The following is a 72,089-nucleotide window of genomic DNA, read 5'->3' as shown; positions in this document are numbered from 1 at the left end:
CATGTGCACATGCTCAGTTTAGTGTGTATTGCTAGAGAGGTTTTTCTTTTTTCTTGGGAGAGTGCATGTGATCAGCACAGGGCCAATCAGCACCGTCCAGACAGAGGTCAGTGGTCCTGCATCCTCCTAGAGCAGAATGAAAACCTCCTCCTACAAGCTTTAACCAGTGCTCAGCTGAAGTCACAAGACTGCTCTAACTGCTGATGAGAAAAGCTATTTAGCAGTTTATATTTACTAAAATAATTGCATCTCCATGTTGTGTGTACTGTGGGAGACCAGATATAGTGAATGCAGGCTCCTGGGGTTAGTAACACTTTAAGCCTAAGGTAGCCCATACATGATGCATTTCTTTCCTTTTTTTTTTTTTTCTTTTTTCCAGCCAGCGAACAAAACAAAATTGTCTTGATTCCCCCATCCACACATTTGATGTGGATAGGAGAATTCCTCCCGCTGTGGCCTGGTATCCTGATGGGGGGGCACGTTCTCCATCATCAGAATACAAGGATCAGTGTTGCCAGCCGCACTTGTCACTCGGGGAAAAACCCAGCAGGCAGGTTGTACAAAAGTCGTTCGATAGATGGATTAAAATTTGGCCGTTTCCTGCTGGAGTGGCAGAATTTCGATCCATGCATAGCTGGCATTAAAATAAGATGTCCTCAAGTGTGGCAATTGTAACAAGTGTATAGTATCTTAGTCCATCATTATGGTATGGAGTCACTGCTTTACGTGTTAGCATAGGAATGTGTTTAGCCATGAATAATGGGCTTTTATGGCTGCTATGAATTGCTGAGGCTGTGACACATTAACTGGATATGCTAAGTACCATTAAAACAAGGTGTGGCAAGTGTTGCCAAGCTGTTTGTCAAGTTGAAATCCTCAGACAGCAATGACAATTAATTACTTTCAGTTTTACTTGGTAATAATCTCATTTAAGTGTGATCAAAGTACAGTACAGAAGGCTAATTCAGGACAGGCCTTCCCTTTTGTATTGGTAGAAAATGGCTTCCTTCTCCTTGTGAGCAAACTGAAATGCATTAGAGGTATTCAATTCTACACATTTTTATACTTCTGTACAGAGGGTTTGAAGTAGTACCATAACACTTATAAAAATACCTTTCTGTCCACTGTACAGCTCCAATCTTCTATATCCCTCCAAATCTTAAAGTCAAACTCCAGCCAGCCCTATATTGTACCCAGGGACTGAATTCCATTGAATCGGCACTTCCTTTGTGGAACCAGGTTTGCGTAGAACGCACCAGGTCACACCACTGTTTAAACATTCATTTGTTATCTAGTGTTTGGGAAGACAGGTACCTGAACCTTGAAATAGCCTTGGGATTTAATTCCTACCCATGTAGTCAGCATTGCTTTGACCAGCATACGTTTTCTCAGCCAGTATGCATCTCAATGTTCTGATCCCTGACAGTTTTTTTTGTTGTGCTATGGTGCAAGTGAACAGTGACAACTAGGAGTCTTTTAGCAACCACCTTGCAGCAAGGTAGGATGGGATGACGCGATCTCTGGGAGTCATTTTTAGTCCTCGTGCACACTGGACATTTTTACAGCTGCTGTTTTTGGCTTTTGATGTTTTTTTTTTTTCTACAGCCAATAAACCCCCCAGCATATTATCCTATATGTCCATGCACACAATGTTTTTTGGCAGGGACAAAACCCCAGAACTAGTGGGTTTCTGGACAAGTTTTTTAGCTGTAAAAACGCTCTAATGCTGAAAAACGTGGTAAATTGCTACAAACTGTAGGGGGGGGGGGGGGGGGGTTGGCAGTTTTGACCCCCCCAAAAAAGTCCCAAAAATGCCAAACCAAAAAACACAGCTAGACACAAATGAAAAAACACAGAAAAACTCAAATTTTTAACGTGACTTTACACAGCTAACCAGTGTGCATGGTGCCTTTATAGTCTGTCTTCAGGAGGGATGTAAATAGGGGGTCATTCAACTTTGGTCAAAGCTGCAGGTTTTTTTTTTTTTTTTGTATCATAATGTGCCCCTTACCTGCAAAGCTTTTTGGTAAAGGTGAACTGTGCCTTTTTAAACTTGCTTGTTTTTTAACCACTTTCCCTCCAACAGATTTACCCACCTTCCTGACCAAGCTATTTTTTGTTTTGCCGCTATGCGTTACTTTAACTGACAATTGCGCGGTGATGCAACGCTGCACCCAAATGAAATTTTGGGTCCTTTTTTTCCCACAAATTGAGCTTTTCTTTCGGTGGTATTTGATCGCCTGTGTGTGTGTGTGGGGGGGGGGGGGGGTTTGTTTTTGTTTTTTTTGTTTTTTTTTGTTTTGCGCTATAAAAAGACCGACCATTTTGAGAAAAAACTATATTTTAGACTTTTTGCTATTAACCACTTGCTGACTGCAGATAGCCGAATGAGGGCGTCGTATGGCGTCCTCCCAGAATGCGCCAGGGGCGCTCACCCGGCGATCTCCGTGATCGCTGTGTCCTACGACCGATGACACACTGATGACCGGGAAATGCAATTGCTGGTTATTGGCTGCTGTCGCAGTGTGAGGAAAGTACTGCCGAGAACTGGCAGTTGTCAGAGGAGGGATTGGCACTAATCATCAGGGCACTGATGATCAGTACCCTGATGATCAGTTCCGCCAGTCCGTGCCCAGCAGAGCCGTCAGTGCCGCCTATCAATGCACATCAGTGAAGGAGAAAAATTACCTGTTTGCAAAATTTTATAATAGAAACAAACTTTTTTTTGTTTTGCTTTTTTTTTTTTTTATTTATAGTGCAAAAAATAAAACATCCGTATGGGTACAAAGTTGCATGACCACGCAATTGTTCAAAGTGTGACAGCGCCAAAAGCTGAAAATTGGCCTGGTCAGGAAGGGGTATAAGTGCCCGGTAGGCAAGTGGTTAAACATGTCTCGTAAAAAAAAAATTTAAATCAAATTTCGTCATAAATTTAGGCCAACATGTATTCTTCTACATGTCAATTATTTGGTTTATGTGAAAGTTATAGCGGTTACAAATGGCGGTATATATACTAGAATTTTTGTTTTTTTTTAATAGTAATGGCGGCGATCAGTGACTTATAGCGAGACTGCAATGGGCATTCTGACACTGGGATTGACTTGCTGTAACTGACATCCCCAGCGACACCAATACAGTGATCAGTGCTACAAAAAAAAAAGCACCGACACTGTACTAATGGCACTGGGCAGGAAGGGGTTAACATGAGGGGCGATCAAAGGGTTAACTGTGTGCTGGGAGTGTTTGACTATGGAGCCATGTGCTTTTGCTTCACTGTAAGCACACTGCTTTGGATGGCTGTGCTGTGCACATCCATCCAAAGCAGTGTGCTCGAACTGACAGGGAGGAGAACTGTTTTGTTACAGTTCTCTCCGGAGATCCTCGTCAGCAATCACCGGGTGCCAGCGAGTAATCCCCTGGCTGGGACCCGATGATTGACAGCTGTGGCCGCGAATGGTGGTGCGCGTAGGGCACGCACACGCACCCTACCCAAAAATGTAAAATCACATGTGCATATTACATGAATTTGCGCACTCATGCCGCCCTGTAGCAGTATTTTTGCTATAGGGCGGATGAGAAGCAGTTAAAGGTCTTTTTGCTGAGTTTTTTTGAAGAACATTTTTCTTTTCCCCCCAGTTGATATAAGTTAAATCCTGTACATGACAATCCACCTTGAAACAATGCAAACACATTTTCCATATATGTTTCTTTGTAGAGAGTTGGCAGCACAGTAAGAAAACAGTAGTAAACTATGCTGACCCTCTCTTTTTGTTATCAGGATAATATCCTGCTTTTGAGGGTCTCGCTAAAGGTAGTGGCCAATCATATCATTGGGTTTCCTTCCTTTTTTAGCTTTAAGCTGTACATCTTGGGCGGCAGTATCTGTAATATTTTCATTGCATTATATGTATATTGTGCTAAGCTTGATTTCTTATTAAAATAAATTAAATGAACAAGATTTTGAAATTCTGGGCTCTACTGTGTTTGTATTAAGCCATTTTCCTGGCTGCTGGAGCAAGAGTTAAATTTAACGTCAGATGTTGTTTTTTATTCATTAGCCCTTAGTGGTTTGTGAATTAAGTTTTGCCGTAAAAATATGCATTGACTATCTAGTGTGTGTCTACACATACACACTACTGTGCAAAAGTTGTCTTCAAAACCGCATCAATTCTTCAAGGTACAATTGGAAAGCACAGTTTTTAAAGAAACTCGGCAGGTAGGTTGTTGCCGATATCTTGGCGAACGAACCACAGATCTTCAGTGAATGTCAGCTCCCTCAAGTCCTTCTGTCTCTTCATGTAATCCCAAACAGCACCATATTACATTCTTTCTACACAGTTATTTCTGTTTCATTTGACTGTTTCAACCTACAGCCCCTTCCATATGGGGTAGGCTCCATTGCAGTTAACTTGCTCAGCAGTGGATCTGTCTGCTGATCCCTGCTGAGCATGTGGGTGGCTGGTACGTGTCTGCTCCTCTTATGCGGACTTCCAGGACTTTTCCCTTTTTCCATTAGCACCTGCTTGGTATAATTGGGTAATCGTACACCTGATTCTAATCCTAAAAAATCCCTGACTTTGTGCAAGTGTAGAATTGATGCTGGTTTGAAGCCAAAGGGTAGCCACACCCACTATTGGGTCGATTTTTTGATTTTTCTTCTGTTCGCTCACTTTATTAAATTAAACAAAATATACACAGTTAGGTCCATATATATTTGGACACGCACAATTTTAGTTTTTTTCAGATATTGACCAATACATATTCAAGCTATAGTTCTATAGTGGGCTGAAAGTGCACACGCTCAGGTTTAATTTGAGCGTATGTACATCCAAATTGGAGGAAGGCTTTAGGAATTACAGCTCTTATGAGTAGCCATCCCCCCCTTTTTCAAGGAACCAAAAGTAATTGGACAATTGAATCAAAAGCTTTTTTATGGCCAGGTGTGGGTTACTCCTTCATAATTTCTTCATCAATTAAACAGGTAAAAGGTCTGGAGGTAAAAGGTCTGGAGTTGATTCTAAGTGTGGTATTTGCATTTGGAATCTATTGCTGTGAACCTATATCATGCGTTCAGAGGAGCTGTCCATGCAAGTGAAACCGGCCATTGGGCATGGACGTCCACGGAAGACCACAGTGGTGGATGATTGCAGGATCCCCTCTATGGTAAAGAAAAACCCATTCACAACATCCAGACAAGTGAAGGACACTCTCCAGGAGGTGGGTGTATTATTGTCAAAGTCTACAAATAAAGAGAAGACTTCACGAGAGCAAATACAGAGGGTTCACCACAAGGTGCAAACCATTCATAAACCTGAAGAATAGAAAAGCCAGATTAGACTGCCAATAAACATCTAAAAAGCCAGACCAGTTCTGGAAAAGCATTCTTTGGATGGATGAAACGAAGATTAATGTGTACCAGAATGACGGGAAGAAAAAAGTGTGGAGAAGGCTTGGAACAGCTCATAATCCAAAGCACACAACGTCATCTGTAAAACCTGGTGGAGGCAGTGTGATGACATGGGCATGTATGGCTTCTAGTGGCACTGGGTCATTGGTGTTTATTGATGATGTGACAAAAGCAGCTGGGTGAATTCTGCAGTGTTTAGAGAGATACTTTCAGTCAAATGCAGCAAAGTTGATTTGGATGGCGCTTCACAGTGCAGATGGACTATGATCCAAAAGACACTGCAAAAGCAGCCCAGGAACTTTTGATGGAAAAGTGGAATATTCTACAATGGTCAAGTCAATCACCTGATCTCAACCCAACTGGGCATGCGTTTCACTTGCTGAAGGTCAAAACTAAAGGTCAAAAGACACAAAAACAAAGAACTGAAGCCAGCTGCAGTTAGAGCCTGGCAAAGCATCAGAAAGGAGGAAGGCCAGTCTTTGGTAATATCCATGGGTTCCAGACTTCAGGCAGTCATTGCCAGTAAAGGATTCTCAACAAAATTAAAAATGAACATTTTATTTGATTATATTCAATTGCATAGTTACATAGTCTGGCTGAAAAAAGACAAAAGTCCATCCAGTTCAAACATTAAAAAAAAAGTTATCCTACACCCATCCTGATCTAGAGGAAGGCAAAAAAACCCAGCAAAGCATGATCCAATTTGCTCCTGCAGGGGAAAAAATTCCTTCCTCATCCCCCAAGAGGCAATCGGTTTCCTGGATCAACTTTACATATCAATGTTCGTAACCAGTTATATTCTGTGTATCCAAGGAAGAATCCAGGCCTTTTTTTCTTTTTAAAGCAATCCACTGAGCTGGCCAGAACCAACTCCTGAGGGAGTCTATTCCACATTTTCACCGCTCTCACTGTGAAGAAACCTTTCCATATTTGGAGATTACATTTCTTTTCCTTCAGATGTCAAGAGTGCCCCCTTGTCCACTGTGATGACCTCAGGGTGAAAATGAACCACTGATGTATTTATACATGTTGATCATATCCCCCCTTAATCTCCTCTTCTCAAGAGAGAATAAATTCAGTTCCTCTAATCTTTCCTCATAGCTGATCTCCTCCATGCCTCTTATCAGTTTGGTTGTCCTTCTCTGTACTTTCTCCAGTTCCCAAATGTTCTTTTTGTGAATTGGTGCCTAAAACTGAACTGCATATTCCAGATGAGGTTTTACTAATGATTTGTACAGGGGTAAAATGCGCACGTGCGCGCTCGATCTCTCTCGATCCTATACCTCTTTTAATACAAGAGAGGATTGTCCAATTACTTTTGGTCCCTTGAAAAAGGGGGTGATGGCTACTCTTAAGAGCTGTAATTCCTAAACCCTTCCATTTTGGATGTACATGCCCTTAAATTAAACCAGAGAGAGTGTGCACTTTCAGCCCATATCCATTATATAACTATAGCTTGAATAAGTTTTGGTAAATACCTGAAAAAAAACTACAATTGTGCCTGTGTCCAAATATATATGGACCTAACTGTATTTTTGAAAGCGTTATTACCTTGTAGCATTTCTACACATGTGCCTAAAACCTTCGCTCAGTACTGTGTATATAATTTTATCCTCTGGAGCACACTTTTTTTTTTTTTTTTTTTTTTTTCTGTGGCATTCGACAACCAGTGTGCCAGTAAAAAGAAAAATGGCGTGCTGTAATCTTGGTTTTCAATTTTAGCTCTCATAGTTAGTGCTAACATCATTTAAAACGCCTAAAATATTTCATAATTGAGTTTTTACTTGCCATCATCAGCACAAGTGCAAAAATGGATGAATTGGTGAGAAACGTTCATATTTACATGTACAGAAATGTAAACTGGCATTTCATTGTCATCCCTGGCCCTGTTTTTCATGGCTTAGTGATGGTGGTGGTATACCTGGCCTGTAGAATGTTGTTTACAGCTGTACACACGCTTCCGAATTTTCTGTTGTAAATGAGCCTTACAGCATCACGTATAGATCATAGATCAGCCCTGATTCACACATTTCAGATCTCAGATTAGCCTTAAATCCTCTGTAAATTTAGAGAGAAAAACACATGCATACTCTCATAAATCCTAATTGATCTCGCTAGAAGGGTGGCCATACACACTATAATTTGATAATACAATTGCATTTTAAATTTACCAAAATTATGTGATAAGAGGACAAACCTATGCAATCCAATCAGTTTCTATGCATTTGCACAGGTCCTTACATTACATCCTTATACAACCAAAACAACTTTACAATCCAGATTCCTGCAATGTATAAAATTAGTCCTCAATTTTCTTCATTCACTTTGTTTAAATCTGTACACTGGTGTGTTGTGGGGGGTTTTTTTTGTTTTTTGTTTTGTTTTGTCCAAGCTACGTTTTGCTGAAAAGAAAGTTCTTAGAGTGGCGTCAGGGTTGTTTACAAAATAATACTGGGTTACTTGCTGCCGGAGCCTTGTACCCGTTATAACTCCCCTTCATACTTACCTGAGCCCAATCTCCATCCAGTGCTGTGCCCGAGAGCACCGGCTCTGTCTGCTCACTTGACGTGGAGGCAGCAGTGTGAACCATTCGGCTTCTGCAGCGATAGCCCGCTGGCGCCTTCTCGGCTCATTGAGAACTACAAGCTGCCTGCTGCATTTGCAGACAGGACTTGTAGTTCGTTCATTCACAGAATTCTCTGATTAAATGGTGCAGCTGTGTGGGTGGAGCCCTGCACAGCCATGCTCTTTTTAAGGTGGAGAGGGAGGGTTGGCTGTTCCAAAGTAACATGTCAAATATTACACACTATATAAGTGTAACATGTTACAAAAGGTGAACTTATGCTTTAAGTGGTGTTGTGGTAACTTGCGAGACTTGATCTCAAGTGTGATACAGCTGTTTTGTTTATAGCAGAAGAATCTCTCTATGCCTTGTAAAACGTGTTTTTTTTTAATCAACACACACATACCATTTGAGGGTCTCACTCTTTTTGTTCCAGTAGAGTAAAGGGCATTCTGAGAGAAACTTCAAAGTTCTGATTCGTTGTTCATGCTAACAGGAAGCAAATGATAAAAAACCGGGCATTCCTTTGCTGAATATGCATCGTACTTAATCTGCCATTACTAGATAATGGAATGTCTGTCTGTATCCTGTATGTAGGTTTGGGTTGTATTGATGTCAACAATCAAAAATGCTAAATATACCCAGTAGTATGTCTTTAAATGTTTGTTTTTTGTGTGTGTGTGTTCCTGGCAATTCCCACCCAACCTTGGAACAGATATCTTAGATAAAAGTATCTTACTAGCCTAGAGCTAGCTCATTATAGGGGGCAGTAGGGGGAAGGATGGCTGATAGGTAGACAGTACTATTAGTTACATGAAAGGATGACTTGACTTATTTATAGAACTCTTTCCATGACTCACCCTCCTTCATGTTTTGATGCTGCAAAGCAAAATTGCCAAATTCTTAATGATAGAAACAGGGAATTTTTTTTCCCCCCAAAGGATGACTAATAAATGGACTTAAAAAAGCAAATACTATGCCAAAAATCAGAACTTAATATCTTTAACTGCAGTTTATTCATAAATGCATATTGCAATTTTATAAATTGTACCTAAAATACAAAATTAGATTTGGGAGTATAATGGGCACTACAGATGACTATTCTAAACCAGGGCTGCATGAATTGCTCGAGCCAGGTAGCCACTGCTGTATTATGCTGAGGGATTCCTCCGTCAACACGGACTATGTTGATGGGAAAATCGAGCAATTTTCTTCCCTTCAACCCGTAGTTGAAGGAAAGATAATTGCATAATGTATGGTCAGCCTAAAGCCTCATACACACTGAGAATATTGGACGAAAAACGCCTCTTTGGGAACTATCGTCTGATAATCTGATCATTCGTACACAGCTTTGGGGAACCGATCACGACCGTTCATTTGAAAATATCCGAAGGGAAAAGCTTGAAAATGTTTCTCATACAATAACCGAATGAACGACTTTCGTTTTAATCAGTACAATATTCATCCATAAAAATCAATTGACCAAGACCCAAGCATGCTCAGAAATGAAAGATACATTACAATATATCGCTTCCGAAGTTAGTTGTTTTCTGTCTTACGAGAGTTTTCAGAACTTTGGCAACCTATTCAGTTTGATACGAGACTAGCATGCTAAATAAAACCTGGCCAATCATTTGTCCGATATTCTCATCGTATGTGTGAGGCCTTAGATGCTTATGTGAAGGGGAGCTAGGCAGAAAGGATAACTGTACTTTTTGTGAGTTCCCAATGAGAACTGTTATTTGCCACTGCTCGTCCATGTGAATGAGGCCTGTCTGACGGGATTTGTTTTGCCTCCCCACCTGGGTTGTTTTGCTGAGTCTGAACCATGAACAGCCAACAGAATGTATCTTACAACATGTTTGTGATTGAACGTCATTCACATCAGCACATACTCTGTACTTTGCTTATCGGTGAGCAGGTTATCGATCAGTTTAATTGAACTTTACCCTGGAACACTTTCTACAATGCTTTTGGGCTGGAAAACATACATTATTTACTTTTAACAAAAAGTGAAAGCAAGCCTGTATTGCTGATCAACATAATACTGAATTTCAGTAACTTCTGAATTAATACGGATTCATGAGCTGTCACTTCCCTTGCCATTCAGGAGTTTTTGTTCCTGTTTACAACGGTTTCTAAACACCTGCACATGTATTTTTAATTCTGATTTTTTTTTTTTTTTTTTCCCCTCCCTGGCCAGTCATACATGAGTGACCACTGGTAACGGCTACGTTTTATTTATTTAGTGTAGGAGAACAGCTGTCCAAGGCTGAATGAACTTCTGGAAAATAAGTTAACTGAACTTGACAGGTGTCTGCTTTCTGGAGGCTGCAAGTAAACATCATATTGAATTAATTCTAGGAATTAAGGTTGTTGAAAAATTAAAAAGGTTTACATTTCAAACCCAAGACCACTTTAATGTAGATTTTGGAAAATATTGCAAATAAAGATTTAGATGATGGATAATTGTCAGTTTCTAAAAATATTTCATATAAGCAATAGTTGTCTGAAAAATAATCTTTCATAAAGAGTAGACAAGTTTTTTTTTTTATTTGTTTTTTTTCACCACAAGAAATCGGTCCATTAAGAAATCTTCACTGCTGTGTGGCCATTGTTCTTCCTTGCATGATAGGGATTAGTAGCTTCGGGTCTTGGTGCTGAACTGCATTCAAGATGGTATGACTGGGACCTGCCTCCTCCTCCTCTATCTATTGAGAAATGCCTGTTCATTGTTTACATTGAATGTAACACAATTATTGAGTGGAGGGAAGAGTTGGATGAATGAAAAATTTAGCGAAGACTAATTTTACGTTCACATTTCTTAGCCACTTGCCTACTGGGCACTTATACCCCCTTCCTGCCCAGGCTAATTTTCAGATTTCAGTGCTGTTGCACTTTGACAATTGCGTGGTCATGCAACACTGTACTCATATTAAATTATACCGGTAATTGTTTCCACACAAATAGAGCTTTCTTTTGGTGGTATTTATTCGCTGCTGGGTGTTTTTTTTATTTTTTGCACTATAAACAAAAAAAGAGCAAAAAAGTTTGAGAAAAAAAAAAGTTTTATTTCTATTATAAAATTTTGCAAACAGGTAATTTTTTTCTCCTTCACTGATGTGCGTTGGTGAGGTGGCACTGATGGACGGCACTGCTGGGCACAGGTGGGCCGCACTGCAGGGCACATGTGGGTGTCACAGGAGGGCGGCACTGCTGGGCAATGATCATCAGTGCCCTGATGATCCGTGCTGATCACTTCTCTGACAATTGCTGGTTATCGGCAGTACTTTCCTCACACTGTGACAGCGTGAGGAAAGTGCAGCCGATAACTGACAACTGTATTTACCCAGTGATCTGCTGTCATTGGACACAGCTGATCATGTGGTAATAGGCTGCTGTGATTGTCCGTTTACCGTATCACGTGATCAACTGTGTCCATAGGATAATGATATTTTTTGTAATGAACTTTGGGAAATTTATAACGGACTTCACACCCCTTGCAATACTTTGTAGTATTAAGTGTTATGTACTTGCAAAATAAGTACTATATAATTCAAAAGGGAACCACACACCTCCCCAACAAAATACCCTGTGCTTGATGTCCTGTCTACAGTGCACTTTTGTGACTTGTGAAGAATGCAATAAAGAAGAAAACTTCATCTAATACTGGTACATCTCAATAAATTAGAATAGCATCAAAAAGTTAATTTATTTCAGTAATTCAATTCATAAAGTCTAACTCGTATATTCTATAGATTCATTACACACAGAGTGATATATTTCAAGGATTTCCTTTTAATTTTGATGATTGTGGCTTACAGCTAGTGAAAACTCAAAATTCAGTACCTCAGAAAATTAGAATTACATAAGACCAATAAAAAAAAAGTATTTTTAATACTGGCTTACTGAAAAGTATGTCCTGTACAGTATAGTATGCACTCAATAGTCGGTCAGGGCTCCTTTTGCATGAATTACTGCATCGATGCTGTGGCACTGCTGAGGTGTTTTGAAAGCCTAGGTTGCTTTGATAGCGGCCTTCAGCGCGTTTGCATTGTTGGGTCTGGTGTCTGTCATCTTCCTCTTGACAATACCCCACAGATTCTCTATGGGGTTTAGGTCAGGTGAGTTTGCTGGCCAATCAAGCACAGCGATAACATGATCATTAAACCAGGTATTGGTACTTTTGGCAGTGTGGGTAGGTGCCAAGTCCTGCTGGAAAATGAAATCTGCATCTCCATAAAGCTGGTCAGCAGAGGGAAGCATGAAATGCTCTAGAATTTCCTGGTAGAGGGCTGCACTGACTTTGGACTGGATTAAACACAGTTGACCAACACCAGCTGCTGACATGACTCCCCCAAATCATTACTGACTATGGAAACTTCACGCCAGACCTCATGCAACTTGGATTCTGTGTCTCTCCACTCTTCCTCCAGACTCTGGGATTTTGATATCCAAATGAAATGCAAAATTTGCGTTGGACCACTTGGCAACAGTCCAGTCCTTTTTTTCTCCTTAGCCCAGGTAAGATGCTTCAGTCGTTGTCTCTGGTTCAGAAGTGGCTTGACACAAGGAATGCGACAGTTGTAGCCCATGTCGTGTGTGTGTCTGTCTCTCTTTTGAAGCACTGACACCAGCCATAGTCCACTCCTTGTGAATCTCCACCAAATTGTTGAATGTCCTTTGCTTCACAATCCTCTCAAGGCTGCAGTTATCCCTGTTGCTTGTGCACTATTTCTACCACACTTTTTTCCTTCCACTCCGCTTTCCATTAATATGCTTGGATACTGCACTCAGAACAGTGAACAGCAATGACCTTTTTGTGACTTATCCTACTTATGGAGGGTGTCAATGTCTGTCTTCTGGACAACTGTCAGGTCAGCAGTCTTCCCCATGATTGTGTAACCTACTGAACCAGACTGAGAGACCATTTAAAGGCTCATGACAACCAATCCGCTTCTATCTTCAGCTTATTCAGTTACGCTTTGAAAAGAAAACGCATAAGCAGACTGACTGCCTGCACCAGTTTTGATAGATTCCGTCAGGGTCCATGCATACTGGGCTTAAGCACTGGTAATACAGGAGTTGTCTTTCCCCTCACCCCCCGCCTTCAGAAGCTGCTCAATGTTATCCTATGTGTCAATGCACGTTTAGAGGCATATTTTAAGCTCAATGTTTAGAGACAGAAAAAAAAACTTTCTGGATCACGTTTTTGAGATCAGTTTTCTGGCAGGAAAAACTGCTAGACGCACCTAAACACCTGTACAAAAATTCTGTTTCTTGAGCTGGCAGGTTTTTTGTACAATGTGCTTGGACCCTCCATGTGTTTGTGGTGCTTCAAGGGGGAAAGAGCAATGCTCCGGAGCTGAAATTTATTTGCAAAAAGACCAATCTGTTTTTTTCCCCAGTGTGATCCTACCTCCAGAATCCAATCTGTGCACTGGAAATGTGATGTAACCTGGAAAGAACTAGGAAGAGGCAAAATCCCCAGTGGCAAAAAGCTTTGACTTGGGCACGATTCTCAACAAGAAAATGAAACCGTGCTGTGAAACTAAACTCTGACATTATTGGTATTCTATTAAAGATATATGGTAACACGGATGGTCACATTTAACATAAAACAGGACATACACATTAGTTCTTAAAGCAGAGCTGTGGCTTTTAATTTTGCAGAAAAGATGAACAACAATCCATCCATCCATTTCCTTTGTAGACTGGGTGGTGAAGCTTTTTTGGTGAAACACTTGGAGAGCCAGGAATTTACCATTTTATGCAATTTCAGACATAATTGAAGGGATTGCTCATGCTCTAAAGCATTTAATAGAGCACTTTTCAGCATGTAGCTCCTCACTTCCTCCTCAGGGGGATTCATTGTCAACAGTAAGTGGGTTTTGTTTCGGGGCACAGATGTATGAAAGATGCACAACACATTTAATCAGTATACAAACCAAACGCAAACATTTACTGTAGCTTGCCAGCTCTTAGATGTGAGGGCTGCATTAGTTTTCTATTTTTAGTCTTTTTTTTTTTTTTTTTTTTTTTTCCCTTTTTTCATCTGGTGATTCAGTCAGTAAAGTTGGCTATACACTGGAAGAATTTTGTTTGAAAATGTTTTTGAATCATTAGTGTGGTCAAATTGGCGTTTGACTTTGAACACAGGAACAAGAAAATTAAATGTAAACAACATTTTTGAAGTACTTTTGAGCAACATTTTGTGAAGTTATGGAATGTACTATTGAGAATTTTCATACTAATGTTTATTTGACAAATTAAATTTTGCCTTTAGTTCCACTTTAAGCTAGCCATACACTATTACAAAGATTGCAAGCAGACAGGCTATTTATCGCAGAAGGGACGAGCATTGCGTCTCCTGCAGTTAAGCTAGATCTGTCGTCTTGCAGTCTTCCTAAAGATGGTACACTGAGCTGCACATAAGTGTGCCAGGATGACTGACTTCTGTGCCAGCCAATCAAGATGGCTGCAGTGCTGATCAGTGTATTCTGACTGGGTGGGGTCAGAATACAATAGTGCATCGGGGGAGATTCTGCAGCCCACATAGCTTGTGGATGCAGAGATCTGTGAGATATATATAGATATAGATATATAATATACATTTTTTTTTTTCTTCAAATTCAACCCGCCGTGACACCTTATTACAAACATCTAAAAGGTAAGCTGGATAGATCCTTCGCTTAAAGAAACAATTATGGTTCTTATTGACCTGGTGCTTACCAGGGGCGGGCTGAAAACTTATGGGGCCCCTGTATCCTTGCCCAAACTCAAGAAAGCCTATGAAAAGGTACCAGGGGCATCTCATGGGGCCCCCTACTGACCCCGGGCCCTCGGGCAGTGCCCAAGTTTCCAAATGGTCAGTCCGCCCCTGGTGCTTACCACCCTGAAAAAGAGCAACCTTTAGCTTCTAGTAGCCTTGTTACTAATCTGACATGACTTAGAAGGCCCTAAGACTATCACAACCTTTCTGGTACACACCATACTTGAAGGCATTCTGTCCAGAGATTGGAAACTACAGATAAACTATTTACACTTCCTAAAACTATTCACACTTCCTAAAAGTGATACTAAAGGTTCAGGTTGTTTTTGTGTTTTGTTTTTTTTTTTTTTGTTTTTTTTTTAATAACAAACATATTTATATTTCACCACAAAAAGAATACTATTACATACAGTGGGACAAAAGGTATTTAGTCAGCCACCAATTGTGCCGAGTTGTGTTTTCTACCAAACGGTTCTATTTTGGTTTAATCTGACCATATGACATTCTCCTAATCCTCTTCTGGATCATCCAAATGCTCTCTAGCAAACTTCAGACGGGCCCGGACATGTATTGGCTTAAGCAGGGGGGCATGTCTGGCACTGCAGGATCTGAGTCCCTGGCGGCTTAGTGTGTTACTGATGGTAGCCTTTGTTATGTTGGTCCCAGCTCTCTGCAGGTCATTCACTTGGTCCCCCCGTGTGGTCCTGGGATTTTTGCTCACTGTCCTTGTGATCATTTTGACCCCACGGGGTGAGATCTTGCGTGGAGCCCCAGATCGAGGGAGATTATCAGTGGTCTTGTATGTCTTCCATTTTCTAATTATTGCTCCTACAGTTGATTTGTTCACACCAAGCTGCTTGCCTATTGCAGATTCAGTCTTCCCAGCCTGGTGCAGGTCTACAATTTTGTTTCTGGTGTCCTTCGACAGCAATTTGGTCTTCAACATAGTGGAGTTTGAAGTGTGACTGTTTGAGGTTGTGGACAGGTGTCTTTATACTGATAACAAGTTCAAACAGGTGCCATTGATACAGGTAATGAGTGCAGGACAGAGGAGCCTCCTAAAGAAGAAGGTACAGGTCTGTGAGAGCCAGAAATCTTGCTTGTTTGTAAGTGACCAAATACTTATTTTCCACCATAATTTGCAAATAAATTCTTTCCAAATCAGCCAATGTGATTGTCTGGATTTTTTTTCTCATTTTGTCTCTCATAGTTGAGGTCTACCTATGATGCCAATTACAGGCCTCTCATCTTTTTAAGTGGGAGAACTTGCACAATTGGTGGCTGACTAAATACTTTTTTGCCCCACTGTACATGAATTAAATAAAATTTAAAAAACTAATATCACCAAATCTATAGTGCTATTGGCAACTAATATTCCATGTGTGCTATAATCCAAAAAAATGCTGCGGCTTTTAATTTATATATAATATTCACATTACCTAAATCATTAGTACACCCAATATAAGCAGCACAAATAGAAAGAAAGTGCTCTAGTGCTGTAACATACAGTTGTAACTCGAAAAATTTGAATATCGTGAAAAAGTTCATTTATTTCAGTAATGCAACTTAAAAGGTGAAACTAATTTATGAGAGAGACTCATTACATGCAAAGCAAGATAGTTCAAGCCGTGATTTGTCATAATTGTGGTGATTATGGCTTACAGCTCATGAAAACCCCAAATCCACAATCTCAGAAAATTAGAATATTGTGAAAAGGTGCAATATTCTCGGCTCAAAGTGTCCCACTCTAATCAGCTAATTAAGCCATAACACCTGCAAAGGGTTCCTGAGCCTTTAAATGGTCTCAGTCTGGTTCAGTAGGAATCACAATTATGGGAAAGACTGCTGACCTGACAGTTGTGCAGAAAACCGTCATTGACACCCTCCATAAGGAGGGAAAGCCTCAAAAGGTAATTGCAAAAGAAGTTGGATGTTCCCAAAGTGCTGTATCAAAGCACATTAATAGAAAGTTATGTGGAAGGGAAAAGTGTGGAAGAAAAAGGTGCACAAGCAGCAGGGATGACCGCGGCCTGGAGAGGATTGTCAGGAAAAATCCATTCAAAAGTGTTGAAGAATTTCACAAGGAGTGGACTGAGGCTGGAGTCAGTGCATCAAGAGCCACCGCACACAGACGGATCCTGGACATGGGCTTCAAATGTCGTATTCCTATTGTCAAGCCGCTCCTGAACAACAAACAACATCAGAAGCGTCTTACCTGGGATAAAGAAAAACAGACCTGGTCTGTTGCTCAGTGGTCCAAAGTCCTCTTTTCTGATGAGAGCAACTTTTGCATGTCATTTGGAAACCAAGAACCCAGAGTATGGAGGAAGAATGGAGAGGCACACACTGCAAGATGCTTGAAGTCCAGTGTGAAGATTCCACAGTCTGTGTTGATTTGGGGAGCCATGTCATCTGCTGGTGTTGGTCCACTGTGCTTCATTAAGTCCAGGGTCAACGCAGCCGTCTACCAGGAGATTTTGGAGCACTTCATGCTTCCTTCCGCAGACGAGCTTTATGGGGATGCTGACTTCATTTTCCAGCAGGACTTGGCACCTGCCCACACTGCCAAAAGCACCAAAATCTGGTTCAATGACCGTGGGATTACTGTTCTTGATTGGCCAGCAAACTCGCCAGACCTGAACACCATAGAGAATCTATGGGGCATTGCCAAGAGAAAGATATGAGACCGAACAATGCAGAAGAGCTGAATGCCACTATTGAAGCATCCTGGTCTTCCATAACACCTCAGCAGTGCCACAGGCTGATAGCTTCCATGCCACGCCGCAATGAGGCAGTAATTGCTGCAAAAGGGGCCCAAACCAAGTACTGAGTACATATGCATGCTTATACTTTTCAGAGGTCTGATATTGTTCTATGTACAATCCTTGTTTTATTGATTGCATGTAATAATCTAATTTTCTGAGATTGTGGATTTGGGGTTTTCATGAGCTGTAAGCCATAATCATCACAATTATGACAAATCACGGCTTGAACTATCTTGCTTTGCATGTAATGAGTCTATCTCAAATATTATATTTTCATCTTTTAAATTGCATTACTGAAATAAATTAACTTTTGCACGATATTCAAATTTTTCGACTTTCACCTGTATATGCATAAATAATACAAATAAATAACTGTTCAATTCATAGAAGTGAAAACCAAAAACGGGCTATGAAATCCATATACAGGTTCACCATATAACTGTGTATAGGTAAACAAACACTCATCTAATGGTAGGAAATCCTCTTATTTGATTCTGACTTTATCAAAGGAACCTTCTAAGTGTTACTTTCCAGCCATCCTCCACACAGATAAAATCCAATTTTCCATAAAAACTTTTTAGCTGGAACTGCAGCTCCTGTTCTTTTTTTTTTTTTTTTTTTTTTTTTTTTAAACTATCAGGAAAAAAAAAAAGCTTTTCCTTCCAAGATGGCTCTGTACACTGACTGTCTTCCAAAATCTCACTTCCTGCTTATGTTATTGACTAGGTGCTTCCCTTTGCATCAAGCAAATGTACCTGTGATCTGCTAGCACCCTCACCAGTGTTTAAGGATTAAGAAAAAAAAAAAACCTGCGCATAATGTATTATGTAACAGCTGCTGCACCTCTAAAAATCTGAATAGAAGATGTGCAAAATAATGTGTAATGTAAAATGTGCACTACCCCTTTAAAAACAAAACTATACATAATCTGCATCAAGACAATGAACAGTACACAATATTTAAACTTGCATATCCAAATAAAGTCACACAATATATAAAACATGCTATGTGCAAAAAAATCTCAGTGAAAAATACTCTTGGATGATCAATAAACCAAACTGGTACAGTGTTATCACAGCAAACAAATGGTGCTCCACAACACTCCCCACTAGTATTTTACCTGCTCCTCACCGGATCCCACAAAGAAATCAGTGTGCCTGGCTGCCTTGCAGCAATAACAGATTGGACCATCGCGATTACACAGTAATATGAAATGGTATTCTCAGCAGAGAAGTAAAAGGAAAGAGGGAAGAATCCCCTATCGTGTAGTATAGAAGATAGTGGCTCGATTTTTTTATTTTTTTTTTTTTTTTTAAATATTGCACTTACAATAGCAAAGAAACAACTCGGCATGTGTATCCACAGACCAGCACAGTTGCATACCACATTGGTGTGCATGATGACATCATGTATTTAACTTTTATAGGGTAGATTTTTGGGCCTCATCTGATGCCAGCTTCAGGCATACACCAACATCCCCCCCCTCCCCCAGTTTTTTGTGTGGGCCAGTTAGCATTTTTGCCTACCCCTCAGTTGGACTGCTTTTGGACATCCCATCATTTCTGAAAACTCCCCTTAATGAACAAGAAAGGAAAGAAAATAAGATCTTTACCATAAAACCTATTAGACACCAGTAAGTGAAACATCCCACCCTTCTGTGCTCTTTGATCTTACTGCTGGTACCATTTTAACCTTTGCCTGTGTCCCTTTAATGAGCCCTGATGAAATCCTATTCTTTCTCGTATTCTGTGTTTTTGGGCAGGTGTGGCCATTTACCTGGTGATCTGATTGCATAATTTTAAAGAGTGACATGCCAGACACTCAATGTTTTTGTTTTTCTAAATCTGGCAGATCCAGATGTTTGGCTCCTGCACTGAGCTTCTGATTTGTGTAGGGACAATAGAAAGTGTTGCATTGTTACTGCCTGTACACATGGTTATTATAGGACCATATTTTCCATCCTGACTGTTCTGTATAATCAATGAATTTCCAATTCACCATACATGTGTGAATTACCCACAAATCTTTCAGAATATCAGGTCTGGACACTAAGGAGCTTGAGTAAAGGTAGCTTTTAGTAAGATTTAGTAAAAATTTTTAAAGCGTTTTTTTTTTTTTTTTTTTTTTTTTTTCTCCTAAAGGTTCATTTTTTATTTTTTTAAATAAACATACAGTATCTCACAGAAGTGAGTACACCACTCACATTTTTGTAAATATTTTATTCTGTTTTCATGTGACAACACTGAAGAAATTACTTTGCTACAATGTAAAGTAGTGAGTGTACAGCTTGTATAACAGTGTAAACACAGCCATTAATGTCTAAACCGCTGGCGACAAAAGTGCATACACCCCTAAGTGAAAATGTCCAAATTGGGCCCAAAGTGTCAATTTTTTGTGTGGCCACCATTATTTTCCGTCGCTGCCTTAACCCTCTTGGGCATGCAGTTCACCAGAGCTTCACAGGTTGCCACTGGAGTCCTCTTCCACTCCTCCATGATGACAACACAGAGCTGGTGGATGTTAGAGACCTTGTGCTCTTCCACCTTCCATTTGAGGATGCCCCACAGATGCTCAATAGGGTTTAGGTCTGGAGACATGATTGACCAGTCCATCACCTTTACCCTCAGCTTCTATAGCAAGACAGTGGTCGTCTTGGAGGTGTTTGGGGTCATTTTCATGTTGTAATACTGCCCTGCGGCCCAGTCTCTGACATACTGAAGCAAGGCATGATCCCCTCCCTTCAAAGTGCATGTTGGAATTCATGGTTCCCTCAATGAACTGTACCTCCCCAGTGCCGGCAGCACTCTTGCAGCCCCAGACCATGACACTCCCACCACCATGCTTGACTGTAAGCAAGACACACTTGTACTCCTCACCTGGTAGCCACCACACACGCTTGACACAATCTGAATCAAATCTGTTTATCTTGGTCTCATCAGACCACAGGACATGGTTCCAGTAATCCATGTCCTTAGTCTGCTTGTCTTCAGCAAACTGTTTGCAGGCTTTCTTGTGCATCATCTTTAGAATAGGCTTCCTTCTGGGATGACAGCCATACAGACCAATTTGATGCAGTGTATGATCTGAGCACTGACAGGCTGACCCCCCACCCCCACCCCTTCAACCTCTGCAGCAATGCTGGCAGCCCTCATATGTCTATTTCCCAAAGACAGCCTCTGGATAGGATGCTGAGCACGTGCACTCTTTGATCGATCATGGTGAGGCCTGTTCTGAGTGGAACCTCTGTTAAACCGCTGTATGCTCTTGGCCACAGTGTTGCAGCTCAGTTTCAGGGTCTTGGCAATCTTCTTATAGCCTAGGCCATCTTTACGTAGAGCAACAATTCTTTTCTTTTTTTTTTTTTTTAAATCCTCAGAGTTCTTTGCCATGCGGTGCCATGTTGAACTTCCAGTGACCAGTTTGAGAGAGTGAGAGCGATAACACCAAATTTAACACACCTGCTCCCTATTCACACCTGAGACCTTGTAACAGTAATGAGTCACATGACACCAGGGAGGGAAAATGGCTAATTAGGCCCAATTTGGACCTTGTCACTTAGTGGGGTGTACTCACTTTTGTTGCCAGCGGTTTAGACATAATGGCTGTGTTGAGTTATTTCGAGGGGACAGCAAATTTACACTGTTATACAAGCTGTACACTCACTACGTCACATTGTAGTAATGTGTCATTTCTTCAGTGTTGTCACATGAAAAGTTATAATAAAATATTTACAAAAATGTGAGGGGTATACTCACTTCTGTGAGATACTGTATCTATACTTATTGTGTGCAGTGGTTTTGCACAGAGCAGCCTGAATCCTCCTCTTCTCAGGTCCCCCTGCCGGTTCTCCTGGCTCCTCTTGTAGGCAAGCAGCTTTCTATGGGGTCACCCGCTGCTCCGTGTGTCCATTCACACACGGAGCCGTGGCTTGGCCCCACCCTCCTCTCCTCATTGGCTGACTGGCTGTGATTGAAACAGCGGGAGCCAATGGCTCCTGCTTGCTGTCTCAGCCAATGAGGAGGCAGAGACTCGGAACAGCCGAAGCTGGACCGCGATGAGGCTCAAGTATTGGGGGAGCTGCTGCATGAAGGTAAAAAACCTTCAGCCTGTACAACCACTTTAAATCTAGCTGTTCTGTGTGTGTATTCAATTGGCTAATCTAGATAAACCGTAAATCTTCCTATATCTTTTACCATGTGTAGTTGGAGACATCTGTGTTCTGGGAAATCATAAGATACTGTACCTTTTTGTGAAATAATTTAAAACCCTGGAGAATTTCTTAGCGCTCACATCTTGGTACTTGGCATGTGAATGAAAGAAATAAAACTAGATCCATGACTGTTTGTTCATGTAAACTGCATTTAGTTATATTGTTGAACCATTTGGATCAGGGCATGTGTGTGTTTCCTCGTTATGGCACAATTAAGTACATATTAAGGTTTTCTTCTTCTTTTTTTTTTTTTTATTTTTTAAATCTTTATTTTAGCCGTCAGCAATGAAGAGCCTGCAGAACATTTGAGTTAGCTGGATGAGTTCATGATTGCATAGCGCCAGTGCATTCTAGAATGGTGTATGTGGAATGAGACAAACAGTTAATGCCTTGGCTGCTGGATTTAGCTTCCCAGGCTGAAGGCTCTATTCATTGCAGACATTTTTTCTAGTTCTTTCACACATTCCTGAGCATAATTCTGCCTTGCCCAGTGCTGCACTGAGCCCTCCATGGCTGCCGTTTTTCAAAGTGATATCAAGCATATACAGATCTAAAAATGACAAGATATTGTCTGCATGCACCTCAGATGCTGCTTTAACTACATGATATCTATTCAGGCATCATTGCTTATCCTTACAGACTAACCCTGGGCTCAGAGACCTGTAGTTCTCTTTATAGGATACCTCTCGTTCATAATATTCTCTCACGTCACCAGAACAGTTCATTGGGATGCTAAAGCTAGTGACTTTTTTTTTTTTTTTATTTGGACACTGAGGCTTACTGATTCCTCCCTCTGACTCCTATGGCACTACAGGAAACAATACTGACATGGTGTTTGACAGAAGGAACTGAGGGGGACCAAAGAAACTGACATGCTTTGGAAGTGTCAGTTTCCCAGTTTCCCAGCATACTTCAGCTGGTGTTTAGCAGTGGTGTTAGTGCAAGCAATGGGAAAGGAAAAGGTTTACTTTGCCTGCAGTAAAATGCTGAGTAGTAGCTACTTCCTGTTGTAGAAGACCACCACATTTCTTCTGGTTGATGGGTACCAATTAATATTTTGTGCTTATTATTGATAGTTTGTCTTTTAATATGTTCTGGATGCATCTGTTTTTTTCACAAAACATACATGTAAGACTAAGGCTACATTCACACTAGCCTTGTTAGCAAGCGGCAGACAGGCGTTTGGGAAGCGTTATTACCATTTTCCAAACACCTCGGATAATTCTGCACATTGCAGCACATAGTGCTGTTCAAACGGGAGCGTTAGCGTCGCGGCAAAACAGACGCCTCTGGTCGAGTCCGGAGGAGCTGAAGCCTCTTATTCAAGTCTATGGTGCTGCTCCGCAAACACCTGGCTGGCGTTTGCGGTGCGGTTGCGGCACAGTTGTGAGGCGCTTGCGGAGCGTTAACACCATTCAAACTTCATTATAGGCATTTGTGGGGCATTTTTAACGCTTGGCAACTGCTGCTAAACCGCGCATGAAGCATTTGCGGAGCGTTAAAAACGCTCTGCAAATGTCGGACCAACGCTTGTCAAACACTATAGGGGCGTTTGGCAAGAGTTGGAAAAAAAGTCAAGTGTGAACGAGCCCTTACTGATAGCTTTTCTAGTTGCCTACTGTATCAAATGCATTTTGCTTTAATGGCATGGTATTTACAAACAGGACATTGTAAAATGAGCCAAGTAGGCATTCTCGGTTTAGATCTATTTTTCCCCTTCCTAATATTCTGGTTGGCTTTGGTCACAACTTTTGTTTGACCACAAATGTCCTTTCTACCATTTAATGAACATCCATTTTGTATCGGCAGATTTTATTTGTGTTACGCAGTTAATGATCCATTTTGTAGGATTGTTATACAGCAGGGGTGTCAGACACAATTTCACCGTGGGTCACATCAGCAATGTTGCCGGTGGTACCTGTAAGACTAGATGTCCAGAGCCTCCCACCATCAGAAGTCAAGAGTCCTCCACCCTCCCTTATTTCAGTGCCCCCCCCCCTTACCTTGTTCTACTGCTGGGAAGAATCTGGGGACAGAGCTGAGAAGCAGAAAATGCATGGAGTAGGACCAGAGGAGAGCTGAAGTCACCTGCCAGAGTCTGCTGAACGCTGGGAGGCGGAGATGAGGGGGTGCTACAGCTGCACATAGAGGCATAGGATCTGTAGGGGGAAATTCTTTTCTCCCTGCTGTTAACTGCTGAGAAGAGGGGAAGGGGTCAGAGACTAGCTTTTTCACAGCTGCACAGAATCTGGCGAAGGAGTTCTATCCTCCTCTCTGGTGCCGACTGCTAATACCAGGTAGTGGTGGAGACAAGGGGGGGTGCCACAGCTACAGTTGCAGGAGAGGTTCGAGGGCCACTTGAAATGACCTGCCGGGCCTTGTGTTTGACACATATTTAGCCAAGGTTTTATCTCGGCAGTCCTTTATCAAGTAGGTGAACACTATCCACATACTAGCACAGATCTGCACATACAGTGGGGAAAATAATTATTTGATCTTCTGCATATTTTGTAAATTTGTCCACTTAAAAAGACGTTAAGGGTCTATAATTTTGATCATAGGTGTATTTAAATGATAGAGACAGAATATCAACCAAACATCCAGAAAAAACACAATACAAATGTTATAAATTGAGTTGCAGTTCAGTGAACACAATAAGTATTTGATCCCCAGCAAAACATGACTTGGTGCTTGGAGAAGAAACCCTTGTTGGCAAGCTCAGAGGTAAGATGTTTATTGTAGTTGGTTACCAGGTTTGAACACATCTTAGGAGGGATTTTTGTCCACTCTTCTTAGCTTATCTTCTTTAAATCCTTAAGGTTTCTTGGCTGTTGCTTGGCAGCTCGAAGTTTCAGCTCCCTCCATAAATTTTCTATAGGATTAAGGTCTGGAGACTGGCTAGGCCACTCCATGATCTTAATGTGCTTCTGCTTGAGCCACTCCTTTGTTGCCTGGGCGGTATGCTTTGGATCATTGTCATCCTGGAAGACCCATCCACGGCCCATCTTCAGTGTTCTGACTGAGGGAAGAAGGTTCTCATCCAAGATTTTACAATACAAGTCCCCGTCATTGACCCCTCAATGTGGCAAAGTCAGCCTGTACCTTTTTTAGCAGAGAAACAGCCCCAAAGCATAATGTTTCTGCCTTTGTGTTTGACTGTAGGGATGGTGTACTTGGGGGTCATAGTCAGCATTTTTCTTCCCCTAAACAAGGCGAGTCAAGTTAATGCCAAAGAGCTCAATTTTGGTCTCATCTGACCACAGCACTTTCTCCCAATCCTTTTTGGAATTATTTAGACGTTCATTGGCAAACTTCAGATGGGCCTGTACATGTGCCTTCTTGAGGAGGGGGACCTTGTGGGTGCTGCAGGATTTCGATCCATGGCGGTGTATGTGTTACCAATGGTTCGTTTGGGGACTGTGGTCCCAACTGCCTTGAGGTCATTCACGAGCTCCTTCACTTTTCTCGAGATCATCCTTACCCCATGTGGTGAAATCTTGCATGGAGCTCCAGACAGTGAGCGATTGATGGTTATTTTGTATTTCTTCCATTTGTGAATAATTGCTCCCAACAAATGTCTCCTTCTCACCAAGCTTATTACTGATGGTCATTCGACCATCATCTCACTACCATTGGTCATTTACCCATGGTGGTGAGGTTTGAATGGAAGAAAAAAATTCTGTGGACCGGTGTCTTTTATATACATAAGTTGTTGTTGGGAGCACCTTCTTAAATTGACAGGACTAATCTGTGTACCACATAACTACGTAGCCAGTCTGTGGGAGCCAGAATTATTGTTGGTTGGTAAGGGATCAAATATTTATTTTACTCACTGAACTGCAACTCAATTTATAACATTTGTATTGTGTTTTTTTTCGAATTTTTGGTTGATATTCGGTCTCTCATTTAAAATACACCTATGATAAAAATGATAGCGCCTTCATTTATTTGTAAGTGGGCAAATTACAAAATCTGCAGGGGTATAAAACTTTGCAATGAAATGGAAAATGAAAACTTTTTCTCTTGATAGCCAGCAACGTCCTCTCAGATGCCTTTTTGTTATTCACTGACGCTTAACAAATGTGCCTATTGCGTTAATGCGAGTTAATTGTTGAGTTTTAAGCATGTGTAGCATGTCAAAGACACTCCCCAGTCTCTCTATGCACGTTTGACTTGCTAAAACTGCACCCCAGATGCCTATTTTTTGGGGCTGTTGTGAACAAGGCCTAATGCGCCGCAAATGCATGCTGGCACACTTATGGTAGCATGCCATGCTAAGTGTGAAATTTATTTTTGCATAACAAGCCTAAATATGTTTCTAACATCGAAGTGTTTAAATCCTCATTTTATTTTATTGTTGGTGTTAACAAATTTACTTCTTATGTAATGTTTAATTTTTTTTTTCTTTTATCGTTTCAGAATTCTATACGGCATAACCTATCTCTTCACAGCAAATTTGTACGAGTACAGAATGAGGGCACAGGAAAAAGTTCTTGGTGGATCTTGAATCCAGAAGGTGGAAAGAATGGAAAATCTCCTAGACGAAGAGCTGCTTCTATGGATAACAACAGTAAATTTGCAAAGAGTAGAGGAAGAGCTGCCAAGAAAAAGGCTTCTCTTCAACAAAGTCAAGATGGGAGTGGTGATAGCCCAGGGTCACAATTCCCCAAGTGGCCTGGTAGCCCTAGTTCCCACAGCAATGATGACTTTGATGCATGGAACACATTTCGGCCAAGGACAAGTTCCAATGCAAGTTCAATTATGCCTGAGGAGGATGACCTTGGAGATCCTGATGTACATAACCTGGTGTATCCTCCTTCTACCACCAAGTTGGCATCAACTTTGCCAAGCCTGTCAGAGATTGGAAACTCTGAAAACATGGAGAATCTTTTAGATAACTTGAACCTCTTGTCTCCTAACGCCTCAATGACTGTTTCAACACAGTCCTCACCGGCCTCAATGATGCAGCAGCAGTCTGGTTATTTATTTACATCTCCCAACAACAGTATGGGATCTCCTGACCCTGAGTACAGGAAATATAGTTATGCTCAAGCTAGCATGAACTCACTCTCACAAATGCCTATGCAAAGTGTTCCGGACAGTAAACCAGGTTATAGGCCTGTAGGCCCATATAATGTTCCAGCTGGACTTTTGAAGGAACTGCTTACAGCAGATTCTCCACCACATAATGATTTACTAGCCCCCTCAGAATCTGCTGTCTCACAGGCTAGCAGTAGAGTTTTGAGTCAGAACGTGCTGATGGGATCTAATTCTGGAATGCCAGCCTATGGCACTCAGCCTCCCCATAACAAAATAAACAGCATTGCCCACACACATCAACCACATAATCAGCAAACGTCTATCAATGGTCGTGCCTTGCCCCAAACTGGGAGTACCATGACGCACAGTGCTGGCATTAATCGCCTGTCGACAGTGAAAAGTTCATTACAAGTGCCTATGACTCAACCCCATCCAATGACAACCATGAGTCCTTACCCTTCAAATAGCTGCAATGGCTTTGGAAGAGTTGGTATTGTCTCTCTCCACCAGGAGATGCTGCCTAGTGACTTGGATGACATGTTGATTGAAAGCTTGGAATGTGATTTGGAGTCTATGGAATCTATTATCCGGAATGACCTCATGGAGGATGGAGGAGCAGATTTTAACTTTGATAGTGTATTGCCTAACCAAAGCTTTCCTCACAGTGTCACAACCACCACACACAGCTGGGTATCTGGTTAAACAAAATATAGTAAGTAAATGTTGAAAGAAAAATCTCTCTTCTAAAAATGCAATTTGGTTGACTGCCTTGCTGATACATTGGTTTTTGAATGATTTGAGTTGCAAATACTGAATAAGTGAATGCTGACTTTAGTTTGGTGCATGCTTGTCCCTTGGTCAGTGCAGCAGTTAAATAATAATATATATATATTTTTTTTTTTAAATATTTGAAGGATTTTGACCTTAAACTGTAGAAAAAAAATGGATCATATGCCTATTCATCTTGCGTGCACTAACCGGTGGAGGGAGTTAAGTGAAGCCAGCACATTACCGTGGTAACACCCACAACAACAGTGACTGATTTAGCAGAAATCATCCCTATCTAAACTAAATACAGACTGCTTTGCCAAACTGTGAACAGTACAAGAGTGTAAACCAGATGGTGTGTAGTAGTTCCATTAGTAAAGCGGATCTACACTGCATCTGACCACCACAAACCGAAAACTCCATTTAATTAATTTTTAATATTCAAAGCATGTCTCCGTGCTTTATTTTGCTGAGAAATCACTCAGAAAAAATCTCTCCTGCAGTTTTGGCTGCGGCCATCTTGAGTAAGGGCAAATGATTCATTTGGCAAATACTTCCTGGAATCCATCTGCCCTTAGCTCAGAAGTACAGGCCGGAGAGTGTGCTTAGCTGAGAAAACTCCTCCTCCCCTCCCGAAGACTCCTGGGATATATAACACAATTTGCGTAGGCATGAAACCTAGGAAATAGCTGAATAAATGTAAAAAAAAAAAAAAAAGTCAAAACAAGTAAATATAATATACCTTCCTATCTATTTACTAATGCTAGCTCAGAAGGATTAAAAAGTATGTTGATTTGAGAGAGTGAAGTTCCACTTAGTGTGTGCCTGGAAGGGGCAACCTCTGCAGCAAACCTTTTACATATAATACAAGATGCCACTACTTCCTTTTTTAAACTAGGAAGGGGAGGGGGGCACTATTGAGGTAAAACATGAAATAAAAAATATAATTAGAAGGAAAAAGGTAAGACCCTTTTGTTGGACCCCCACCCTGTGACCTGCTTGCCAAACCAGGAGTGCTCTCACACGACCTGGGTTTCTTGGCTTTCCCTGAATCTCGAGGTGAGGTAGATAAATGAAAATAGTAAAAAGACTCCATTGCTATTAATTATCTTTTACTTTGCCATTTTACATAATGAGGATTAGGAGCAACTAGATACCAGTTCCTCTTTGATGCAATTTCTACTTTAAACTAGACCGACGTGTAAATCTAAAAGTGTAGACAAATGTCAAGGTTCTGCTTTGCACTTGAGAAACACAATGCGAAAAGTGGGAGAAATGTTTAATTTAGGCATCTATAGGGGCTTCCTGCCAGTAAATGGGTGCAGACAGTAGACTAGAGACACAGTTCACTGGAAGATTTCTGCCAATATAGTGTCCAAAATCGCTGCATGACATTGATATGTGGACTCTACACATCTGCCAAACAAGTGACCTTGAAGTATCTGGTAGCACCACATTGTGGTTTTCCTCGCAACTGAGAACACTGCAGGAATATTGAAGGAATATCTGCTAAATGTGCCTCGTATAAAAGGGCTAACACTGGGACACAACCGACATACCTCATGGGTACCTGCCCACTATTGTTCTTTTGCTATCCCCTATATCAAACATAGAGGGGGGTGGGCAGTCCCACATCCAATGCTGTCAAAGCTCAACCTTAAATTGTACGCCAAATGCATCTTTGCCGTTAAGAAAAAAAAAAACACACCATGGCTCCATCTAATTATAATATGCCATCTTAAATGGACACTGGCAGTCATACACTGCGCCAGCAATGGCATAAACACATCTCTCAGCTGTCAATTGCTGCATATGTTAGCTACTGACTATAGATGTATGTATCCACATACTGGGGGACACCCCTTCACATAAACAATGCTATGAGCAACTTTCACTATAATAAGAACACTCCTACAGCCCGTGTCTGCTTATATACCCATAGCTATCAAGTAAAAGATGCATCACAACCCACAATTTTCAAAAGTGCATTGCAAACTGTACCCACCCATAATATATTGACTATGCAGTATGTTGCTTGGATCAAATATGGAAAGCAGCTAGATAATGTGCTTATCGAAAGGCCCAGATCTTCCTTGTATGAAGAGAGAGTCCTTGTAATCCAGTATCACAAAGCTCCAAGAAAGGTAAACTGGTAATACAGTCCCATGTTAAGTCATGGATAAAATTAGGTCTCTACCTAGAAAGTGGATGTGCAAAGTGTACAAATCAGTACAATCCATTTTTAAATATAGCTCACTATAATATTGTACTCTCAAAATCTTGCCCCTCCCCCCCAGCATAATCTTAATAAAAAAGATCTTGGCAGATTTAAATAGCACATAACACTTTTTTTTTTTTTTTTTTTTTTGTTTTAATGAACTTGTGTCTGTCACATTCCTTACAGGCTCGCCCACAGGTTTGTGCAGGGTGCTGTAGTGAAATGATGGATGGGTCAACTATGCAGTCATGGAAGAATGAAGATTTTCACCAGCCTGCATTGGTATAGTGATTACCTTGTCCTTTTTGTCAATTAAAGCAACAGCCATCACAGGTCAGTATTTCGGAACCTTGCAAGGACCCTCTTTTAAGGCAGTCACTCTGTCTTGAAAAAAGGGATCCTGTGAGGACATGAAATCTGGTCTGTGATGCTTGGTGCTTTTGTGAATAAAGGACAAGATTCTCACTATACCAGGGTGCGCTTGTGAAGATCCTTATTTTCCTACAGGTGTTTTTTGGTTTGTTTTTTTTTGTTTGTTTTTTTTATATCCTTCTTGCACACGACTGCAAGAAGGTTGTGCATTCAGGCATATTTCTTCGGAAGTGACAGATGGATTTTACAACAGATACAGCCAGCCTGTACAAATCAATGACTGACTGGCTAAAGTTGCAGCTCTATGGGTATATATGCAAAGCCCACTGTTTCCATGCATACCGGGACTTATGCACTGCCCTGAATGGAGACCTGCATTCAGGGCAGTGCATAAGTTCTGGTATACATGTAAACGATGGGATTTTTTGTATATGTTCGTACAATCATAACTTCAGTCAGCCTGCCATTATATTGTACAGGCTGACTGTGCGTGCCTCTATGATCCACCTTGCACTCCCAGGCAAAGAAATATACCTGAATGTACGCTGTACAGCTGTATGCATGTGACCTTAATGGTCAAAAAAGGGCAGCGTTAGATTACTGATGCAATGAATAAAGCAATTTTAAATTCCACATTACTTAGAAGGTAAACTTGTTTTTATTTCTTTTCCAGAGGTAACTGTAAAAATTACAGTTGAAGACAACTCCAAAGATGCCCATCTCCCACCTTATTCAGATCAACAGAAACACGGATTTGTCTCAGTTTATGCCAGTTACGTGCTGCTCTTGGACCTCTCTCTCTATGAAGTGCCAAACTGACTAGAAAACCTAATGGAAGAGCAGACTGTGTTATTACCATTGCTGTTTGGGTGCTTTAAGGAGCAGTTAAAAAGAACATGGGTGTAGTGTGTGTACCTGCTTCTTTGTTCTAGGTGCTTTTTGTGAGTTTCAGATCTGCTCAGTAGTGAAGCTTCTGAGCATTTTAAGATCTTCGAGACTGGAAAACATGACATCCCCAACTGCACTAAACAGTTTATTATGAAGTTTAAAGAGCTTTTGTCAGCAACTTTTTTTATAATGCTACCTGTCTCTTTGGTAACTGCCAAATCTGTGTTTAACAGCAGCAGTCTAATTTAATTACATTCCAAACCAGCAGGGATTCTCCCTGTTTTTGGACCAACATTAAAATGATCCAGGGTTGGTGCTAATTATATAATTCTGAGTTCTAATTTATATGCTCTAAAAGGGGCAACCTTAATTTTAGAAGGTTATGTTTCATTTTGTATTTTGTTTGAAATTGATCTCTCTGTGCAGAAACGTTTATCTTCTGCAGGTTTTATGGTTGTAGAAGATATGATATAACATGATTTTATTACTCTTTGCCAGCCCACTTGCATCAATGCCAATCCCAAATTCCGTCAGTGGCCAAACAAACATACTGAAATTTTACTTTTTTTTTTTTTTTTCAATTGCAATTGTCATGCTTTCTGTCATTTTTGGCAAACATAGCACCCAACCAGATAAGAGAATGTAAACTCTGGCCATTTTGACTTCAGAGTTGATCATCTCTGTCCTATCATGTTTTAAACCAAGTACTTTCTTTATCAAAGAGTAAAGAGGTCTGCTGCTAAAGGAGGAGAATTAATTCTTTAAGTATATGGAGTGCAGAGACATTTGTTCAACCACATCTTCACCCAGCTGTTGGTTTCTGTTGATTTCTACTAAGTTGCTTTTTGGAAAGGAGTCCAGCAAACACTTCAAGGTAGTTTACTGTAATTCTTCTGTCCATGATAACTTATTTCCTGTGTTTTAGGAAGGCCTTAACAAAGCAGAGAAATGTTTGAACAACTATCAAAGGACGATTTATGTAGGCAGCCAGAGTCAACTTAAAGCTGATTTACAGGCAGTTAAAGTCAGTTTTGTATTCATTAAAGTGGAACTATACTGCATACGAGTAGTACAGACCAAAAACATGATTTAATTCATTTTTAGTATTCAAAGCAAACTTCCCCATTTATCCATGCTTTATTTTGCTGGGAAATCACTTTGAAAAACACCCCTCTAGCATTTCTGGCTGCGGCCATCTTAAGTAAGATCAGATCAGTTTACGTCCTGGAATCTAGAATCAATCTGCCCTTAGCTCAGGTATGCAGACAGGAGGGTGTGCTTAGCTGAGAAAGACCCTCCTACCTTTCTGAAGACTCCTGGCATGTATGGCATCATTTGCACCAGGAAGTGACTAAAAAAATGTATAAAAAAAAAGTTTAAAACAAGTAAATCTAATATGCTTTCCTATCTATTTACTAACTTTAGCAACATAAGGATTAAACATAAGGATTAAAAATAGTCACTGATTGAGAGAGTGAAGTTCCACTTTAAGAATTCATTAAATGTGTCTTAAATACACATAGTATATGTATCTGAATATATTTTGATATTGGTTTCCTGTAATCCCCTACACAGCAGCATTCACATTTGGAGGGGAGACACTATGAACATGCTTGCAGATGGAGAATTTATCATTGTGTTTTCTACACTTTCTTTTCAGTTGAGGTCCTGGGGCTGAATGCATTTGTTAGTTTCTTTATTTGCTGGCCTTCAGCTTTAAGTATGATCCATAATCTGCAGTTTAATGCGTGATTGCATGATGGTAAATATAAGCAGATGTCTTGATGAAATGATTTAACAACTGGCATTGGAGCCACTGTTGTACCTTTTGGCAGTTAAGCAGGCTTTGTTCTTATGAAAAAGAACCTATTTTGTTACTGAAGCTTATAGAATACCTTCAGTAAACTGCAAACCAGCATTTATAAAATTTGTTGTTTTGTCCTAAACATGTATTCCACAAACTATGCTTGGTGGTAAACAAAATATTATAGCCAATGTATTTTAAACTACAGCTGGCTAACTAGTTGAGCCTTTTTTATTGCCAATAGTATTTCAAACTCCCTGACTCCTCCTTAGATTTGCTGTTGGCTGTTAGATTGTACTGACTGACCCCTTTGTTTATACCAAACTGAGTGAACACCCATGTCTACCTAACCCCATGTTCTATTATCTGGAGAAGCACCTCTGAAGATGAAAGGATACAACCTACAAGCAGTCAACTGCTACAGAGACAAATAGATTGTTGGATCTTGTACAGAAATGTTTTCAAATCTTTTGTCTGTTCATGCTGTTTAGTATATCATTGTCAGAACCCATGTCTATTTTGGCCTGTGCCAGCATCCTAGTAACCCCAAATAGCACAGAATTGTTCAGTATTCCTCTGTGTGCTTTGTTCTACAAGCTTTTTGTACCTATTGAATTTGGGTGCTTTTTACTATGTTGATATTTTAATGCAAGGAAAATGGAGGAAATCATGTAAATAAGAAGTAAATATTTCTTCATTTTGCCTTTTAATAAGATATGTATAAATATTTGTATTGCTTGCTTGGGAGAGTCTTATGATTTTTTTTTTTACTTATGTTTTCATTAGGCTTTCCATAATACTAATTAACCACCCTTCTAAAAGAGATTGGCATAGTATGGTCTTAACATGTTATGTCTGAGTCTCATCTCAACCAAAGAATGATCGACATGCAGGCATAGCATGGCTGAGCAAGCGCTTGCCATCTCCTACTGCAAAGTGACATCTATAGATCTGTCATGTGAACGATACATTAGTGTCAGAGACGGTAATACATTTAGGGATATCTTGCTACTGTTTACTGGCACTAAATGATTAAATGTTGCTTTGTTTATATTTCTGGAGGTCCCGCAGTGAATTATGAATATTTTATTTGTATGTAGCTGCCTTAAGTTTATTTATCACGTACCATTGTCTCATTTTGCATTGCCGTTACCTAAGATGCCAGCCAAGCATAATGTGCTGCCTTTGAATACTGCTGTCTTTTGGATTTCAACTATATTAGTACATCTTGACATATTTACACAAGCTGTTTTATTTCACAGTATATTTTTAGTCCTATGTTGGTGTTACAGTGGAGTTCCTTCTTTTCTATAGGTAAATCTGAAGTGCGTGTTGCCTTATGTCAAAGTTATAAAATTCACAGGCCAAATTCATTATCAACTAAAAAAGGGTACATATGCAAAATGATCAGATTTAATGTACACTAGCTGTTACCATACACAGCTGGTGCAGAAGTTTCTCTGTTCACCTTTATAGCAAACAGTTTTACAGTAGAAATACATAATCATTGATGCTGGCACAGAAATGTTATAACCATGTGTAGCTGTGCCCACAGAAGAGTCATCTCTGTGAATGCTTATTTATCAGCTCCATTCCCCTAAAGACTAGAGCAGAAGAAACATACCAGCTATGTAGCTTGGCAGGTAATGTATCTGTAGAATACATTCTTTTCACCACAAGCACAATGGTAAATAAATGGTAAGCAAGAGTTGCTGATCAGGTGTCCCAACACCTGATCACATACAACCTTCCTTGGTCTTTGAGCACCCTTAAGCCAGTTTTAAGACATATATATATATATATATATATTCCACTTTAAAGTAGTGTTTTAGGAGGATTAGCTCCTTGTATACCGGGCTTTTATTTCTATAAAATTGGAGATAAATGACATTGGGCTTGAATCATTAAGTTGCGATAGCTTAAGCAGCCTGCAGCTTGGTGATTTAGGATCAATGGGTTTTGTACCGTTTTTCTATTCACAGCCAGTTAGACTAACTTCCCATACAAGGGATGTCTCTCACTATTGATTAAGTGGATCTGATCAGCCTTGGCAGTAATTTGTCACAGGTAAAGGATAAGCTTTTGGGAACATGTTACATTTTTAGGGTGTAACATGTTCCCATAGCAGCAGCCAATATTTGGCCAGCAATTTTCAGCCTGGCTCCTTCAATAAGTTAATTTGACTTTTGGCAAATCAGCAGGGCCACCCACAATTAAAATCCAGGCTGCTTGCTCTGAATTGACTGCAGTTCTAGCATTGTATGGCTTGCTTAGGGGTTAATGAATGAGTTACTCCCCAGCAAGAAAAGCACTGAGCAGTGGTGCAGTGATCTTCAAATCTAGTTTAAAAATATCTGATTGTTTTAAGTACCGTGCGTTCATCATAGAAAAGGGAGAACCCTCGCTGTAAATGTGTAAGTGGAAATAGGTCTAAATTTGAAGGAGAAAATGTGTTGAGCTTGTAACAGTTTACTTAGGGTAACTTGTATTTTAAAATGTAATTGCATAAAACGGTTCATCTCAAAAGCTGGACATAATGGTCTAGGATATAATTGCTTGCCAATATTTTATAGATATGTGACAACTTCATCTCAGCCACCACCAGGGTTACAGTTCATTTTAAAGTGCCCCTGTGGTGAAAGAAACCTGGGATGAGATGACTGTCAAAATGTCTCCTGCCCCCATATCAACTTATATAAGTTAGCTGTTTTCTACTTTTTCTTTGTCAATAACGTATGTACTTTTCTTTTAAACAATGCCCATATCAGTTCATGCATCACATCTGTGTAATTCTTCATAAAATAAAACACATTTTTCTATATTGTTTCTAGATCCCTGTACACACAGGCTCAGTATCAGGCAGTATTGGCCGGTTTAACAGAAACATGCCAACATTTGGCCTGTGTGTGTGTCAGCCGGCCGTCCCAACAAAAGCCAGACGTCGGTTAGCCTCTGTCAAAGGGGCACGGCCTAAAAACAAAAGTCTACCGATCGGATCCCGATTAGCACTCTCAGCCAGCCAATGGATGGTGTGTTCTGGTGGAGGAAGTTCCCCTGTCAGACTATAGCACAGCAGAGGAGATTGCTGTACTAATACTGTCTGTGTTAGTACAACGATCTGTCTGTGATAGTGTGTACCTATTAACATGAGACACAACATACAGTAAGATGATCATAAATTGTGTGTGTATATATATTTTTTTAATATTTTATAGTCCTATGACCATTATGATCTCCAGTGATAGAAAACAGACCGATATTTGTATTTCAAGTCCGAATGTGTTTTTATATCATGTCTTTAGTAAAAGTGTGGATGGTTACAGCTATGCACCATTTCTTTCTCTTTCTCCTTTTGTGTTTCAGTGTTGTAGACTGTTTTCAACAGCGGTGTATTGTTTTAAGTAATCTAGAAAATGTTAAGGTGTATATATATGCAGTTATTGAAGTTTTCTGTTTTGGTAAGCTGAAGTTCTTGTGCAGTGCAAACCTGCTGCCTATGTGAACATTAAATGACAAGACCATTTAGTGACTATGCCTGAAATTTCTCCTGCTTGTGCCCTTATTTGTGGCAAAATTGCTAGTAGTTTGTAACTGGACGCAATATGTTATGTGCAATATCAGCAAGCTGTTGATGTCAATTTTTTGCACCAGCTCAGTTGGGCTTCAACAGTGCTTGTTAAATAGCTGTATGATGTCTAAGCTGGGACAATGCTAAAGTTTTTTTTTTTTTTGGTTTTTTTTTTTTGATAACTTATATGCTTATGAGCTGCAAAAGCATAGCGCATCCTTAATTAAAGAGGCTACCAGGATTTAAAAAAAATTGTACTTTAGCTTTTCACCAATGTACATCAACCACCAGCTCCTGAGCAATATGTAGCTGTAGTATACATCTGTCTCCGAGCGGCCTCTGTCCGTGTACTGTATACCCATCATTGAGCATTGGCTGGATTACATAAATCCAACTACAGGTTTTCATTACTATCTTTAATATCAATTACAGTAGTTGGAGCTGGTTTTCATATATAGTTTGGCCTACTGTAATGTCGGCACCCTCACACTGAGACTGGAAATTGCAATTTCAGAGCTCTGCAACACTGTTAGGAGGTGGCACATGCTATGGCAGCTTGTAGCTAGTTGGATATAATGATGCTGTATGGGCACCATTATGTCTAATCTGCATGTCTACATATGAGACACCCCATTTTAGAGAAGGTTGCACCAGCTCCTTCGTGTCATTAAACAGATGGCTCCAAAAGGAGTTTAAATTTTATTTCCTGGAAAGCCCTTTAAAAATTTAGGACTCATTGGACCAACTTTAAAATGTATATAACATTTGCACTTGTTAAACCACTGGATGATATCAGTGCTTTTACTGATTTCCTCTTCATCTTTTCATTTTAAAATTGTTATATCCCTTAATTTATGACTGATCTTATTAATTTTAAGTTGTATATTACTTAGAGGCTACGAAGCACTTCTTGCAAGCAAGATTTTGTCTCTTTAACCAGCATTCATGCAACGTGAATTCAATAAATCAGCAATATCTCTTATGGTGGCATGTAAAAATGCTTTCTTTGTTGTGTTGCAGCATTTTCATGTTCCTTTCTATTAACAATTCATGATTCAATTTCTGCAGACAAGTGCCTGATGTATTTACAGACACAAGAACAATCTGTTGTATGAAGCCATAAATGTATATAAATTATGCTACAATTGAAGGTCTTCTGTTTGGTGTGTGTCTTTATTTTTGGATAGTTGGATATAGTTTAAAGAACTTTGTTCAAGTATGAAAATGTAAACATTTGTTTATAAATAATTAGTTATACTGCATACAGATAAAATAATCCACTTATAAGTACATTAAAAATGCTTTAAAAGCTATGTCCAGCCAGAAGTTTGTTCTTGATAGAGTATGGATCTCTCCAATCTGTTAGACTCTTGTTCTTTGGAAATGTTCCCTCTATTCCAAAGGGTTAACTCGTCACCCAGTGACAACTCAAAATATTAAAACCCCACTAGTGGAGACAGGAATAAAAAAAAAAAAAAAAAAAAAAAAGTTAACGAAGGTTCTAACACTGTTCAAAACAAGGTTCGATTTTTAGGCACGATTTAAAGTGACCTAATCACTTTTTTTTAGCATTCTGAATGGCAACACAGTGTATCTTGCCGACTGTGTGTTGCAATGTGGTGCCTATATGATTCTGTACCTTAGGTGGCACATTCAAAGAAATGGGCTGTCTTAACACAACGCACATTAATGTGTGTTAATGCACTATAATCGTGCAAATGGGCCTTATTGGTTTTTTTTTTTAGCAGTGTTTTAACGCAAGATTCAACTGCCTTTACCCAGGATTCACATTTTGTTAATTGGAAATGTGTGAAAATTTGTATAAATCTGATGTATAAAAATTTGGTTGATAAGTTGTGTAATTCTTAGGTGAAAACATTGATAAATAGACCATTAAATGTTTTTATCTTAATTGTACGGTGTAGAACACTAAGACTGTTATTCATTTACCATGGCCCATATGGCTACCTTCAGATAACGGGATACTGGCAAACATTTGTTAGGGCTGCCCCTAGAGTGTACCCATATAACCCCACTCACTCCATGAGGCTCCATATTTTTCCTGGTGTCTTTAAGATGATGGACCTGTTCTCCTTTGGCAAAGTATTTTCTTTTTAAACCACTGATGTTTTTTTTTTTTTTTTTTTTTTTTTTTACACTATCAATATTTGACTGATTATTGCCTTGCTCTACCTAACCATTTTTAGATAGGTTAGCCGCAGTGTGTACATCAGGGACCATACCCAGACCCTATTGATGAGGCCAGCCTGTAATGTTTTCTTCCAGCACTTGATCTTGCATTGGGCACTCCTTTTGGCATGAAGTGTAACATGTGAAGGTAGCTGCAGGCCACTCTAGAGGTTTAGGGTTGAGGTCTATTTCTATGGTATGAAATATCCATTTGGGGTATCCCTCTACTTACAGATGAAGCCTGGACCTTAATAGGCCCAGTGCTGTAGTTTAAGGTAAGACATGGTTTCCCTGACCATGGACTCTGGTCCCTGGCTTTAAAAAAAGAAAAAAAAAAAAATCAAATACAGCTCATTGCACATTATGCGGTTTAGTAAGCAAAATAACTGGGTGTTCACTTTATTGTGGCACCATCTGTTATTTTGTCTCTAACGCTTTGGAAGCATTTTTTAAATATGGTATTTTTTTTTGTGCTATCTGGACTTTGTCTCAGAATGATAGGGTAACTGTTTCACACCTCCCAGATGATCTTTTCCCACCTACTGAGAATGTACACAGTATGTTGCATTTCCATTGCCATCTTCTACAGAAACACAGCCACAGGTACCTTGTCAGTGCTTGAGTTATTATACAGTATATAGCGCCAATAGTTTGCTCAGCGCTGTACATTATAATGGGAGACAGTACAGTAACAATACAATACACAAGGGATTCGAGGGCCCTGCTCCTTGGAGCTTACAATCTAGGAGGGAGGGGACAGTTATAGCGGCTCCTTCTCTGGACATGCAAACCCCATCCATTCTGCACTCCTGAACTATGAACTCTCCACTGGGAATATCATCACTCACAATAGTGGATCACAGGAGCAAGGGATCTGGGGCAATAGGACCAAATAACGTGTGTTCTGCGGACAGTCTACAGGAAGCACAGAACACTGCTAATGGTGACGGCTATTTCCCTTTCCCAGAACAATGTCCTATATTGGCACTGCTCCCCACTTCTGACTCCCTCTCAGACATGCACCATGAGGCCTGTGACAAAAGGAGATTTCTCTCCCACTATGTTTGAATTCCTATTCAGGTACTGTGGAACTCCTAGAAAAGGTTCCAAAGGCCAAAACTGGTACACATCCTGTTTTCCCTCTGGGCCCTGTTCAGGAATCAGAAATGGAGCCTCCTTTTATGTGAGGTTATTATGCAGGAAAGTTTTAAAGTGCTACTAAACTCAGGACCCTGCATTCACGATATCTGGTCTCACACAATATACAGAACATGAACATGCATTTATTTTAGTAAATATAAACTGCTAAATACCTTTTCTCATCAGCAGTTAGAGCAGTCTTGTGACTTTTTTATCAGTGTTCAGGAGAGCACTGATTACAGCTTATAGGAAGAGTTTTCATTCTGCTCTAGGATGATGCAAAACCCCTGACCCTCTTAGGTTTCACAGTGAGTATGACAAGCATGCTTTACTACATATACAGACTGATTTTACTGTTGTGGGCTTAGTAACACTTTAAGAACACTGATTTTGTCACAGAGTATTTCCCTCCCTGAAGCTTTAGAGGTGAAAGCTACAGCTTCGTGCAAATAATTTCCAATGCACAAACTAATTGTGGCATGACCTAGTCTTAACAGCACTTGTTTCTCCACAGTGAAAACCAATACCTGTGGGTAATGAGAGACTGGATAGTCTAAAAAGACTTTCCTATATACCCACAGATTGTACACTTTTGAATTGGCTATACCTTTAAAACATCTCGCTCCTCCTAAGATTTTTGCTGATATTTATTCAATGGAAAATCATTTTATAAAGAAGTGGTCTATTCTGGTAGTGGACCCTGCCAACTCGGTTCTCAATAAGCACCTTACAGTTCCTATTGAAGATGCTCCATCATTTAAGGATTCTGTTGCTAGGTGCTTTGAAGCCCTTTTAAAGCCCTACAGCCAGCAATTGCTGCCATGTCTATTTTGCCATAATATTGCTAGCTAGTTGAGCTCCATGAGCAACAACTGCAGCTAATGCCTTCAGCCCTACTGTTTTGTCTAAAAACATTTTCAAAAGCAGCCACAAAAGTCTCAAGCATCTCTCTGATCTTTGTGCACATGTGCAGGATTATGTGGCTAAAAGTATGGTCTGCAGGACATACTTGTGAGAAATGTCTTACCTATGCCTTTTGAAGGTGAATGCCCCTTTGGGGAATCCCTTCAGAAATTCATCATGAATGTTACCAAGTGTAAGGTACTCATGCCAGAAAAAAAGAAGCCCAAGTCTTCTACTTCTATGGCTTTTTCCTGCAACTCAAAGAAAGGGATCTTTCTGTTTTCCCAAGGTGTCAACCTCAAAACGAAGGCTTAACTAATATTTAATCTCAAGCCCTGGCCCACCAAGCTTTCCCAGATGCCCTCTTTACAACTCCTTGGTATGGCACCACAGTAGCGTTTTGCATCAGTCTGGCTCCGAGATGTTCCGGATCTCTGAGTCTAATCTGTTGTTTTAAAGGGGTACAAAATTGTTTCTATCACTGCCCCCTGTCATGCTTTTTATGTTCAAATCTGCTAGCCTCAGACCAAAAGAATGAAGATTTGATGATCACCTTGCCCAAACTATAGGCACAAAGAGTGCTAGTTCATTCAGAAAAATGGTTTCAAGGTATCTATTTAAAGACCTACAACATACCGATTCCCATTTTCATATCACACCAGCACTTCCTGCACTTTACTGTGGGAGACCAGCACTTCCAGATTGTAGCCCTATCATTTGGGCTCTCCTCTGTACCCTGAGCTTTCCCTGCTTCTGGCTCTTCTGCAAACTTCGGGCATTCATGTCAAAGGTTACCTGGACAACCTCTGAAGCACTGTTCAGCCAGGAACTTGTCTGAAAGTGTCTAAAGGACCATCCAATTCCATCAACTTTCCAAAATCAGGCTTCTGGCAATTAAGCTTTGGCTTCTTCCTAACAGATCAGACTTGCATCCTGCTTCTCAGTCACTGGCTTTTACTCAGAGCAAGGAAATCCAACTTCTGCAAAAATTACTTTTGCACTTAGGCTTTCTTTGCCATGTGCAAGGACAGAACACTTAATTCTAGAGAATATAATATCACTCGTATTTCTGACTTTTTTTTTTCTGCCTTGACCATCATCTGGCCCAGAATACCTTCAAGGGATGTGTTTCTGCCTTATCAATTTTCTTCCGGAGACCTTTTGCCTCGGAATCCCTTTTAAGGTTTTTTCTATAGGGCATTGCTCATATTCCCTCAATTTTGACCACCGATGTTGCCTTGGGATTTCAACTTGGTGCTCTCTGTTCTTAAACGTCCCTCACTGGTTCAAAAGGGGGTCTCTTAAGTTTCCCCTCACATCTGTTAGGCCTGTTTCTGATTTAGCAGCTCTTTTGTAGAGATCCCTTTCCTAATTTTGCACAAAAACAAGGTGGTTTTGAGACTAAAACCTTCCTTTTTTTTCCTAAGGTGTTCTCCTTTCTCTTCAGTAAGGGTACTGTCCTTAATTCCCTCTGTGCTTCCTCTACAGGTACAGTAACATTCCGATATTTACATAGAACTAGCCTAAATTACATGAATATCTGCTAGTATTGCCCCTCTATAAACCATGAAGAGCTGTAATCAGGCAGCTGAAGTACCATCACTGTGATCCTATCGGAGTTCTATTTGTTTGTATAGTGCTGTCAGTCAATAGCTTGAACGTACTTACTGCAGGATAAAGTACAGGACGGACCATAGGGGTGTGCTGCTTCTCCTTCATTACACAATCATCAGCTGGCGACAGAATTATAAATAAAGAAGTCAGACTTGACTGTTGAAAGAAAGTCACTAATCTGCCTGTGCTGTCTGACTGGGCCAAGACTTTTCAAACTCTTTGCAGGTAAAAGTTAATGTATACAGTTGTGTGAAAAGGTAACTATACCCCATGGATATTGTTGACTTCATCAATATATTTGGCCACGTTAACTTTGCATTCAAACAGTACTTACAGATAAAGGTGAGTTACTTGAACAAATAAAACTGGCATGATGTAATCATTCTCATCTAAATTACTGAAATGTTGGTTTGTTATGTTGAAAAATAATTAAATTCCCTACAACTACCACCAATTCAATTCCATGATTTAGCAATGACTAATAGCTCTTTGGAGAGTATTTAGGTGTAACCTGCCTTAATTAAACCTCAGATATCTAGAATCTGGTGTTCTTTGAGATTGATGTGTGTGGTGTCATCATGCCAAGATCAAGTGGTCTCAGAAAGAAGGTTTGAATGCCTACAACTCTGGCAAGTTATTTGAATACAATCATTCCGCTGTAAGGAATATAATCTACAAAGTGGGTAGAATTGAAATGGCTACCAATTGGTCCAGGACTGGCTGGCCTAGTAAATTCAGCCCAAGAGCTGATGCTGAAAGAACTCACCACAAACCCCAAAATTTCACTATGGGATCTGCAGTTAATTTCTTGCAACAGTTGGTATTAACTTGCATGCATCTACAACTGGAAAGAGATTGCATCAATTTATCCTGGGTGGAGGTGTGCCATTTAAAGCCAAAATTTAAAAAAGGAACATTAGAGAGAGACCACCATTTAGCAATTATATATGCAAAGACCAGAACTGTGTTGTGGACTCAAGGACTTGTTCAGACACAGTAATGGTAGATATGTTTGGAGCAAGCCAAAAACAGAATTTTAGCAGAGGGATCTTGTTCCAACAAGCATGATGGTGGAAATCTTAGGATTTGGGATTGATTTGCTACTTCAGGGCTTGGACAGCTTTCAGTTACTCAAAAGTTAATAATGCTTCCTGCAGCTATGCTAATATACTGTTTTTTTGTGGCTGATTCCTGCAGTGTTGGAGCTTTGTCTATCAGCGCAGCTATTTGACAAAAAATAGGGTTGTTAATTCCTACAGCAGTATTTTGGTGTTTTGTGTGGTTTTTGTTTTGTTTAAAATCTTTTAACACACACTTGTTACCAAACCTACAGTTCTCATTAATGCATTTTAATGTGAATAAAAGAAATCCTGGTAACTGCACCTTTTGGTATTTATTCCAAGAAGTGCATCAAAAACACATCACAGTTTGAGGTTAAAGACTTACAAGTAGCAATATGGAGTTTTAAACCAGTCATCAATTTAAACATTTTCACCTAGACATAACTGGCTAAAAAGGGACAACTAATGGACAATGGTCAGCACTTGTAGGTTCTTGTTTGTTTAGACAACTAATTACTATAGTACATAGACACGGCTTAAAGTTTAACTCCTTATTTTAGTGAACTTTAACTAGTTCACATGAACCAAGCTGGTCCAAACAAACTTTTCTTCACTAACAGGTAGTAGCTGTCAGCGCTGCATCAACTGTATGTAGCCTTCATGAACTGTCCTCCATCAGCAGGATGGGGACTTCCCGTCCTGGTCCCGGAGCAAAAGTCAGGCTGTGTGCCGATCAGCTACTCACAGAAGGCATTGTATTTTGTAAAGGCTGTGATTGGCGGAGGTAGAGAAGCAGGCAGATGATGTCATGGTCTTCATGTCAGCGAATCAAAGGAAACTTTGTATAACTCTGTTTTACTGTATGTGTGTGTATATATGTGTTTATATACACTCACTAGCCACTTTATTAGGTACACCTGTTCAATAGCTTGGTAACACAAATTGCTAATCAGCAAATCACATAGTAGCAACTAGCATCTAGATGTGGGGAAGACTGTCACGATTGCAGTGTCAGACCCCAGACCTTCTCACCAAACTCGTGACCGAAGGACTGGCCGATCCAACCTGCGATGTGACGTGCGTAACAATACCATGCCCAGCTGCACCCTGCACAAAGATTTTCCAGCTAATGGACTACAATCTATGTACCTGCAACCTGAGCGATTGTTACTGGGTCGGGTTAATTACGCAACTAACCCTCCACACTGCCACCACCTCCTTTTTGTACAAAGAAAGAGGAAACTCGCGTTATCAGTTATAACACTATAATGATTGAAATAATCGTCTGTATAAAACGGTCCGCAGGCCGGTTATACAGAGGTTTAAACAAACAGTAGCGTCTCTTCAAAGGCAGGGATTCGTAAATTGCAATTAAGAACTATACAAACAGTTCAACACCTTCAGAAAGAGAGATTTATTACTAAAAGGGTCAAACAGGTGCAATAAAATATTTACAGAGAAGATGTAACTAAGATAGAGATATATATATAAATATACAGAGAACCATAGCACAGTAAAGAGATAGCAGAGAGAGGTGAAAGGGTTAAAGTACTTGTCAAAAAGTCCTGGGTTTAGCAGATCCAAGTCAGAGCAGGAGGGTGCTTTGATCTCCCTATGTTACGATGGAAAAATGGGAGAATTCTTCAACTCTACAGCAACTCTAAAGCAGGCTTGACAGCCTGCTTTAAAGTTTCCCAGCAGGGGGTGGTTCTGAGTAACTGACTAATACACTGTTTAGGGAGGGATCGGCAGGCGGAACCCAAAATTGGAACCAACATCTTTCATAATTCATATTCTGGTCTATAACTTCCCAGCCGCACACACAACAATTTACCCGCGGGTATATTAATATGCAGACAAGTCTGAGGATTATCTAGATATGAATTATGAAATATGTTGCACGGTTCATGAGTTCTATATTTCGGCTCCCCTGATGGTCTGAGATATTTCGAATGACCCCTCAAACTGTTCGCCTGCTTCTAGCCAATCTGACTGGATGTCTGGTTTTTAGGTAAGTCTCTCATATTGCAAGATATGAGACATAGTGGAAAAATGGAGTTTAACAGAGTTTATCTGATTCTGTCACCTCCATTGGGTTAGGCTCATCAGGTCAGCATTTCTTTCACCTTCTGGGAAGGCTCCTTATCTGTTTTACGAGGTGTGAGACGACACAGGCACATTGGTCAGTGAGGCTCCAATTCTCTTGGGAACACTGGCCTTATCCTGGCCTAGGTGAGAGAGGCTACACTTTCGCAGACTGCTCAGCTCCAAGCTAGAAATTCCTTGCCCGGCCAGTGACCCATAAACAGTACACATACACACACTGGCCAGAGGTCTCCTCTCACTGAGAGGGAGGAGTGGAAAGATGAGGGGAGAAAATGGAGATGCCTAACAAAATGGTTGAACCGCGTCCATCTCTGATGCGTACGTTTGCAACAAAGACGACTTGCTGAAGTTCAAACCAAGCATTAGAATTGGTAAGAAAGCGGATTTAAGTGACCTTGAATGAGGCATGGTTGTTGGTGCCAGACTTGCTGGTTTGAGTATTTCACAAACTGCTGATATACTGGGATTTTCATGTACAAACAACTCTAGGGTTTACAGAGAATGGTCTGAAACAGAGAAAATATCCAGTGAGCGGCATTTGTATGGATATAAAGTGCCTCGATGTTGGAGGAGAATGGGCAGACTGGTTTGAGAAGATAGAAAGGCAACAGGAACTCAAATAACCACTGGTTACAACCAAGGTATGCAGAATATCATCTCTGAACGCACAACATGTCAAACCTTGAAGCAGATGGGCTACAGCAGTATAAGACCACACGGGTGCCACTCCTGTCAGCTAAGAACAGGAAACAGAGGCTACAATTTGCACAGACACACAAAAATTGAATAGGTTAGAAAAATGTTGCTTGGTCTAATGAATCACAATTTCCCTAGAGATGGTTGTGTGTGAAAATAGCACTACATAAGCGCTTTCACTCTTTTGTACAAGGACTTCGTAACAGGACAGTTGACACTTTAGTTGCTGCGTATCCTTACCTTATCCTTACCCCATTTCTCCACCATACTCCTTGAGTAGTCTGTAGGGGAATACACTCACTGATGGCAATGGTGAAAACCAGGTGCATCTGGTGAAGTGCACTAAAAGCTCAGGCAACATTTGCTCTGGTAGGATTCCAAAGCACTCAAACCACTCAATAATGTTACTTCCTTGGCACTGGGGTTGGAATTTAAACACCCATCTCTGCATCAGATTGTAGCTCAGGCATGCAGTGAGTGACCTACCTGAGCAAGGCAGATTCTTCTGCAACTGTAGCAGAATTTCTCAGACAAATGGCTTTAATACAGCCTTCCCTGACCAGAGCCCATTTTGGAGTGGAAATACCTCCTTTAGAAGAGGCAGATATGCAAAGTACTAAAGAAGAGCCTGAGTCTGTATTAGAGGAGGCTGCAGAATATTTCTCGCCCTCAGGCTTGTATACCCCTTATGCTATGGCTTCACACTACATGATTGCCTATGCTCACTTCTGCTGGGAGCAAAAGCTTTGGTATACCTGTACTTGATTCTCTTCCATCTCGCTATGTCTTTCTGGGTGCTAAGAAACATGCAAAGTCTAAAAAGCCCTTTCCCTTTCATGAACAAATAAACAAGGCTATGTATGATCAGAATAGCTCTTCTTTTTGTCCAAATGCACAGAATCTCATGGTTGAAAGTATGGTTGGCTGAAACAACCTGCAAAAGACACCACACTTGTATGAAGGAGGACAACTTTTTGATAAGGTACTTGACAAGTTCATAAAGGATGTCATAGGAGGAAAGCAAAAGGCTCCAAAACCCTCTTTTCAGGGGCTTCTACCTATTCAAAATGCAGAATGCCCCATCGTTCTCCTTAGGCTTAATCTTCAGAGACAACATTTCCTTCTTTTCAGAACAAGACTTGGAACACAAAGCCTACCAAATCTACCTCAAAGCCTTCTTCATACTGAAGTTGCACCCTCACTCCTAGGAATGGGATATCTTTCAGTTTGCAAACGTTTGGTACAAAAAAGTTTCAAATCACCCTCTTATGTTTTTGTTTTTATTTTTCTCTGAAACCAACCAAAATCTGCCCAGAGACAGATTTGGAGAGCACTGTGGATCATCTCTGTTCCCAAGGAGTGATTGTTTTGGTCCTGCTGGAGGACAGTTTCAAAGAATTATATTCAAACCTGTTCACCGTACTATACTTGACCTACAACCCCTAAGTAAGTACTTTCATGTACAAAAGTTTCAAATGGAATCCACAAGGTCAATTATTGCTTCTCTGAGACAAGGGGAATACTTTGCATCATTAGATATCCAAGATGCCTTCATATCCCCATTTACCCACCTTTCGAAGATAATAATTTAATGAATGATTACATGTGAGCAGCTGCAAATATCTTCCCTTGTTTTCAATAGGACTTCCTGCTTGCAGCTAATGTAAAAATCTTCTGCATCGAATTGCAAATGGCTCTATTTGCAATTGTGAATGGGCTCTAAAATCCAAAAGGCATCCCTCTATGAGCATCCTGTGCCTCATAGTTGCCTTATTTGAGGCTGTTCCCATCACTCAGTACCACTCAAGTCCTCTCCCAACACAAAATTCTGTTGGTCTGGAACAAACCTACTCATCTCTGAACTTCCCTGTGCTTCTCTCTAGTTAAGCAAGGAACTCCCTAGCTTGGTAGATTTCCAGTTGAGCTTTGGAAATGGGAAAGTTGTTTCTCCACACTCATGGAAGGTAATGACGACAGATGCCAACCTCACAGACTGTGGAGAAGTGTTCCAATATCTCACAGGTCAGGGAACCTGGTCAACCAGTAAAGCAGAGCTCTTCATCCTCATCTTGGATCTCAGATCAGAAAAATTAGCTCTGCACCACCCGATCCAGGGCCACCCAATCAAAAAATAATTCCAAAGCAGGGGCCTATATCAATCATCAGGGGATACCAGGAATCGGGCAGCTTTGAATGAAGCAATTCTGATCACTTCCTGGGTGAAAAACCATGCCCAACACTCTCTGCTGTTTACATCATGGGAGTGGACAATTGGAAGGTGAATTTCCTCTGTCATCACCGCCTGGAGCGAGGGGAATGGTCTTTTCATCTCAACATCTTCAATTTGCTATGTCAAAATTGGGGAATTCAAACTTTGGACATCCTGGCCTTCAGGTTCAACAATTCTCTGGCACTTGCACTGGATGCTCTGGCCCTCCGGTCAGGCTAATCTGTGCCTTCCCTCCAGTTTGGATTGTTCCTCAAAATGGAGAAAGAGAAGAAATTTGTGATTTTCATTGCACCAAACTGGACCAGAAGAACCTGGTACATAGATTCACTCAACCTGCTAGGAGATGACCTCTGGCCTCTCCCAAACAAGCTAAACCTGCTGTCTCAAGGCTCCCTGTTCCATCCTGGTTCTCTATCACTGGCTTTAATGACATGACTGTTGAAACCCATGACTTGAGGGATAGTGTATATCTGACTCTATCATTCCCAAAGCCAGAAAAGCCACTTCCAGAAAAATCTACTACTGTACCTGGAATCCTTTTTTTGCCAGGTATGAGAGACTCTTAGGAAATAGGAAAAAACGCATGGGCTTTGTAGGCACTACAATAATATTTTATAAAAATACATTTTATTGAACATATCCAAACCTGTAAAATTGTTACAGGTAGGTAACGTCACCCTGTAACATAAAAGAAATCACTGCAGATACACATACTATTGATAAACCCCACAATCTTAAAGGTATGCCGTGTCTTGTCAATTACTACAAGGGGAATTCTTTGTGATGGGAATATTTCAACATGTTTCGTGATGCTATCGCTTCTTCAGGAACTATGAGAGGATATCTAAATAGAAATATAAAATACATTAGTAGCATATATAAATCCTACGTACAATAAAGTGATTCGAACATAGAAATATCCAGACAGATGGTAATACAAGTTAATAGATGTACATATATCTGTACAAAGACCATTGGAGGAAAGCACCCAGTAGTACCATGGGCGGCTGAGCTATGAGGAGATCCTAATCAAACCGAAAGAGGAGACAACAGGCCCCAGGACCGCACCTGGTGCATAATAGATATGATAATATTATTATTGGTAGGGGTATATAAAGGCTGAACTGCATCGCAAATGTATCATATATATCTCGAGGAGTGAGATTCACTTCCCCATTAGATGAGCATGATAGGGGCATTAGCTGTTTTCCTGATAATATACACGTTAATAAACTCAGAGAGGCCAATATTGTGTATACAGATCTATGAAAAAACAGAAAAAGGAAGAAACTGGTTTGTAGGGCTTGTAAGCCCCAATAATGTTCAAATAGGATCCTAGTAAGTGGTAACTTATTGGACAATAAGAACCAGGAATAACATACTTCACTGAATGGGTCAGTAGGGAATCCACAGCCCTAAATAGGCCCCTTAGTGTTAAACAACCAGCCTAAAGGTTCACCTTACAGGACAGAATAATAATCTTTATTGCCGTTCTTCTAAAAAGTAGATGGCCTCAAACCAAAAGTGTAATTGTCTATAAAGAAAAATCCACATATGAATGTACATAATCCCCTAAATGGAGCCCCAATGGCTAACACATATCAGAGTTACACACTTACAAGAAGTACTAAGTATATTGTACCTGGCAAAAAGCTTGGTAAATGGGCCTCCAGACTGCCTAAGAAACCACAGGACGCCGCCACCATGCTGCCATGAGCTGCTACCCACCCCCCTTATAAGAAGGGATCCCAACCCAGGACGCCCGCGCCGCTGAGACATGACCAAAAATTGACCCTAGGTACTCTTAGGTGACAGGTTTCAGCCTCGTTCAGTGTACTCTAGGAACTTTTGACTTCACCTTCATTCAAGGTGTCTCATGGTTTAGACCCACATTACAGCATCCTGTGTTTCTTTGGGATTTCAGTTTGGTTTTCTCTATTTTGTAGAAACCACCCTTTGAATGTATTAGAGAACTCCCCTTGGAAGATCTCCCTTGCAAAGTGGCCTCGTTAGTGGCTATCATGTCTGTCAGACATATTTCAGAGTTTTTGGCTCTCTTGAAGCCCTTTTTAATTCTTTACAAGGATAAAGTGGCCTTACATCCAAGACCCTCTTTTCTACCCAAGGTGGTATCAGCCTTCCACCTTAAAATAGAACATTAGTAAAAAAATTAAGTCTTGCTAGATCATTTCAGGCTTGTCCCATTTGCAAGTATAGATATGGAAACCATTAAAAATAGGTGTGTATGCTGTTTAAAATCCAATAGTACATTGTCTCACCCTGCTCTGCACATGCTCAGTTGCTCTCCACTTTTAGGCATTTTTAGGCACTGTGCCAAATTTGTAGAGGCCGATTTGCTGACGGTCTAAATCTTAAAGTAGAACTAACAGGAATGCTAACTGTCACGTTTGCTTGAATTCTCAACCAAACTGTCAAATCATCAAATGACTGGTGTTATAACTAATTAAGTGTTCTTGCATGGCAAGACCACTTACTGTTATCTCATAGACAGTAATATACCGAAATGTGCAGATTGTTCCCGATTGGTGTGCTATTACTTTGTGGAACGTTTCGCCGAATGGTTCACGAAATATTGGCGTTTTTGTGGTGAAATTGGTCCCATAGGAATGAAAGGCGGAATGTTCAAAACTAGAGTGGGAGCTGACAAAAGCTAGAGTGTGAGCTGAAAAATCAGGACATGATTTCTAAACTGTCATCACTCCCTCATTTTCAAGCCCACCTACACAAATATTATATCAAAATGTTCAGCTATCCCTGCTGCCACTAACAATGTCCACGGCTAAGCCATAGTCCTGATAGTTTTCACAATATGACCATTTGTTTGCAACTCACGCCGCCCATTGACATTCATTGAAACTCCACTCTAGCCACCTGAAATTTGAAGGGCAATTTCTAAACTGCGACTGCGCCTTCATTTTTAATATTTCAGAGACATACTATGTATCAAAATGTAGGTCTGAGCCTTGTGATTCTCACAATATAAATCTCTTTGGTGTAGGATTTATAATTTTTAAACTACAACCATTTGAAAATGGCAAGTTGAAGCAGTTTGTTTTTAACCGCTCTTCTCTGCCCTTGCTGTAGATTGAGTTGCCATAGGAACCTAGTTGTGTGAGCAGGCAAGAACACTTCACACAATTTCCCGAGAAATTGTGGCTTTTCTAGTTACAGGTGAAACTCGAAAAATTAGAATATCGTGCAAAAGTTCATTTATTTCAGTAATGCAACTTAAAAGGTGAAACTAATATATGAGATAGACTCATTACATGCAAAGCAAGATAGTTCAAGCCGTGATTTGTCATAATTGTGATGATTATGGCTTACAGCTCATGAACACCCCAAATCCACAATCTCAGAAAATTAGAATATTGTGAAAAGGTGCAATATTCTAGGCTCAAAGTGTCCCACTCTAATCAGCTAATTAAGCCATAACACCTGCAAAGGGTTCCTGAGCCTTTAAATGGTCTCTCAGTCTGGTTCAGTAGGAATCGCAATCATGGGAAAAACTGCTGACCTGACAGTTGTGCAGAAAACCATCATTGACAATTTCCATAAGGAGGGAAAGCCTCAAAAGGTAATTGCAAAAGAAATTGGATGTTCCCAAAGTGCTGTATCAAAGCACATTAATAGAAAGTTATGTGGAAGGGAAAAGTGTGGAAGAGAAAGGTGCACAAGCAGCAGGGATGACCACAGCCTGGAGAGGATTGTCAGGAAAAGGCCATTCAAAAGTGTTGGGGACTTTCACAAGGAGTGGACTGAGGCTGGAGTCAGTGCATCAAGATCCACCACACACAGATGGATCCTGGACATGGGCTTCAAATGTTTCTCTTGTCAAGCCGCTCCTGAACAACAAACAACATCAGAAGTGTCATACCTGGGCTGAAGAAAAACAGACCTGGTCTGTTGCTCAGTGGTCCAAAGTCCTCTTTTCTGATGAGAGCAACTTTTGCATCTCATTTGGAAACCAAGGACCCAGAGTATGGAGGAAGAATGGAGAGGCACACACTGCAAGATGCTTGAAGTCCTGTGTGAAGTTTCCACAGTCTGTGTTGATTTGGGGAGTCATGTCATCTGCTGGTGTTGGTCCACTGTGCTTCATTAAGTCCAGGGTCAACGCAGCCATCTACCAGGAGATTTTGGAGCACTTCATGCTTCCTTCCGCAGACGAGCTTTATGGGGATGCTGACTTCATTTTCCAGCAGGACTTGGCACCTGCCCACACTGCCAAAAGCACCAAAACCTGGTTCAATGACCGTGGGATTACTGTGCTTGATTGGCCAGCAAACTCGCCTGACCTGAACCCCATAGAGAATCTATGAGGCATTGCCAAGAGAAAGATGAGAGACATGAGACTGAGACTGAAGAGCTGAAGGACGCTATTGAAGCATCATGGTCTTCCATAACACCTCAGCAGTGCCATAGGCTGATAGCTTCCATGCCACGCCGCATTGAGGCAGTGATTTCTGCAAAAGGGGCCCAAACCAAGTACTGAGCACATATGCATGCTTATACTTCTCAGAGGTCTGATATTGTTCTATGTACAATCCTTGTTTTATTGATTGCATGTAATATTCTAATTTTCTGAGATTGTGGATTTGGGGTTTTCATGAGCTGTAAGCCATAATCATCACAATTATGACAAATCACAGCTTGAACTATCTTGCTTTGCATGTAATGAGTCTATCTCATATACTAGTTTCACCTTTTAAGTTGCATTACTGAAATAAATGAACTTTTGCACGATATTCTAATTTTTCGAGTTTCACCTGTGTATATGCATCACCGTGGCAGTTGCAGAACAAACAGATAGCAGCTTCCTTGGCTGAAAAGGATAGGATAGGGTTTAGTTCTGCTTTAACTGCTGCTCAGAGTTCTGGGCTTCAACAAAATGGTAGCCTCCAGTAAGAGGAAACAGGAAAAATGCTTACAGCACACACTAATTTTTGTAGCATAATTATTTAGTTTTTTTCCAATAAAGCATAATTATTAATGTGGAATGTATGTTCCTTGCTAAAGAAAATTATTTTTTATCAATTGTTATGAGTACAGTTCCGCTTTAAAAAAGACATTCCTTTTGTTGCCCTCCCAAAACAACCCAAAGAAAGTGCTCTCCATTGTTTGGACATAGAGCTATCAAAAAGCCACAGCCTCTAATGAGGGCCCTGAAAGGGACACCCTGCTTTGAGGTCCACTATTGCTAGATGGATAAGACAACTCATTGTAAGATAATAAGTCCAGTGACAAAATCCAAAAAAACAGTCCCGTGAAAAAATTAATTATATTATATTTTCATTGGATTCTTCCGTGCCAGTGATACCTCCACCATCCACCAGTGCAAAACCAACATAAACCGCACTCACCAGATAATGGTGAGTCAAACGCCTTTCAGGGATATTAAGGGCTCCTGGACCCCCTTTACTTTGTATATGACCTCCAAATATTGCCTCCTCTAGGATATGGAACCTCCTCTGGTTGCTCCTCTCACCGAATCCCCCAGAGAAAATCAGGAAGAAGAAAAAACCAGTGTGATACCGTAATGATTTCAAATCTTAAAAGAATTTTTCCAGACCACTCACTTCTTGAGAACGCCCTGTGGGTGGGGCGAAACACGTTGACGTATTTCCGGCTGCCTGTCCCGGCATCTGACGTTATTTCCGGTGAGTGGAACGCACGCCGAGCGGTGTGTTCCAAGGGGCCATCTTTGCATAGTGGATGGGTCTGCATCTGAGGTCTGTTATCCTGCTGTATACCTGGCTGTGGGGTCTCTATACAGAAATCGCTTTATACGAAAGAAAGAGCGTTTTTATGAAAGAAAGATCGTTTTGCTTCAATAAAATCCAGGTTAATATCTGCTAAAATGTGAGTGGTCTGGAAAAATTCTTTTAAGATTGGAAATCATTACGGTATCACACTATGGTTTTTTCTTCTTCCTGATTTTCTCTGGGGGATTCGGTGAGAGGAGCAACCAGAGGAGGTTCCATATCCTAGAGGAGGCAATATTTGGAGGTCATATACAAAGTAAAGGGGGTCCAGGAGCCCTTAATATCCCTGAAAGGCGTTTGACTCACCATTATCTGGTGAGTGCGGTTAATGTTGGTTTTGCACTGGTGGATGGTGGAGGTATCACTGGCACGGAAGAATCCAATGAAAATATAATATAATTAATTTTTTCACGGGACTGTTTTTTTGGATTTTGTCACTGGACTTATTATTTTTTAAACTTTAAATTATGTATATATTTTTTAATATTGAATTTATATTTTTGTGTCACAGTGTATTTTAAGTTTGTGATATTTAGTAATTATTTATGGGTTGGGTGATGCAATTTATTGTTTTGTGGGTTTTGCGCTGGTATAAGTTGATATAAGTTTTTTGTTTTTGCACCTGTGTACAGCAGCATCTCACAGAAAATAGTGTGTGGAATAAGAGAATCCTGGGCGCTGAGGTTTTTTCTCTTTTTACAAACTCATTGTAAGAACCTAGGCTCTAAAGGATAAGGTCCCTCCAATACCCTTAGGTGCTCCTTCCACTAAATCGGTGGGAGTTTCCTAGATATTCTGACAGCAAGCGTCTGTTGCTCAGCTTTTAAGGCCATAAACCTGCTCTTCCATTCATAATTCTCCAAGCTGTACCAGGTGGATGTCCAAATGGCCACAAGGTTTTTTTAGTGGCAATCTAAGTTGGGTCTCTGATCCTTGCCTGTTTTTGGGGCACAGTTCTGTTTGCTTTGCTGTTGCCTACCCCACTGATTCATTACTTGGGGATGTCCCAGGGTCTATGGATATTCAGCCTGTGTCCTGTACTGTACGATTAGGAAGAGTTTTGACTTACCTGTAAATTTCATATCTTGGAGTACAGAACACAGGCCACTCACCCCACTTTTTTGTGTTTCTCTGTATTGCTTGCTAAAAATCTCTGGTGTCACAGAGTGGGGTAGGGTTATAGGGGTACCCCTGAGGGGGGGGGTGTACAAACGCTTTGCCAGTGTCCAATCACCTGAATGAAGTAGCCTATAACAGTGGTCAATGAATATCCCTGTGGTTTCCTGTACTCCAAGATATGGAATTTCCAGGTAAGTAAAAATGTCTTTTTTTCTGGAAGTTATGTAGACTACTTTCTTTTTAGGCTTTAGCAACTAGTGAGTCCATCTGACTAACCACTTGTGAGGTGAACATTTAGCTGTATGAACATAATTTCAGATGAAAGTTATGTACAGCACAACTCCTCCTTTTTACTTTTTTTAAAAAGCAAGGTAGGGTTGCAGTATCAAAGCCATTTGCACCTTCACTTGCTTTATGTCCAAAAGCAAACCTTAACCTATTTCTAAATACATTGAAGATTGCCTGGAAAACAAATATATTTAAATAGTTAAAAGTGGTTTAAATGTTCAAATGTACATTTTATTTGAAGAAACAAAATCACTGTGAATATAAGAGATTTTATCTCTGAATGTATAGGGATGCACGCATGCACGCGTAGACTAAAATGCCACGGATAAGACTGAACTAGGGTAGAGCAGTTTAGTACAGTTTTGGCACTAGTTCTTAAAAAATAAGATTTTATGGCACATGAAAAAGTTCAGTGAAGGGAAACTAAATTAAAGGGAAAATTTGACGGACGAATTTGGAATGTGCGTCACTGGGAGTTTGTTTGCCTTCCCTTGGATCATCAGAAAGAACATCTGGCAGCAGATGAACCTGATGAATGTGTATCTCTTCAAATGTGTCTTATATGTAATTATTATTTCAACAATAATAATTGTAATATTTATTTTCATCTATTACAGAATCAGAAATTAGGATAGACAGGTCATTGACAGGTTCTGACTTTTTTCCACATACCCCCACCACAGCTAAGCTGCATGGCACTAATAATTATTAGTGCCATGCAGCTGCAAAATGTCCAATTTTTAACCTCCTTAGCGGTATTCCCGAGTGTAGCTAGGGGTAAAATTTGAGTACCAAGAGCGGTAACCCCGAGCTACACTCGGGCTTACCATGCGGCGTTGCTCAGGGAGTCCCTGCAGCACTTACCTTGTCCTTCGCTCCCACGATGTGTCCCCTGCAGCATCCCCGGCCATCTCCTCCGGCCAGTGCCGGCATCCGGCTTCCATGTTCCGGTCCCTGTGACATTGGTACGTACGGGCGCCGGAACCGGTGGCAAATTTTGAATTTTTAAAAAATGTCATTTTTTTTAAATGATTTTAAAAAAATGTCATTTTTTTTAAAATGCATTGAAAATTGCTGTTGCAATGCATTTCACATACATTTTGTCCCTACTGCTTTGTCCTGTGCCCTGCCTGCATTTTGACTGTTCTTTCTGCCTGGAAATTTAAAAAAGTCCATGGAGTCCAAAAAGCGTCCCTTTACGTCAAAAGCGGTTTTAGAACAGCGATAGTAAATCAGAACCACTTGCAGAATTGAGTGATAATGATTTGTGGGGAAATTTGTCATCAGACACTGAAAACGATTTTGCGACTTTGCTCAGCGATGTGTGAATTTGCCTCTGTATTTCAAATTTCAGTGTTTTTGGTTTGATTAAATTGTTGAATTAAATTTATTATTATTATATTATTATTTTTTATGATTATTTATTAAATTATAATGTATGTTCGTGTTTCAAATTTTATCCTACCCGGGATGTTTACTAGACTCTTGTTCGTACAGATTTCAGTGAGTTATTCCTAAAAATTACAGCCTACAATAAAAAACTACCTATTTCCATGCAAAAAATGGTACCGCTTTCAGCGCAAAAAATCGGAAATAATCAGACCGCCGAGGAGGTTAAAAAAATGCACTGTACTGGTATGAACTACCTCCAATAATGTAACACATTATAATGTGTTACATTATTGGAGGTAGTTCATACCAGTACAGTGCATTTTTTTTTAAAATTGTACATTTTGCAGCTTGACTCTGCTAACGTGTTCTTTTAGGCACACAGTAATAAATTGTAATGTACATACTTGCAGGTAACATTCATTTTTAATATATCCAAAACATATAAATGACATGACAAAACACAAGAGCAAAATATTAGAGAACAAGAAGACAAGTACACAATACTTCAACGTGAGTAAAAGTACAAGTGCATCTAAAAAAGTCCCTGAAATTGCAGGTAGCTTTAGGTGAGTAACCAGTTAAGGCCTTTTACACTTAAGATAAACATTATTATATTTTAAAAAATGAAATGATCAAAAACACTTTAGAGTGTATTTGTTTTAGATAGACTAAAGACAGGTTAAAGCCCCCATGAAGGCATTTCTTTGTTGCCTGTGACCCACTGGGGTGATTTTTCCTTTACTTTCTGTTTTGACTATGCAAAAGCAAAACTCAGAAGTGAGCGGAATTCCCATCTTAGAAAATATTCATAGGAACAGGTGTCCCAGTTGGAGGATTTTCCCTGGCTTCTTGTTCCGGTGACAGCATTACAATTTTGGAGTTAATGCTTTCTCTCTCACAGATGGAACAACTTACCATGGCTATGAGCAAGATGAGGTATACTGACACATGTGGAGACCATGGTTCTTCTGTGGAGACCAGACTCCCCTGGCTTGCTCATCTGAAGCCATACCTTAGTCTTAATTACTGTTAATATGCACATAGGCACAGAGTGAGCTCATTAGACATTGAGGGAGTCTATCACCCTTCCTCTTTCCCTATACTTTTCTTTCAATTCTTTGCAAAATCCCCATAATAAAAATGTGTTAATAGAGAGAAAGGACAGTTGTGACTTGTAACTTATTGACAATACTTTGTAACAATGCCTGACAGAGTAATTTCCAAATTTCTGTAAGGTCTTGTTAAAATGCTTGCTATGGACTGTGCTTTTTTCTTGAATAAAGAAATAAAAAAAAAATCTTTCTGCATGCAAAGCAGGTAATAAAATCTGTGTATACATAAACACTGGCTAGGTACACATTTAACCCTTTGATCGCCCTAGATGTTTAACATCTTCCCAGCCGATGTTATTAATACAGTGACAGTGTATATTTTTAGCACCGATCACTGTATTAGTGTCACTGGTTCCCACAAAGTGTCAATTAGTGTCAGATTGTCCACCACAATATTGCAGTCCCGCTATAGGTCGCTGATCGCCGCCATTACTAGTATAAAATTAAAAAATTTAAGTATATATATCCCATAGTTTGTAGACACTATAACTTTTGTGCAAACCAATCATTATATACCTATTGGGATTTTTTTTTACCAAAAATATGTAGCAGAATACATATTGGCCTAAATTTAGGAAGAAATTTGATTTTCAAATTTTTTTTATTGGATGTTTTATAGCAAAAAGTCAAAATTTCAAATTCAAAATTGTCGGTCTTCTTTTGTTTATAGGGCAAAAAATAAAAAGCAGTGGTGATATTATATCACCAAATTAAATCTGTATTTGTGGGGAAAAAATGACAAATTTCATTTGGGTGCAGTGTTGCATTTCCGTGCAATTGTCAATTAAAGTAATGCAGCGCCGTATCAGAAAAAAATGGCCTGATCAGGAGGGGGGGGGGGGGGTAAATCTTTTGGAGGTCAAGTGGTTACTATGCACAGCTGCACCAGATTCTATATATACCAGTTTTAGTAAATCTCCCCCATTAAGTACAACCTCTTTCTCCCTTTTGTTTCTATTGCTTTTTTAACACCATAAACTGTATTTAGAGTGGAATTTAAAGCTGGAATATGTTACCTAAGATATTGAGCTTGTAGAAATATGGACATCTCTTAATCTGCTGCATAACCTTATGATTTATTTTGTAAAGCACTATGCCAACTGGTGGAGCTATATAAAACCTGTATTATAATAATAATAATAATATTGCTACTCTGAGCAACCATGAATCCACTTCTGTTTTGCTCGGAGATTACCCACAAAAAGTGCAACTGCTCATGTAATGTGCATTATAAATTATCAAATTGAATATTTTCACGGAACAGTCTCTGTACAATATTCCCACAGCTGGCACAGCAGTTGTTTCAGATCAGTAACATGATAAACATTTTGCACTACCAAAAGCATAAAAACATATAGCCACATAAATCAAGCATTAAATAATTGTTGCAATGTCCAGACTTTAACAGACAAAATTCCCCTAATAAGTCATGTCATCTGTTTCTAGTATTTATAACCAGAATGATGAAGTTACTTGTTATATAATTTTATGAAGCAATGAGTCAGCTAAGAGTCACAGTAATAATAATACATTGCAATGGTAAGTAAAGCATTATGTGATCATGCTTTGACAAGGGACTTTGTTAAATCTTGTGATACAAAAGTGCAATGAACCTGTGCTAATCTGATCTGCAACTTTCCTTTTAGATACTGTTGTAGATAGCTTATCACTGTAGTTTGTGGTGCATAATTTCTTTATGTTTTGTGATTAAATAAAGCAAATTTTTTTTCCTTTTGAACATTCTATGTTAGCATCAGAGGTGCAAGAGGCTTCAGTCCCAAAAGGCTGGGTATCACCTGTGCTTCTATTCATCTAGATCAATGTTTCTCAACCTTTTTTCAGTCAAGGCACCCTTTAAACTTATTGACAGTCCCGAAGCACCGTGTAAAATTATGGAGAGTCTTGAGGTACCCCATTCTAAAATGTGAAAAACTATTCTAATAGTTTTGTATAACACAGCAACATCCACACATGTATAACAGCCAAAGTTAGAGGTGATTTATTCTTTCAAAGCAAATACACTTCTGCACACTGGTACTGACTAGTATTCCAATGTTTCTCTTCTCCCTCAGTTTTTCTTCATCACTGAGCTAATGTGACCCCACCACTGATGGAGAGGGGCAGGGGATGCTCAAACTAGGATTCTATGCAGGCGATTGACAACCTCCGTATAAACTGGGGATGTTATTGGCTGTCAGGACTCCTGCGGCTAGAAGGTCGTAATGGTGCACTATGAAAACCTGTGGCTTTGTGTAATTAAAAGCCGGACTTGTTCCACCCACAGGCTTGTATACAAGTTTTAGGCAATTTTTGGACATTTTGCCAAGGCATCCCAGAAGAAACCTCAAGGCACCCCAGGGTGCCTGGGCACCCTGGTTGAGAAAGGCTGATCTAGAACAGTGGTCTCCAAACTGCAGCCAGGGAGCCTGATGTGGCCCTTCACTTGGGGTACTATTCCACCAACTGAAACCAATGATAGGACACCATTCTTCCTGCTGACACCATCGATGGCACTATTCTTCCCATTGATTAGGGATGGGCATTCAAGTCGAATGTAAGTTTGACTCGAACATCGGTCTTTCGTGTATTTGCTGAACACACAGGCAGTAAGGGCATTCGGCAGACGAACAGCACTGTGCTCTCATAGTGCATTGTGAGAACAATGATTAGCCAAAGCAATGCACCTGACCATAGGTCAGGTGCAATGCTTTGGCCAATCACATCACAACTGGGCAGAGCTAGTGGTGACATTATTGCTAGCTCTGTCCAGGGGTGGACTGACATCTCATGGGGCCTTCGGGCAATAGGGGATCATGGGGCCCCTGTGTCCTTGCCCAAACTCAAAAAAGCCTATGAAAAAGGTACCAGGGGCATCTCATGGGGCCCCCTACTGACCCCAGGCCCTTGGGCAGTGCCCGAGTTTCCAAATGGTCAGTCCGCCCCTGGCTCTGCCCAATTGTTTAAATGCCAGTCCTGTCAGATTGCGGTGAGTGCTCAGCAGATGCTGATGGGACAGCAGGCAGGTTTTTTTGTATTTTTTATTTCGGCGAGTCAGCGTCATCATGACAACACTGGCCACCATAATGAATTACAATAATGAATCCATTTTTTGGGGTTTTTTTTAAATTAAAGGACTTATTGAAAACTGTTATTTTGAGTTTTTCTGTTCAATTAAAGGAATTTTTCAAAAGACTGGTCTTCTTATTTTTTTCAAAATGTAACCTGTTAGTGAATGGGTAGGGATAAAAGCAGCCCTTACTCATTCACAAGGAGGGGGCAGCTTATTTAAAGTTTACCCTAATGCTAATGAGCCCCCCTGCCAACAGACCCCACAACCAACAAGCCAGGGTTGTGAAGAAGAGGCCCTTTTCCCCATCGGCATGGGGACACCATCCCAATGCCGGGGGCATGTGGCCTGGTAAGCCTTAGGGAGGGGAGAGGCCGCTCAATTGTCCCCCCTCCTTTCCTGCCCTGCTGGGCCTGTGCTTGGATCAAGGGTCTGGTAAAAAATTAAGGGGGGGCTTTTCCCCCCCCATTTTTTGAGATGGGGTTTCCCGTAGCCTACCTGGCGGTATTCCCGAGTGTAGCTCGGAGTAAAGTTTCAGTACCACAAGCGGTAACCCCGAGCTACACTCAGGCTTACCATGCGGCGCTGCTCCACGATCCCTCGATCACTTACCTTGTCCTGCGCTCCCGCGATGTCCCTCCTGCAGTGTCCCCGGCAATGTAATCCGGTGGATGCTGGCATCTGTCATCTGGGTTCTGTCCCCTGCGAGCGTCGGGGCGTACGGGGGACAGAACGGTGGGAAATTTGAAAATGACAAAAAGTGACATTCACTAAAATCACATAGTATAACATTACTGTATCAAACCATTTCACATACATTTTGTCCTGAGTGCTTTGTCCTGTGCCCTGCCTGCATTTTTACTGTTCTTTCTGCCTAGAAACTGAGAAACGTCCATGGCGTCCAAAAAGCATCCCTTTAGGTCAAAAGCAGTTTTAGACCAGCTAGAGAACAGCGATAGTAAAGAAGAACTACTTGCAGAATTGAGTGATAATGATTCGTGGGGAAATTCGTCATCAGACACTGAAAACGATTTTGCGACTTTGCTCAGTGATGTGCGAACTTGGCGCTATATTTCAAATTTCAGTGTTTTTGGTTTGATTATATTATTGAATTACATTTATTATTATATTATTATTTTTTATGATTATTTAATTATAATTTATGATTTCGTGTTTCAAATTTTATCATACCCGGGATGTTTACTAGACTCTTGTTCGGACAGATTTCAGTGAGTTATTCCTAAAAATTACAGGCCTACACTAAAAAAAATACATATTTCCATGCAAAAAAATGTACCGCTTTGAGCACAGAAATGTGGACATAATCAGACCGCTAGAGAGGTTAAAGGTCCTACCAGACCTAAAGAGCTTGGTATGGCTTTTAGGGGGAGCCACACGCACTTTAAAAAAAAAAAAAAAAATTTTACTGTGCGTTTTCTCCTAACCTTCTTACCAGACCTAAAGGGTCTGGTATGGATTCGGGGGGGGGCTGTTTTTTTTTCAGTTTTGTCAGTCCTTTTGCAGCAGGTTCTATGTGCTGTACAGATGTTTAACTTTGCAGGTAGTTTAAGCAATGAAAAATGACTGCCCCTTTAAAAACTGTACTTTTTGAAAAAAATGTTTTTCACTGATTCATTTCCCTTGGGGCAGTACCCATATCCCTTTTATGGCCAATAACTTGCATATAAGCCTTCAAAATTGGCACTATTGAATTTACAAGTTCAATTCCCATAGACTTACATTAAGTTTGCAGTTAGCGGTCGAACATTAAGTTCGAATGATCAACCGTGAACCAAACACAGGGGTGTTCAGCTCATCACTACCATTGATGCTAACAATGATGCCTTCTTCCTCCCATTAAAACCAATGCCAAGGCATTTTCTACTGCCACTGGACACAATCCAGTTCCCCTAAAGCCTGAAAGGCAGTAAACTTGTTCTTTGCTTAGAAAGTGTGGAGACCCCTGCCCTAAAGCATCCCCACATGAATTTTATTCTTTGAAAGTTGCCATGATCCTCAATGTGAACAGAAGCCTACAATGCATAGGTTTTTATTCATTAACCTGGCTTTCCAAGATAAGGTCAATATAGTATGTATATTGTGGGAGTCCTGATCTGAACAGAATTTGATTACAATTGTCATCTCTATAGAAGACATAATAGTTCAGCAAACATCCCTAGTTAATGGAGCCTACGAGAAAATGTATTGACTGTGTTGCATTTTTCACCCTATAAAATAACATTCTCTCCCAGATAATGTTGACTTTAAAGATATTTTCTAAGTATATAAAGATTAAGAATACTTCGGATTTTTTGGTTTGAATGGCTACACGATTAGCTCATATTTGAATATTATCTCTTGAAACCCCCAAATCATTGTGCTTTCTCCACCATGCCTCCCAGTTGGGTTGCGCTGATGTGGGTGTGTATTGGTTTTGTCTTTTCAAACGTAGTTTTGTGCTTTTACCAGATAGTTGCCATTTATTTGATCTGTTGCTGAACACTGTTCCAGTACTCTTCAAGGAAGTTCAGACAGCAATGCTATGCTAAATAAATAAAATATATTATTTGTATTGCTTAATTTATATAAAATGTCCTATATGTTATTACTTTGGCAAGGGTCGGGTCACATGTTGAGTGACATCTAGGCTTGTGCAAAGTCTTACAGTATGTCTATGGGGCTAATTAACAAAGGCATAATGTATATGGTATACTGTGTTTATCATGTGTCGTTTCATAATTTTGTAGAATTTAAGCCATATTTAAATTCACTTAATATCCTATCCAATGCATTGGCATAATTTCCTATGTATGTTATTTTTGTTTTGTGGTGCCTTGCATCTAAATGTCAATTCACAAATATTATCACATGGGTTATTGCTCCTTAACCCAGAGGCCATTGAAGCCTGGAAGCCATGACCAAATGTAGCAGCGTCCTTGTGTGCCAGTTAACTGGATTATGACACGTAATAATTTTTTACTCTTTGTTTTATTATAAACTGCCAAATGGACAATTTAAAAAAAAAACGAACCTTTACAATTTTATACTATAATTGTATCAGATAATTATAGTATTAAACTGAGACACACTGCCATCTACAGGTTGCAAACAAAGTATTTTCTTCTCCATGAACCCTTCGACTTGCATGTAATCATGGTGTCATAGCTGAATTAGTGAACACAGGGAAACACTCTAATTTGTTCTTGATAACTAGAGAAGGCTAAAACTGGCAGTGACAGCTACATTTGACAGCTAGCAGCCGCACAAAGTCTCAGATGGTAGTTGTCAAAGGGAAAACAGTTACTAATATATCCTTAGCCTATGACATCATGCTGAAAAATATCGTTATCAAGATTGTAGACAGAAAGAGGTTCAAATAACTCCACCACCTCCAGCAGCCTGAACCGTTGATACAAGGCAGGATGGATCCATGCTTTCATGTTGTTTACACCAAATTCTGACCCTATCATCTGAATGTCACAGCAACCAGTCTGCCCATTCTCATCTGACATCAACAAGGCATTTTCGTCCACACAACTGCCGCTCACTGGATATTTTCTCTTTTTTCAGACCATTCTCTGTAAACCCTAGAGATGGTTGTGTGTGAAAGTCCCAGTAGATCAGCAGTTTTTGAAATATTCAGACCAGGCTGTCTGGCACCAACAACAAAGTGGCTGGTTAGTGTATATACGTATATATAGTGTGTGTGTGTGTATATATATATATATATATATATATATATATATATATACACACACACCACGTTCCAAATTATTATGCAAATTCTATTTAAGTGTCACAAAGATTAAATATTTTGTTTTTCAGTGTAACTAATGGATGGCATTGTGTGCCAGGGCTCTTTTGATCACTGAAAACAATCTCGGACACCTGTGATAATTAGATTGGCCGATGAGCCCAATTTAATGAAAAACTACTAAAGGACAGTGTTCCACATTATTTAACAGAGCACCATTTTCAAGCAATGTGGGGAAGAAAAAGGATCTCTCTGCTGCCGAAAAGAGTGAAATAGTTCAATGCCTTGGACGAGGTATGAAAACATTCGATATTTCATGAAAACTTAAGCGTGATCATCGCACTATTAAGAGATTTGTGGCTGTTTCAGAGCACAGACGGGTTTGTGCAGATAAAGGCACATTGAGGAAGATTTCTGCCAGATCCATGCATCGGATCAAGAGAGCAGCTGCTAAAATACCATTACATAGCAGCAAACAGATATTTGAAGCTGCTGGTGCCTCTTGAGTCCCCCAGAGTCTTGCAACTGTGCATAAACCTTCTATTCGGCCACCACTAACCAATGCTCACAAGCAGAAACGGCTGCATTGGGCAGAAAAATACATGAAGACTAATTTTCAAACAGTCCTGTTCACTGATGAGTGCCGTGCAACCCTGGATGGTCCAGATGGATGGAGTAGTGGATAGTTGGTGGACGGCCACCCTGTTCCAACAAGGCTGCGATGTCAGCAAGGTGGTGGTGGAGTCATGTTTTGGGCCGGAATCATGGGAACGGAGCTGGTCGGCCCCTTTAGGATTCCTGAAGGTGTAAAGATGACCTCTGCAAAGTATGTGGAGTTTATGACTGACCACTTTCTTCCCTGGTACAGAAGGAAGAACTATGCTTTCCGTAATAAAATCATCTTCATGCATGACAATGCACCATCTCATGCTGCAAAGAATACCTCTGCATCAATGGCTGTTATGGGGATAAAAGGAGAGAAGGTCATGGTGTGGCCTCCATCCTCCTCTGACCTCAATCCTATTGAGAACCTTTGGAGCATCCTCAAGCAAAAGATCTATGAGGGTGGGAGGCAGTTTACATCCAAACAGCAGCTCTGGGAGGCTATTCTGACATCTTGCAAACAAATTCAAGCAGAAACTGTCCAAAAACTCACAAGTTCAATGGATGCAAGACTTGTGAAGCTGCTATCAAATAAGGGGTCCTATGTTACAATGTAACGTGACCTGTTCAAATGTTTAAAAAGTTAAAATGTTGTTAAAAGTTTGATTGAAATAGCTTTTGATTTCAGTAAATATGCTGCAAACACAACAAATGACAATTTTCAGTTCTTTACAACCTATAAAGTGTTTTGAAACGTACTGTGTGTAATAATTTGGAACAGTGCATTGTAAGTGTTTTATGTTAAAAAAAAATACTGTTATCATTAGGAGGTTTGTTCAATAAAATGTGAATTGTACTCTTAATAGTTCATAACATGAGAATTATGCTGACTGTTATTTAGGTAAATGAGAAAAATATAATTTGCATAATAATTTGGAACACGGTGTATATATATATAAAACTATTTTTGAGGATAGCTAATTGACCCTTCAGTGACATTCATATCTTTGGATAACTCAATAATTCTAATCTATGACAACCCTCTAAAGACTGTGTTCAGCCTATGTTCTACTCTGTGTACTTTACCATTGAATGTTTAACCTGATAATGAATACTCACTGATATCTTTAATGTGAGTTCAGAAGTGGCAGCACCTGTTTTGTATTTACTAAGATATTGCTGACTGATGAACAACAGAATTGCTGAGGCGACAATGCTATCTTGGTTTAGCAAAGTTTAACGCAAACATTACTAGCAATGTTCTTAATGTGGAAACATGACAAGTGGTCCAACCCTTATCACCTTCAATCTCTGGACATAATAGATCTCACAATGAGACAAATTAGCTGTGGGATAAGTATGTTTATCACCATGCTATACTTACTCTGAAGTAAGGGAACATTTAATATTGTGACTCGTTGCCTTGAACTCTGACTAGTAGAGATCAGAATGGGATTATGGTAAAAGAATAACTTTGAAGCAACTGTGACATGAATCTCTTCCACTTAGAGCTGTGTGAATGCTTCTATATAAACCACTTGAGAAAGCTATTTTCTCCTTTAAACATACGAAGTAATGTAAAGAAATGATGTACCTGGCTGTGTGTCCTTGGAGATAAAGTGAAAGCTCTTTTTCTTTCATGTTGTCCACTTCACTTTCTCATCAACTTGTTCTGCCAGAATTAACCCATATTAACATTCTCCTCCATAAAATACATCTGTAACACTTGTCTGTATTCAGAAAAAAAAGTGTACAGGTCATATATATCTCTTCAAGTATCGTACGCCTGCTGTATATCTAAGCCATCACAGAATAACATGAAAATCTCAAAACTCTTACAGCCCTTACAATGAATTTTTTCTTTTCCAATAGTCTTTATTGAAGCTTCAGAAAGTTACAAGGAAACTTGGCATAGTTTGATATGCTGGATACTTTTTCTGATACATTGCATTTTTTATTTATTACAAATATTGACAGGATCAGATAATGGTCCTGATGTCTGTGAAGTACAATGGACCACAATTACTCTTACAGCCCTTACAATGAATTTTTTCTTTTCCAATAGTCTTTATTGAAGCTTCAGAAAGTTACAAGGAAACTTGGCATAGTTTGATATGCTGGATACTTTTTCTGATACATTGCATTTTTTATTTATTACAAATATTGACAGGATCAGATAATGGTCCTGATGTCTGCGAAGTACAATGGACCACAACTGTTGCCTTCTGCAGCAACATTAGGTAAATCTGAACTTCAGGAAGATAGTAAAGCCTAAAACTCCATATGCCCAGGCCAAATATCGGCCAAAATCAGCCATACAGAAGAAACTGGCTGACATTCAACCCATGCATACAGGTCCTTGTTCAACTGAATCCAATCTCACAACCAGCTTCTGTTTGGAAAACCAGCAGTCAATCAGCATTAGATCCACACTCACAGCCATTGGCTGCGAGGGCTGACCCCTGTCAGAACATAATAGCTAGAGATGAGCGAAGTATTCAAAAATTCGATTCGACTGATTCGGCGAATTCGTAGAAAAATTTCGATTCGAGTCGAATATATTCGCTGTGAATTTAACTTAAAAAAGGGTGTTTCTAGGCTTCAGAGAGACTTAATATTAGTGCTGAACACTGTACCTTTAATTTAAATGCCCTTGGAGTCTGCTGGGGAAGAGAAATAATACTGTCAGGCAGTATGACATGCAGATGAGTGCCGTCGATCTTAGAATCACCGCACACTTCACTCATTTGGGCAGTCACGGGGCCAAAACCAGAGTGTGGAGCCACAGTGTGGCGGTGGAGGCAGCAGCAATGGGAGGCCATACAGCACCCTATGACAAAAATGGAAACCACCAGCAGTGTGAGGAGACCTGAAAGTGGCACATGGCAGAGTGTGGCGATAGAGACAGCAGCAATGGGAGGCCGTACAGGGACCCATGACACACTCTGGACCTGGCAGCAGCATGAGGAGGCGGTACAGGGGCCCATGGCAGATTACGGGCCTGGCAGCAGCATGAGGAGTCGGTACGGGGGCCCATGGCAGATTACAGGCCTGGCAGCAGCAATGGGAGGCCGTACAGGGACCCATGACACAATCTGGACCTGGCAGCAGCATGGGGAGGCGGTACAGGGGCCCATGACAGATTACGGGCCTGGCAGCAGCATTTGGAGTCGGTACGGGGGCCCATGACACACTCTGGACCTGGCAGCAGCATGAGGAGGCGGTACAGGGGCGCATGACAGATTACGAGCCTGGCAGCAGCAACTTGGACAGGAGGACGTTCAGTTTCTGCACCGTCTGGTGCGTGCTCGCAAACTGTTGTCTCTTGGAAACGGATTCCAAGAAAGACTGCTGACGGAATCCGTGAAGAGGAGTAGCAGGAGAAGGAGCATCTGAACGAGCGGAATATGCCAACAAGCGACAACAGGGGCCCATGGCAGATTAGGGGCCTGGCAGCAGCTATGGGAGGCCCGTAATCTGCCAGCACCCTATGACAAAAAATGGAACCCACCAGCAGTGTGAGGAGACCTGAAAGTGGCACATGGCAGAGTGTGGCGATGGAGACAGCAGCAATGGGAGGCCGTACAGGGACCCATGACACACTCTGGACCTGGCAGCAGCATGAGGAGGCGGTATATAGGGGCCTATGGCAGATTAGGGGCCTGGCAGCAGCTATGGGAGGCCCGTAATCTGCCAGCACCCTATGTCAAAAAATTCTACACACCAGCAGTGTGTGAGACCTGAAAGTGGCACATGGCAGAGTGTGGCGATGGAGACAGCAGCAATGGGAGGCCGTACAGGGACCCATGAGAGACTCTGGACTTGGCAGCAGCATGAGGAGGCGGTATAGGGGCCCATGGCAGATTAGGGGCCTGGCAGCAGCTATGGGAGGCCCGTAATCTGCCAGCACCCTATGACAAAAAATGGAACACACCAGCAGTGTGAGGAGACCTGAAAGTGGCACATGTTTGGGGCATGATTCATGGCGGATTTAGTCAGTTGTGTCAGGAACTGGTGGTTTGAAATCCAGACTAATCCACGCCTGATTCATTTTCACAAACGTCAGTCTCTCCACACTTTGGGTGGACAGTCGTGTCCTCCGCGGAGTTGCAATACCTCCTGCCGCACTAAACACGCGCTCCGATGCCACGCTACTGGCCGGGCATGACAGCCTTTCAAGGGCAAATTCAGCTAGTTGGGGCCAAAGGTCAAGTTTCGTTGCCCAGTAGTCAAGGGGATTGTCTACCTCGGTTGGCAGGGTGCTGTCCAAGTAGGCCTAAGCCTGTTGTTTGAGGTCCTGCTCCAGGTCCACCTGATGCTGCTGCTGCTGCTGCTGCTGTGGCTGGTTAGTAGTTTCCTCACTGCGCTGGTGAAGAAAGCTACTCATCATCGACTGCAGACTGAGGCAGCCGCTGCTGGTGGAGCTGCCACTGCTCCTACCACCCCACCCCTCCCCTGCTGCCATGGCAGCGGAACGCGAGCGCACAGGGCCCACAGTGTCTGAGGATGGACGTTGGCGCAGACAGGCAGAGACCAGCTGACTACATAGGTGGTTTTTATAGTACGTTATTTTGGCCTCCCTCTCAGCAGGTGTGAAAAAGGCCACCATTTTTGAACGGTAGCGAGGGTCCAACAAGGTGGACAGCCAAAAGTCATCCCTCTGTCTGATGGTTATTATTCGGCTGTCGCTACGCAAGCAAGCGAGCATGCTATGGGCCATTTGTGCCAAGGAATGCGAGGGACTCCCTGCCTCCATCTCCACAGCATACTGCCACGGTGCGTCTGGGTCCTCTGTCTCCTCCTCCTCCTCCTCCTCTACCAGATGCTCCTGCTCCTCCACTCCTGTCCGCTGAGTGGAAAAACCACCCATTTCACTCAATAATTCCTGAGCACCAATGTCCTCCTCTACCTCCTCCTCTTCTTCCTGTCCTGCCCCCACAGGGGTCATGTGGCGTTGAGATCTGTGCGCCACGTCTACCGCACCCTGACCAGCCATTGTTAACAGCATTTGTTCCAGGACGTGCAACAGAGGAATGACGTCGTTCATCCCATAGTCCTGCCGACTCACGAATAGCGTGGCCTCCTCAAAGGGCCTGAGCAAGCGCAGGTGTCACGCATGAGCTGCCAATGGCTGACATCTAAGTTACACAGGGAATACCTTTATCCGCTTTTAACATCAGGAAATCTGTGATGGCCTTTTGCTGTTCGTAAAGGCGGTCTAACATATGTAGGGTTGAATTCCACCTTGTTGCAACGTCACAGCATGAGGAGTCGGTACAGGGACCCATGACAGACTCTGGACCTGGCAGCAGCATGAGGAGGCGGTATATAGGGGCCTATGGCAGATTAGGGGCCTGGCAGCAGCTATGGGAGGCCCTTAATCTGCCAGCACCCTATGTCAAAAAATTCTACACACCAGCAGTGTGAGGAGACCTGAAAGTGGCACATGGCAGAGTGTGGCGATGGAGACAGCAGCAATGGGAGGCCGTACAGGGACCCATGACACACTCTGGACCTGGCAGCAGCATGAGGAGGCGGTATATAGGGGCCTATGGCAGATTAGGGGCCTGGCAGCAGCTATGGGAGGCCCGTAATCTGCCAGCACCCTATGTCAAAAAATTCTACACACCAGCAGTGTGAGGAGACCTGAAAGTGGCACATGGCAGAGTGTGGCGATGGAGACAGCAGCAATGGGAGGCCGTACAGGGACCCATGAGAGACTCTGGACCTGGCAGCAGCATGAGGAGGCGGTATATAGGGGCCTATGGCAGATTAGGGGCCTGGCAGCAGCTATAGGAGGCCCGTAATCTGCCAGCACCCTATGTCAAAAAATTCTACACACCAGCAGTGTGTGAGGAGACCTGAAAGTGGCACATGGCAGAGTGTGGCGATGGAGACAGCAGCAATGGGAGGCCGTACAGGGACCCATGACAGACTCTGGACCTGGCAGCAGCATGAGGAGGCGGTATATAGGGGCCTATGGCAGATTAGGGGCCTGGCAGCAGCTATGGGAGGCCCTTAATCTGCCAGCACCCTATGTCAAAAAATTCTACACACCAGCAGTGTGAGGAGACCTGAAAGTGGCACATGGCAGAGTGTGGCGATGGAGACAGCAGCAATGGGAGGCCGTACAGGGACCCATGAGAGACTCTGGACCTGGCAGCAGCATGAGGAGGCGGTATATAGGGGCCTATGGCAGATTAGGGGCCTGGCAGCAGCAATGGGAGGCCCATAATCTGCCAGCACCCTATGTCAAAAAATTCTACACACCAGCAGTGTGAGGAGACCTGAAAGTGGCACATGGCATGAGAGACTCTGGACCTGGCAGCAGCATGAGGAAGCGGTATATAGGGGCCTATGGCAGATTAGGGGCCTGGCAGCAGCTATAGGAGGCCCATAATCTGCCAGCACCCTATGTCAAAAAATTCTACACACCAGCAGTGTGTGAGGAGACCTGAAAGTGGCACATGGCAGAGTGTGGCGATGGAGACAGCAGCAATGGGAGGCCGTACAGGGACCCATGACAGACTCTGGACCTGGCAGCAGCATGAGGAAGCGGTATATAGGGGCCTATGGCAGATTAGGGGCCTGGCAGCAGCTATGGGAGGCCCATAATCTGCCAGCACCCTATGTCAAAAAATTCTACACACCAGCAG

General features: G+C 41.0%; 1 protein-coding gene across 1 annotated transcript; it reads left to right on the top strand.

Moving 5' to 3' along the window:
- Positions 1–26,136: 26,136 nt before the first annotated feature.
- Positions 26,137–37,525, top strand: LOC149439104 (forkhead box protein O1-like; the record flags this gene model as incomplete). Its single annotated transcript, XM_089659474.1, has 2 exons — positions 26,137–27,469; positions 30,789–37,525. A coding segment is annotated over one exon (1,323 nt), but the record flags the coding sequence as incomplete, so codon positions are not given.
- Positions 37,526–72,089: the final 34,564 nt, after the last annotated feature.

Source organism: Staurois parvus, unplaced genomic scaffold (assembly GCF_062004578.1).
Source record: "Staurois parvus isolate SC_StPar_1 unplaced genomic scaffold, SC_StPar_1.0 ptg001160l, whole genome shotgun sequence".
Classification (NCBI taxonomy): domain Eukaryota; kingdom Metazoa; phylum Chordata; class Amphibia; order Anura; family Ranidae; genus Staurois; species Staurois parvus.
The sequence above is the reverse complement of the archived record's forward strand: the minus strand, read 5'-3'. Positions and strand labels throughout refer to the sequence as shown.